This window comes from Carettochelys insculpta, chromosome 2 (assembly GCF_033958435.1).
Source record: "Carettochelys insculpta isolate YL-2023 chromosome 2, ASM3395843v1, whole genome shotgun sequence".
NCBI classification, from domain to species: Eukaryota; Metazoa; Chordata; order Testudines; family Carettochelyidae; genus Carettochelys; species Carettochelys insculpta.
The window spans coordinates 154,564,883-154,636,971 of record NC_134138.1 but is presented as its reverse complement, the minus strand read 5'-3'; the positions used below and the strand labels follow the sequence as shown (position 1 = coordinate 154,636,971).

General features: G+C 43.9%; 1 protein-coding gene across 1 annotated transcript; it reads right to left on the bottom strand.

Annotated features, from left to right (window-relative positions):
* Nucleotides 1-39,155: 39,155 nt before the first annotated feature.
* MED10 (mediator complex subunit 10) lies at nt 39,156-49,968 on the bottom strand. Its single transcript, XM_074985974.1, has 4 exons — nt 49,808-49,968; nt 48,939-49,022; nt 44,952-45,054; nt 39,156-42,094 (listed from the first exon to the last, which is right to left on the bottom strand). Exons 1-4 carry the CDS (start codon nt 49,927-49,929, stop codon nt 41,999-42,001), a joined length of 405 nt encoding a protein of 134 aa, XP_074842075.1. The 5' UTR covers nt 49,930-49,968; the 3' UTR covers nt 39,156-41,998.
* Between the last annotated feature and the right edge of the window lie 22,121 nt (nt 49,969-72,089).

Below are 72,089 nucleotides of genomic sequence, written 5' to 3'. Positions count from 1 at the left end.
TCTGTCTTTCAGAGGTGTTAAAATGATACCCCAGTGGAAAAGAAAAGTTGTGCCCATAACAAGTGCTGGTGCAAACAGCAATTTGCATCTGATGAAGTGGGTCTTTGCCCACAAAAGCTTATGCTCGAAAATATCTGTGAATCTATAAGGTGCCCCAGGACTTCTTGTTTTGGAAGTTGCTGACAAACTTGGCTACCCCTCTGAAATTTAGGATGCCAGATATTGATCTGGTACTGCACCTGTTGTGTCAAAGTAAGGCTAAATGGTTGAATGGAAATTTGTTGGCTGTGTCTACACGAGCCCCCTCCTTTCAGAAGGGGCATGTTAATGAGGGAGTTCGGAAGATGCTAGTGAGGTGCTGCTATGAATTTTGAGAAGTGGGTATAGTGTTCAGTATGACTTTGTTTTGGGAAGAAGGGGATTTCAAAGTCCTGGGGGTTGTTTCAAAAGGCCCCCAGCTACATGGGTGGTGCACTATTCAAAAGCAGCATTTTTGAATCACTGTGGCTGATATTATGCTAAGGAGGCACTGCATATTCATCGTAGCGCGTCATTAGTGTCTTCTGAACTCCCTCATTAACATGCCCCTCCCAAAAGGAGGGGGCTTGTGCAGACACACTTGTTCTGAGTTTTTTTTTTATTTGGATCACATAAGATCATGGACAACACTGCCAGTAGTGACTCAGGCGCACATTTTGCTTGTCACCCTGGGTCCAATGATCCACTAAACTGTGTTTTAATTTGAAAAGCATTCCTTTGAATAATTTTTAACCATATTAAAATATTGTTTGCTTGTGCCCAGTTTACCAAGCAACCTAGCTCACTCTGAATCAGCCCTCTACATTATTTACCGCTCTCCCAACTTTTGTACCACATGCAAACTTTATCAGTGGTGATTTTGTGTTTTCCTCCCGGTCATTGATAAAAATTATTTAATAATGTGCGTCCAAGAACTGATCCCTTGGGAGCTCCACTGGAAATACATCTACTTGCTGATGATTACCCATGTATAGTTACATTTGAAGACTTATCAGATAGTCAGTTTTTAATCCAGAGGTAGCCATGTTAGTCTGTATTCTAACAAAACAAAACAGCAGTCATGTAGCATGACCTGAAGAAGTGTGTCTGTCCCATGGAAGCTCATCACCTACTAAATCATTTTGTTAGTCTTTAAAGTGCTACAAGGCTGCTATTTGGTTTTTAACCCAGTTAATTTATGCCATGTTAACATTATTATAGTTCTAGCTTTTTAATTAAAAAAAATGTTCTCCCTGATTATGGATAAAGAAAATCACAGTCTAGTTAGAATTTCCTGTTTTCTGCCACTGTATTTATCAATTGCTCCTAGCTCCCCAGTTAGGCCGGCTGAAGGTAAATAGTATTGGTAAACAGGTGGATGTCTGGAAGTGGGGTGAACTGGTAGGCTCCTCTCTGACAGGAGTATTGGTGTAGTGTGTTACTTGGAAAGATGCTCAAAGGAGGAACTGTGAGAATAGTGAAAAGTACTGTGCTGTCCTGAACTGTAATGCAATTGCTTTTTTGTCAGGGTTATTTCCTTAACATTATCTGCCAATTTCAACTTGCCAACTTCCTGACTCAACGCAGTCAGACTGATTTAATAGATTCCTCTGCCTCACAATGCCTGGTGAACCATGCCCTCATCATTTTCCTCTCAGACCAAAGTTTTTATATGGGCTTTATCCAGAGGCCAAAGGGGATGGCTTTATTAGGGGGGTCTTTTAGCCACCCCTGGAGCTGGTTCAATGTTTCATTTGAGTTTCAGTGTAACAACCATGTCTAGTTAAACATATTCTTCTTCTAAGGGTCTTCTTTGGCAGGAGGCCTAAATCCAGGTTCAGGTCCAAACATAATCAAAGGGTTTCTGTGGGTGGTCACAATTTTCAGGGCTGCCAAACGTCTGCTGTCTTTCAGCTTCCCCGAGCCATTACTGATGCTTCATTCGAGTTACAGTGTGACACCCTTGGACTTAGAATCCTTTTATCCAGGAGGCCTAAATCCAAAACCAAGCTCAAAATAAAGCCTAGGTGGTGAGTATCCCTGGGCTGTAACGGTTTTCAGGGATGTCAGATGTCATGATTTTCAGGCTCTGGCTGTAGCTGAGAGCCTTTTATCTGCCTGAGCTGTACATGTTTCAATGAAGGCAATGTAGTAGCTATACAATTACTACGGTTCGCAAAGTAAGGCTTGCAGTGGGGAATATTCTTGTTCCCAGGGTCTTTTTTTGGTAGGTCCAAACCTGGCTGTAGTCTGGGGTCTTTTAAGCAGCCCTGAGCTGGAAATGTGTCAATGATTCACTCGAGTTTCAGTGTAGCACCTGTGCCTACTTAAACATACTTAACCCTGCAGAGGAAAGAGGAGAATGAAATGTGGGAGGATGTCAACATATACCCACATCTGCTTGTGTGGCCAGAATGCTTCGGGGCTCAGGAAACTGGGGGATAGGGTCCCACAATACACTGCTGCAGTATTTGATTTAAGCTCAATTTAAGCTATTTGTGTGTGGCAGCAGTAAGTCGGTTTTGTGGGGAGCATGTGGGAAGGTGAAGATGCTCAAAATCGAATGGATAAAAACCCAGTGGTTAGAAATCAGTTTTAATGAAATCGATTTTAGCTCACAGTGTAGACACAGCCTAAGTGCAGCCCATCCAGTTACATTGTTTAACCTAGACAAGGAACATGCCTGCAAAGGACCCAGAGGTTGTAACCATGAGAACTGGATTCTGCTGCTGAACGCTCTGGGCAGCCCCTCCCCTGCAAGCCCTAAGATACATACCAAATGGACAGGGCTGGGTGAGAGCAGGGCTTGACATGGCTGGGGCCAGCCACAGCACCAGCACCACCTCCACCATCACGAGCTGTGCGAGGTCTCATCTCATGGGTGCTGCGTTATGAAGCTGTTCCAGGGCTGAGCTCCTGAGAAGCCCCCGACCCTCCTGAGGCAAAACCTCTCCACGAGCTGTCTCCCTCAGTCCTGCTGCCACCTGAGGCAAATCCTTTCCCCATCCCTGACCCATCTCAGCCGAGACCCGCACATGCCCAAGGCGAGCCAGGGCCAGCTGGCAGCACGGGGCAGGGTGTGGCTTGCAGAAAACCTGGGTCTCCATGCTGGGTGCTCTCTAGGCCTGGACACACCCTGCCCCAGCTGCGCAAACTCCCCTGCCAAGGTGCCCTGTGGATCTCAAAGTACTCCTCTTCCCCTCCAGCACACGCCCAGCTCTGGCTGCCTTAGGGGTTTTCATGTGAGTTAGTCTCAGCACTAAAGAGCTTTCCCCTAGGCCAGGAAATCCAGCTAAGCCAAGTAAGGACCAATGGCAGGAGGCTCAGAGATCAACACTTCCTCTGGCTTAGCTCACCTTGCCTCACAGAGCACCTAGGAGCCAAGGCCTAGTCCAAGTTCCCCTTGGGCTAGCTACTGCACAAAACACAATAAAGAAGGCAATCTCTGTGCTTAACAAACCAGGCCCCTTGGCAGCTTTCCTAAACATAAGTGAAAACAGGAGGCATATCCTGAGTTACAAAAAGCTTGCCGCGCTTGCTCAGATGTATTTGCATATATCAGCCAATATTTTTTTTAAATCTGTTCCTAAAGAAAGATGCATAAATCCACAGTCAGTAATTCATTGAGGTGAAAAATAATTAATGCAGCTTTAAGTATGGTGGGGGTATCGTGTGCCTTCAATAATACCAAGTTCAGCAAAACTCAAACTTTTGACAAGGAAGTACAAGAATATGGCCACTGAAATTCATCGTTGGCAAAAACAAAGTAATGCAAACTGGATAAGATAATTCCAACTATACATACAAAATGATGACATCTAATTTAACTATTACTGTTCAATAAAGAGATCTTGGAGCTATGCAAGCATGTCAAACATGCGGGCTGTGGGCCTTTTGTGGCTCAATCGAATTTCAAAACAATAAAACAATAAAATTCATATTATGTATTAAATTCTTAATTAAAATTATTGTATTATATTCAGACAAGACCTGAAAAATATTATAAAATATACCTGGAACATTATCTATAATAATAATTACGACTTTCTGATAAGAAGTACACTTTCTTTGGTGGCAATGAAAGCTATCTGTTTCCATTTGTGTGGCCCTTAGTAGGCTTTGAGCTTGACATGCCTGTTTCAAGACACCAAATCTGAAACCCCATGAGCAATCTATCAATTGGGTCACGAACACAGAAGTTGGACAAGCTGACCCATTTTGAGAAAGAAATTAACAGAACATATTTTCATGAACTGAACTTAGTTCTATAAGACTAATATATAAAACACAGTTTAGTAAGCACTAGGAAGAATTCATATAATGAGCATTCAGATATCTCGACCTAGAATATGTGAGATAGCACCATTCTGAGCATATCATACTAAAAGCACAGTCTTCGATAAATGTCACATCAATCAAGGATGCTCCTGGCAAGAGAAGCTTAGACATCTTGTCAGTTAAATGTTTTGTCAGGATAAAGCACACTGCATGTTACTTTTAAAAGGAATCGCAAATGGAAAGCATTAAGAATGCTATAATAGCTTGTGAAGACTGCCAAAAACTTGTATCTTTGAAGCATATAATCCACTATTACTAGCACTTAGTGTGTTCAAGATGTACTATTGATGTTTGAGGAGGTGAGAAGGATCATCATTAAAAGTATATGCAATATATCATACAGGAGATTCTCTATCTCACTTTACATCAATTAAGTGGTACAAAGGAAATTAAGAGAGCAGATATGGGCCACATAGTTCTCTGGCTGGGGTCTGATTCCATGTGGAAGAGCCCACAGCAGACTTGAAACTAATATAGTAGATTCTTATACCACCCTTCCTGCAACACACAATGCTAGTAGCATGTTGGAGGCAAGGGCTGTGACTAGAATATTTTGTACTCATACAGTCACCAGGTAACTCATGGTCTCAGGAAGATCATTGCCAGTTTGTGCATGTTAAAGTAGCCCTAGTGTCAAGGAACCTTAGACAAAGCTGCTTTCTAATAGGCCCCAGCTCTCTGCAGTGTTCAGTGTAACAGGAATACAGCATTCTGCAAACACTACACAAAAAGAGTTGTTAAGGTAACATTAAGATTGCAAAGTGAACCTCACAGAAGTTAAGAAATGTCATATTTAAGTGTTGTTGCAGTGTTTCTTGTAGCTGTGTTAGTCCCAACATATTAGAAAGACAAACTGCGTGAGTTAACATCAGTTATAGGACCAGCTTCTGCTGGTGAAAGAGGCAAGCATTCTAGTTTACTCAGAGCTCAGAGCTCTTCTCTGGGAAAGTACCCAGTGTGTTGCAGCTAAATGATGCATACTGCTTTGCAGATGGAGTTAAGATGTTGTAAGAGAGCATTCAAGGTGAAGTGGGCAGACAACATCTCTGCGGTTAGAGGACAGAGGAGGATTTGTGGGTTATTGATTGTTGTAATGAGCCGTAAATCTAATGTCTTTACTGAGTCCATGAATTTTAGTGTCTAATACGGTTATGAATTTGAGCTTCCAGGTTCATCTTTTGAAGGGATTGTGCAGATTTTCTTTGAGGATGAAGACTGAGAGCTCAGATATCAAGTGATTATTTTGTCAGAAGAGTTCACTCATGGGTGGGTTACTATAGCAATTGGTGTGCTGGATGAGGTAGCCATATTTTGTTAGGTATATGTCACAGCCATGGATCTTGAATGGTGTGTTGTGGGAGGCACTGATCATAACAGAATTGGAGACATAGCTGGAGGTTTTACGTCTGTTGTTCTGGAAGGGTTTAGTGTCTCTTTGTGTTGATGCATTCTTGTCTGTGAATTTGGTGAGGTTTGGGTGGATTGCCTGAAGGCCAAATTAGGAAAAATTTCTGTCAGGATATCGTCCCTACTGAGTATTGATTGTAAGTGTTGAATAATACTGTGGTGAGGTTCTCTGGGTGCAATCAGGATTATCTGTCCCTCCAACCTGGGATCCCTCTCATAGGGTGCATCTACACTTGCATTCCTCTTTCGAAAGAGGCATACAAATGAGGTAAACTGAAAATGCAAATGAGGTGTAAATTTGAGTATTTGACACCTCATTTGCATACTCTAATTTCGATGGAGCGTCTTTCGAAAGAAGAAAGCCAGTGTAGACGCTGCTCGTTTGAAAGTAAACCCATCTTCGAAAGAATCCTTCTTCCCTTTATTTAATGAGAAGAAGGATTCTTTCGAAGATGGGGTTTGCTTTCAAAAAAGCAGCGTCTACACTGGCTTTCTTCTTTCGAAAAAAGCTCTTTCGAAATTAGAATATGCAAATGAGGTGCCAAATATAAATTTATGTCTCATTTGCATATTTATTGTCTCATTTGCATGCCTCTTTCGAAAGAGGAGTGCAAGTGTAGATGCACCCATACTCTGATGCCTTTGGCAAGCTCCAAACTTCTGGCAGTTAGATAGATTCTACAGGCAGGAACATGAGCCACATGAATGCATCTCCCACCCACTTGTGAACCAACTGTAGAGAGTCTCTAGCCAATTTCCAGCAGTTTCCCAGGCTTATGCCTCAGATTACTATGCCATCTTGCCATGGTCAAAAGCCTGACCTGTGTAAGGTCATTACCCAGTCCACTTTTTCCTCTATGTGAAGAGCTTTGTAAACTAAGCTGAGATTTACTAAGCATTTCAACCAAAACACATTATTTTAGGTAAAATATGAAACAGATTTATAAAATGCAGAAAGATGGCTTTTGAGCAATTATAAGTAATAAGTGTAGCGATAAAACCTGGTTACCTAAAAAATAAAAGTAAAATCATAATCTGAGTTCTATAAACTAAATGGGATTTGAATCAAGCAGTGTCTCACCCTGAGAGATGATACAAACAAGTCACAGATCTTCAACATACAGGATGGATCTGCCATCCAGCCTGAGACCACCATCCCCAGTTCAAAGTCTTTATCTTCCAGATATATTTCCAAGTGCTGAGTTGTGAGGAGAGTGAGGCCAAGTCATGATGTCACTTCCTCTCTTTATAGTTTTTCCCAGCTTCCTGGAAAGATCTTTTGCTATGACATTGTTTAAGCATTCTCCATTGTCTATGTCAGGGCTCAGTAACCTTTCCGAAGTGGCGTTCCAAAATTTGATCTTTTGACTTCTATGTACAGTCTGAGTGCTGGTGTTACTTTTTAAAGTCACTAATAGTCCTACTTACAACAGCTTCATTAATAAATTAATTAAGATTCAGAGCTTCATCGTTTAGATGGTGGTTGGTACCATTAGCTGGCCTTTTGTTAATTCACAGGTGGCATGGCTTTTAGCAAGCTCCTGGCTGCATGGGGGTGGAAGGGTGGGGGTAAGTTCCTGCCTCACGTAACAATGAAAATTGGCTCCTGTACAATTGTTGGCACCCATGCCGGAGGCTGCTGACCCCTGGTCTATGCTCTCTCTCTGAGAAGTCTCCATTGTATATAGTTCCTGGCATAGAGAATTATTTTTAATGGACCATTATCATATGTAGCTACGCTACTATCGTACCTGAAAAGCAGGTTGAGGTTGCTCCCAACCTCACAGCAGGTTTCAGTAACACATAGGGCAATACTCCCTAACCTCTCAAATAATGTCTGAACATAAAATCCAACAGGATATCAAAGTTCAACAATCAAGACTTTCAAAATGTTGCTCCATAAGGCATGCTTTGTGCAAAACTACCCTGATTATATGGCAGTGATAAATATGGTGTTGAGTTGAGTGCCACAAATGTCCTCTATGGAATCCAATACGGGATAGTAGGTGACAGCTAGGGGCATGCAGTTGCTCAGTGTTTGTTTCATTTTTACATACTGAAGCAGGGTCTCCAGGAATATGTGAGTGGCCTGTTCTATGCTGCAATCTACTTCTCTGGTGGAGTGTCCTTGCTTGATGGAGGTGCTTGATGGTTGAAAGTTTGTTCAAGTGCATATCCCAGACTTTTTCCTTGGAGCATATGCCATGGTTCAATAAAGACACTGCATTTATTGCTGATTACAACAATCTATAACCAATTAACCCTCTTTGTTCTACAACTTCAACAGTGTTCATTGCCCATTTCACCTTGAATGGTCTCTGATAGCATTTTAACTCTTTACACTAAACATCTGTTCCACCTTGTATTTAACTATAACTCTCTGAGGCCATATCTACCCTACAAATTATAGTGACCTAACTTACATCAATATATAGCCACCATCATCATTAAATCACTTGAGTATGAGCATACTTGTTTTCTCGTGTTGCCAGCGTGTGTCCTCACCAACTGCACTTGTTTTGATTGTATTGTCAGTGTGGGGCATTGTGGTATGGCTCCTGAATGCCACAAAAAATTGACATAAGCAACACAATGGCTACCCTGGCACTGCATCAGCCTAGCTACATCAACCATGATTCGATGCCACTCAGGGAAGTGGTATTACTAAATTTGTGTAGAGAGGCAATTATGTTGGCAGGAACCAAATTTAAATGAAGACATTTCCACAGCTAGGTTGATGCAAGACAACTTATTTCAACTCAACTTTGTAATATAACCAGGCCTAAGTAGTTTCCAAAACTGCAAGAAGAGTCGCACCCCTTTGTCTGTCTAATATTTAAATTTAAAACAGTTCAGCATTAATTTGTCCCCCTTCTGTATATGCATTATGAAAGAATTTTAATTACATGATCACATATATTTTTTTCACTGAAACCCTTCCTGTGTTTAGTGCATAGCAACCTGGTACTCACTTAATGAGGCACCAGTTTATTATTTCATTTATCTTTATCCTTTAATGTGTGCCTTACTTACTGCACATCATCCAACCTCAGTGCCAAATAAGGAATTAAAAAAAAATCTTCTTGATTTGTATCCATCAACAAAGTAAATGAGTGCTACGCAAGCATTAATGAATTTGTCTTAACACCTTCATCCCTCTTGAGGGAGGAAAACAATATTTTTCAAATGAAAATCTGTGGCCAAGTCAACTAAAGAACATTTTTAAGAGTTAATTATGTTGATGCTCCTAAAATAATGGCTTTTCATTTTTGGAAAGTTATAAGTAACTGGAAATTTCTCTTGGAAGGGAAATGTTTAAAATATTTGAATGATGAGTGTCATGTCCGAATGCACCTGAAGTTTTTTCTCTTCCTTTTATACTTGTGCTAATCCTGTTTTTCATAAAAATCATGCGTGCAGCTATGTGTGTCTGCGTGTGAAAAAAGGCATATATTTGTGAAGAAAATTTTCCTGGTTGTTATTAATTATTCTTCAGTCTTCGGGTTAGCGTGTTGACTTAAATCACTCACTTTTTGTTAAGGCTGACTGAAAAGTGTTGTCAATGTTTTGACAATAAAATAAATTAAGCTAATGAAATGCACAAATTGTTTTGCAAATAATTGCAAATAGCAAACACTTGCAGAAATTATTATCGACATTTATCTGATTTATTTGCAACAACTCTATTGCTAATGTAATAAAATTAGGTCAAGACACCAGCTGAAGCTCTGGTCCTTCTATTTGAGTACTGAGTCTGTACCATAGTCCACTCACATAAAAGTTTCCCCATCTGCTTTAGCTTCAGATCAGCTTCAAACAGAACCTGGGTCATCATACATGTCCAAAGCAATATCATACGCTGCTGGTTACAGGGAGGAGGAAGAAAAGGCAATACAAAGGGAAACAACCAAACTACGGATAATGTTTCCCTTTATATCACAAAATTGTCCTGCTTTGGTAAATTCTGAAATTAAGATGAGAGGAATCTTAGTAAGGTGGAATAAAAATGGAATAATATATATGAAAAAGCCACATGTAATGATAGGGTGTGGTCTCCCTCCCTCCCTGATGGACAGGGAGAGAACAGTGACTGTGCCCTGGTGAGAAGAACTGTGAAGTGGTGGGTGGGGTATATCTTGACTTTAATAAGGCTTTTGATACCATCTCACACAACATTTTCATAACCAAACTATAGAAATACAACCTAGATGTAGCTACTATAAGGTGGGTGCATAAATGGTTGGAAAACCATTCCCAGGGGTCCATACCAATGGTTCATAGTCTTTCTGGAAGGACTTAATGAATGGAATCCTGCCAAGATCAGTTCAGGACCAAGTTCTGTTCCATACCTTAAACAATGATTTAGATAGTTGTATAGAGAGTACACTTATAAAGTTTGTGGACAAGCCAGCATGGGTTGCAAGTGATTTGGAGGCTAGGATTATAGTTCAGAATGATCTGAACAAACTGGAGAAATTGTCTGAAGTAAATAGGATAAAATTCAATAAGGACAAATGCAAAGTACTCCACTTAGGAAGCAACAATCAGTTGTATGCACAAAAATGAGAAATGACTGCTTAAGTAGGAGTACTGTAGAAAGGGACCTGGGGGTCATAGCAGATCACAACTAAATATGAGTCAGCAGTGTAACACTGTTGCAAAAAAAAGCAAACTTCATTCTCAGATATAGTAATAAGAATTTTGTAAGACACAAAAAGTAATTCTTCTGTTGTGCTCTGTGCTGATTAAGGTCTCAGCTGAAGTATTGGGTCCAGTTCTTCATACCACATTTAAGGAAAAATATAGACAAATTGGGAGGGAGGGTTCAGATAAGTTCAACAAAAATTATCAAAGGTCTGGAAAACATGGCCTATCAGTAAATATTGAAAAAATGAGGTTTGTTCAGTCTGGAGAAGAGAAGTCTGAGAGGGAACGTGATAACAATATTCAGTTACCTAAAAGGCTGGTACTAGGAGAAGGGAGAGACATTATTCTCTTTAATGTCTGAGAATAGGACAAGAAGCAATGGGCTTAAATTGTGGTAAGGATGATTTAGGTTGGCTATTTGAAAAACATTTCCTTGCTGTCTGGGTGGATAATTACTGGAATAAGTTGCCTAAAGAGGTGGAATCTCCATCATCGGAGAAATTTAAGAACAGGTTAGGATGGTGTAGATAATATTTAATTATGCTATGAGTGCAGGGGACTGGACTAGATGACCTCTCCAGGTTCCGTCCAGTTTTATGATTCTATAAAATGGATATACTATATAATAAGAGAACACATCTATTAAACTGAAACTAAAGTGTCACACAAAATGGACAAGATCAGAAGATTGTCAAAGAATCAGCTTTTCCAGGGGATGCAGGAGACTACCCAAGCATTAGTCACATCAGCCTTTTCTCACCCAGCTTGAGGAGCTTTTGTTTGTTGCTTTACATTTGTATTGCAGGAGTCCTCAAGGATTGTAGAAGCAGCTAAAGAATGTCTGGTCATGTGGCTGAAGCACCCGTGATTTCCTATAGTGTGGACTTAACATTAACATGGACATTAAGGGAAGCAGATCAATGGCACTTAGGAAAGGAGTCTGGATTTGGAGGGAAATCTGAGACAATATATGAGGCTTGGTGGTTTCCATGGCAACAGGCTGTCTTGGGTTGCAGGCCATAATAGGAAATGCAGAATCTGATAAAAATGTGGTTTTAAAGAGTCAGGTTGATCCTAGGCATATGATGCTCCTAATATGAATTTCATAATAGGGGAGGATCTGGCATAGATGAGTGTCTATAGCCTTCCTTCTTTTCATCTGCTACCAGGACAGGTTGCCCTGAGCATTAATCAGGTCATAGATTTAAGAGAGGTGCAACTACTTGGCCAGAATTTCAGATGGCTGTACCCACGTTCATTGGCCTGTGCTATTTGCAAACCATTCCAGGTGTAGCAGCTACCACAGAAAGATAAAATCACAATAACAGTTAAGTAATAACACAGATAGCCATGTTAGTCCATATAGTATCAAAACAAAAAAAGCAGTCCAGTAGCACTTTAAAGACTAACAAAATGATTCATTAGGTAGTGAGCTTTTGTGGGACAGACCCACTTCTTCAGACCATCGCCATACCAGAACTTCATGTATGGCTCTCAGGCTGAAGGAAATATCACAAAATCCAAACTAGTTTGTAGCAGTTTTGATGAGTGGGGTATTGGTTTAGTTCAAATCCAACAGTAATATTAAATAGCCTGAAAATGAAAACAGGCAAGATGTGGGTAAATGGCTCAAATTCATGGGTGAAGAGGATGGATATTAAAAGAAGGGTTATAAAAATTAAATCAAGATCGGATGTTTTTCTATAAGCTATCCTCTAGGAGTTCCTCTGTGGAGAATATCTATAGGCATATGTAAAACTTGTAGATAGTGACGATGTTAGCATCCCTCATACCTTGCGGTACGCTGCCTTCTCTCCAGCATTGGCAAAGTATTCCATGCAGCTCTGAAATTAGGGTACCATTGGCACATTTGAGGATTTCTGAGGGAATACCATCCTTCCCTGGGGCTTTTCCAGAAGAGAGTGCTTTTAGCGCATCTCTGAGTTCCTCCAAGGTGGGCTCAGCATCGAGTTCAGTCATGGCGGGCAGAGGCTCGATGGCATTCAGGGCTCTCTCTGGCATACAACTGTGAGTAGTGTTCCACCCAGTGCTCCATCTGCTTGGTTCTGTCCTTCAAGACCTCGCCTGTGGCCGACTTAAGTGGGGCAGTCTTTCTTTGTGATGGACCGATGGCCTGCTTGATCCTCTCGTACATTCCTCGCATGTTACCAGTGTCCTCGGCCTGCTGAATCTTGGAGCAGAGTTGGAGCCAGTAATCATTGGCACACCGCTGAACAACCTGCTGCACTTGACTCTGAGCAGACGGGAGCGCCCGCAGGTTCACCTCACTGGGAGAGGACCTGTATGCAGCCAGTGACTGTCTCTTCTTCTCAATCAGGGGCGTCAGCACTTCAGTGTCGGTTTCACACCAATCAGCAGACTTGACTGTCTTCTTCCCAAAGGTAGATATTGCAGTATTATAGATGGCGTCCAGTAGTTGTTCCCATCTCTTGCTGATATCAGTGTCATCCAGGCGGGGCAAGGCCTCTTCAAGCGCTTGGACAAACTCGCATACTTTTGAAGGGTCACGAGTCTTGCCAGTGTCAATGCACGGCCTCCCTTCCTTTTTGGACAGAAAGAATCTTTGCGGCTGGATGTGCACCTTACTACACACGAGCAAGTGGTCAGTGTCACAGTCTGCGCTGTGGTAGTTATGTGTCACCCTGACATTACCTAAATGGCTGCATTTGGTGACACAGCCTGTGTTGTGAGCACACTGCTGTCCGCCAGTGAAACATGGACTTTGCGCTCAAAACAAGAGCAGCAGCTCAACACAAGACACGAGAAGTCATTCTCCTGATCTGCTCTGCGCTGGTTAGGCCTCAGCTGGAGTATTGTGTCCAGTTCTGGGCACCGCAGTTCAGGAAGGATGTGGAGAAATTGGAGGGGGTCCAGAAGAGAGCAACGAGAATGATCTAAGGTCTAGAGAACATGACCTATGAAGAAAGGCTGAAAGAATTGGGCTTGTTTAGTTTAGAAAAGAGAAGATTGAGTGGGGACATGATAGCAGTTTTCAGGTACCTAAAAGGGTGTCAGAAGGCAGAGGGAGGGAACTTGTTCTTCCTTGCCTCTGAGGATAGAACAAGAGGCAATGGACTGAAATTGCAGCAGGGGAGGTTCAGGTTGGACATTAGGAAAAAGTTCCTAACTGTCAGGGTGATCAAACACTGGAACGAATTGCCACGGGAGGTGGTAGAATCTCCATCACTGGAGATATTTAAGAAGAGGTTAGATAGATGGCTTTCAGGGATGGTCTAGAAAGTGCTTGGTCCTGCCATGAGGGCAGCAGGCTGGACTCGATGGCCTCTCGAGGTCCCTTTCAGTCCTACTCTTCTATGATGCTAACACATTCCACATGAGCTGCCTTAGGCGCATACTCAGTATCTCATGGCAGGACAAGGTCCCCAATAGCACAGTGCTTGAGAGGGTAGGCACCGCCTCCATATTCACCCTTCTCAAACAGAGGCGTACGCGCTGGCTGGGCCATGTCTCACGCATGACGGATGGCCGAATACTGAAGGACCTCCTCTTTGGTGAACTGGCGTCTGGAAAGAGGCTGAAAGGGCGACCTAAATTGCGCTACAAGGACATGTGCAAGTGTGACCTCAGCGCGCTCTCTATCAGCGTGAACACCTGGCATTCACTCGCCTCAGACAGGCATGCCTGGAAACAGGGAGTGAAGGAAGCTCTTGTTATGTATGAAGCTACCTTGGTGAAGGAAGCGGAAGACAGGAGAGCCCTCAGGAAGATCCGTGCCCGTGATACCAGAGTGACATCTGCCTACTGCTGCTCACAGTGCGGAAAGGACTGCCACTCCCGGATTGGGTTGCACAGCCACAGAAGACACTGCTCAAATCAGTCCAACTGGGGCGCAAACCCATGATCCCTCGGGATCGAAGGATGCCTACTAAAATGTAAAACTGAAGTTCAAACTAAGAAGATCACAGTTGTTCCTTCTGGTGTCAAAATCTATGAATCCTGGAAACCTGATACCTGAAACAAAATAGGGAAACCTCTTCTTATTCTGAGGGGGAAAAAGACATGCTGAGGAGAAAGAAGTATAGTATTTAGAAATTACGTTATGGACAAATTTTGCATTCAGTTTATATGATGATGTACTCTAGTTCAGGAGTCAGCAACCCCTGGCATGGGTGCCAACAGTGGCATGCAAGATTTTAATTGGCATGCGAGGTAGGAACTCAGCCCCTCCCCACCTCCCCCATGCAGCTGGGAGCTTGCTGAAAGCCATGCTGTCTGTAGATTAACAAAAGACCAGCTAATGCTACCAACCACCATCTAAACAGTAAAGCTCTGCATCTTAGTTTGTTTATTAATGAAGCTGTAAGTTGGACTATTAGTGACTATAAGAGGTATCACTTGCACTCAGACCGTACATAGACATCAAAAGATCAAACTTTGGCACTCCTCCTCAGAAAGGTAGTTGACCCCTGCTCTAGTTATACTGTGAAAGTAAAGATGAAAAATAGTTCTTCTAAACACTCCTTTTTCTTCTTGATATGGTATTTGTTTGATAAAGACTTCCAATGTATTGCTATTTGAGCTGGGAGGAAATTATTTTGCTCTTCCATCTTACTTCAACCATTTTTTTTATGATTTCACTGTGGATGAACTAAAACTAACTGAAGTTTTTCAGACAAACTGGGAGGGATGGAGAAGAGAGCGTGTCAGACCAACCTACCAGAATAGTTGTAAGATTCTGGTTCAAGACACTGCTCTGCCAGGCAACACACAACTGAGGGATGGGAATATTAATTTGACCAGCAAGAAAGTGACTTAATCAGTTAGGGAACTCAGCCAAAAGACAGAGGCTCATCTCCCTCCTCCAATGGGTAGTCAATTATTTACATGGAATAGCACAGTATAGCATATATAACAAAGAGATTAAGAAATCACCATCCATTAATTGCTAGTTGTGTGGTGATCAGGATTCAAGTCCCTGGTCTACATAAAGCAAAAGACAGATATGAATCTGTACTTTCTTACATCATGGGTGAGTGCCTTGACTACCCCAGTGTCGGCTATTTGGGCTCTGTTTGTCTGTTTCTTCTGGTTATGACCAGAAATTGCAACCCACACATACAAAAACTTTTCCCAACCAATTTCGTTTTAAACTGGTGCATTTCCACAGAAAGTTTCTGTTTTGGTGAACTGTCATTTCCTGAGAGAAAACCTGTTTGATCAAAAATTTTCTGTCTAGCTGTGATTTATATGCATGTGTCAAGGCTGATACCAGTTCTGGCACTTCAAGTGGAGAAGGTGGGGAACTGCAACCATGCCAAAGAAGGCTTCAGCTTAAAAAAAAAATCCCCCAAGGTCTCAGATTCCCTGGCCTTGGGTGATACCTGCCACCACCTACATGAAAAAAATCCGTTTAAGAGTCCAGGAAGACACACTTGGAATGTCTTCCTGTAGGGTAACCCCAAGCTCTTAACCTCCTCTCATTGAGAGAGCCTGAAAAACTGCAATTTCTTAATAGATGAGCTTTCAGTCACAGGAACATGCACATTGAACTGTCTTCCTTCTAGGACATAGGAATCAGATTATAATCTCAAAAAGGCGATTTTATTAACAAAAAAAGAAGACATACTTGTTAAGTATACCTAGCTGCTCAGTGCCGCAGAGCAACTGAAAAAGGTGGATTAAAACACAGAGAATTGCTTCTGTAGGACTGAGTTTACAAGTTACAATGTACAGGGAGCTACATAAATCAGCCAGAGAAGTCCCACGAACCAAACCCAAAATTAAAAAAAAAATAGCCTGATCATGTCTGACTAAACATTCCCTATCTCCTCACACATCTGTTGTTCCTAGATTCAATCTTTTCCGAGGGCATGGACATTACTGAAAAATTCCATACCTGGTTCGTGGCTCATTTCATCTTGGTATCTCTCCTCTGGCCACACAAAAAATGACAGGCTGATTATTGCTTCCATTTCAAATTTCTTGCTCTCTTTCTGTTGGCTCACTTGTCTGCCTGCCAACACCTGGAGATTTTCAGGGACCCACTGTCTCTGGGTTTAACCCTTTACAGGTAATTTAATTAACTGAATGGCTGAGATATCTAAAAAGGGGTAGTGGCCCTTTCTCTTCCCATTGACTTAAAATGGTAGCAGGAACAGTCCCATACTCTCTAATTAAGCCTGTTTAAGAAATATGTAAAATTGCTTTGTTGAAATTAGGACTGGACATTAGGACCGGAGCCCAAGTTTTAAAGCCCCACACGGAGGGAGGGTTCCAGCATGAACCCAAATATCTTCACAGCAATTTCTAGTCCTACAGCCTGAGCAACATAACCCATATGAGTACCCTAAATGTAGGTACAACACTTGAAACAATGAGGGGTAGCAGGAATGAAATACTACTTCTGAAAATAGAAACCACAGTGCAACCTAAGCCTTTGAGATCAGCATTTCATCAACAAGCATTGGTGCTGGTAACATCTAACACCATGTAAAAAATGCAGCTTTCTGCACAGTTTCTTTAGTGTCAGCTGCTGCATGAAAAACAAAGGACTCCTATATTGGGACTGAAGAGGTAAAAAAAAAACAAACTTTTCAATTCACTTTGAAAATGTATTTTCTTGTCATTGGGAAGCTGTGCTGAATTAAGAGGTTGATATTTCCAACAGCTGTGATGGTACTTTATGAAAAAAAATTTCATTTCTCTTTAAATATAATGTACGTGATGTGAGAGGAGGTGGGGTGCGGGGAAGACACCTTGCCTCAGAGGAACATTCAGAAGGATGTCCTGTTTACTAGCCCTCATTTCTAACAAAAACCACAATGTATTGTTTGACTTGGAATGTTTTAAAGGAAAAAATAATCTAAATTATTTGCACTTCAGCTGAAACATGTTTTTCAAACTATGTTAAGAAATTGAAGTATTCTGCAACTTAGGGAGCCAAAATAGAAGCTTGTTAGATGGAGCAAATTATTCTTTTCAAAAAAGTACATTTGTGTTTAAATATGCCCACTGATATTTTTCTGGCACCTTGCTGCCGGGCAGAATTTTAGTGTAAGACCACTGTATAAAGGCACTGCTCTTTAAAGGGACAGGAGAGTAGGAAGTATTTTAATAAAAATGCAGTAGAATTTTTCTATAATTTATAAATCTCTCCTAGTCTAAATGCAATTATGCAGGCTCATTTTAGAGGAAAAATACCAGCATATGCCTGAAATATGGCACAGAGTCAACATACCACACATTCCAGTTGTCTCTGATCCTTTCTCTACCCTGAAAACTAGCATATACATTAACTTGGAACTTTTTATCTTTTTTAACTACAAAATAAGAGAAAAATTCCATTCAGGAATATGTCTGTGTGGTAAAAAAAAAATTATTTTCTTTTAACACGTGTTAAGTCTGAAGAACTGCATCAAGATGCATAGTGCATTCTATTGGCAGATGTTCAGTAACCCAGAAATATCTTACTATGCATCTCTGAGCGTGATCCCTTAAGATGCTGATAGGGGTACGTTTAGGCTGCTTTTGAGTCAGTCTAATGTACATCCTGTTTATTTACTTTCCTTCCTTTTCAGATCTGCAGAAATATTCCTGTTTGACCCTGTTTGGGGTCTGATATGAAACCTGCTGAAATCAACAGAAGATTCTCATTGACTTCAACGTGCTTTGAATCAAACCTTACCTGTTGCATGACCCTACAAAAAAAGGAATCCCATCCAGTTGTGAGGAGTGAGATAATGAATAGGAAAGTTTACACAGAAAATGTACATTCCATACTACTTCACTTCAAGTAAGAAAGAGCACCATGTACTGTTAGACTTTTTGCCTACACTGAACTCTGTATTTAGTGCTAAGCAGGATATCTGCAGCTACATACTGCAGTGTGCAGCTACAGTGTGGGGCAAAAACAAGTTGTATGGGGAGCAACTGGGAGCAAGGAATCGAATTCCCATGAAATAGCTTTCCCATAATACCATCCATAGCCAACAACTTTTGCACCTTTATTTAAAATCCCACACACCTGTGCTGCCCCACTGTCACCTGACAAAGGCATGGGGCACATACAACTGTGCAGTACTGTATTTTCATGAATGCTGCAAGCAATGCATCAACAATCCTGAACGAAGTGGAGAGCTGCTTGAAGAACCACAACAGCAGAGAACATGACAATTTCTGCAAGAATAAACTGCTGAGGGACACGGCAAATGCAGTTCCAATTTGGTGGTGGCATTCAGCAAAATAAGATGAAATGTAATGTGGTAAGGAAAACAGTCAGAAAGGATAAAAAGAAATGGTTAGAGGAGCAATGTGAAGATAGTCAGAGGTATTACAGCGAATGTAAGACCAGGGAGGTATATAAGACAATTAGGAATATTAATAGGAAATGGCAACCGAAGCAGATGGCGATCAAAGATGAGAACGAAGAAGTGCTCATGAACAGGGAGAAGATTGTGCAGCAATGGACGAGATATTGCACCGATCTATACAAAGCACAGTTGGATCCGAGTGTCTTAGAGAGACTGATTGAAGAACTGAAAGAGACATCTCCCCAGAGCATCGTGAGCAAGACCGATATTTCAAAGGAGGAAGTAGAAGAAGCAGTGAAATGACTAAAGAACAAGAGCCCTGGAATGATAAGATCATGGGAGAGATGATCAAATATGGTGGAGAAAGCATTATTCAGGAAATACACCGACTATGTAATATAGCATGGAAAGAAGGGAAGATGCCTAAGGAATGGACAAGATCTGTGCTAGTGACAATACCCAAAAAAGGAAGTACATTGGAGTGCAAGAACTACAGAAAGATTGCCCTAACGAGTCATCTAGGTAAGGTGCTGATGATGATACTGACTGAGAGATTAAGATCGCAGATAGAAGAACATATAGCAGACGAGCAAGCAGAGTTCAGAAAAGATAGAAGTACCATACAGCAGATATTGGCACTAAGACTGATAGTGGAAAAAGCTTGACAAAAGAACAAAAACGTATACACTTGCTTTGTCGATTTTCAAAAGGCATTTGACAGTATAGATCAGAAAGTGACTTGGGTGGTGTTGGAGTCATACAGAGTGGCTAGCAGACAAATACGGTTGTTGAAAGATATCAATGATAATGCAGAGGCAGCAGTGAGAAGATGTGGGGAGTTGGGAAGTTGGTTTAAAACACGTAGAGGTACGAGACAAGGAGATCCAATATCACCAAGTATCTTCATCGCACATCTGGAGAGAGTGATGGACAAGATCAAGGAAGAGGTAGAAGGGATATCTGTGCACGGGAAAAGAATTAACAGCTTGAGGTTCGCAGATGATATAGTTATCATTGAGGAAGATGAGGAGAAGCTAGCGAAAACGGTGTGGGTGTTAAATGAAGAAGGGAAGTGGTACAGACTGATTATGAACATCAGTAAAACAAAAACAATGGTATTTGGAGGTAAGGAAATAGGAAGGAAGATCAGCGTGGATGGTATTGATCTCGAAAATGTAGAGAAGTTCACATATCTGCGGAGCAACATAACATATGATCTAGATAAGGCGTGTCCAACCCGTGGCCCACGGGCCGCATGCAGCCCTGGACAGCTAGTAATGCGGCCCCACAAGATAGTAAACTTTTAACATTATTATGTGATTTATATGCATTAACTATATTATATACTTTATATGCAGCCCAAGAGAATTCCTCTTCACTCAGTGCAGCCCAGGCAAGCCAAAAGGTTGGACACCCATGATCTAGACTGTAAGAAGGAAATAGCGACTAGAATAGTGAAAGCAAGAGCGAGTTTGAAGGTGATGGATAAGATCTGGAAAAGCAAAGCAATTAGCTTAAGAATGAAGCTGGGTGTCTTGAAAACATGTATTTGGCAGCATGTTGTATGGATGTGAGACATGGGTGATAACGAAAGATTTGAAAAGAAGAATATTGGTGTTCGAAAGGAGTTGTTATGGAAAGGTTCTGAGAATAGAATGGATGCAGAAGGTCACCAATGAGGAATTATATAGAAAGATACAGCCGAAAGAGAACCTGCTGCAGAAGGTTATAAAATGGAAACTACAACTATTTGGACATAGTTGCAGAATGAACGACGAATGAAAAATCAAGACCCTAGTATTCGGCATAATGGATGGTTCGAATAGGAGAGGCAGACCCCACAGAGAATGGATAGATGATGTAGTAGATTGGTGCGGAGCTAGTCTACAGAATCTAAGCCACTCTGCACTGGATAGGGAAAGATGGAAGGAAATAGTGAGAGAGGCATCAGACACCAACGGGCGCTGAGCCCACAGTTATTGATGTTGATGATGATGTTGATTCACTCAGCAGCAACAGATGGTGGAGTGCCACGTCTGGTCCCTGAGAAATGAGCACCGAGTGGTGGAATCACATCAAAGTGCACATATGAGTCTATGAGAAGTGGTGGTAGAATATTTGGAGGCAAAAGGCCTAATTCCTCCACTTCAGGGATGCCAGGAAAAGAGCTGCAATGACTGGTCAGAAGCAAATGGCAATTGTAATATGAAAACTTGCATTGCCAGATTATTATCAGTCAATGAGCAATCATTTTGGGGATGGCGAGGGACATATCATGCAAGCATATAGGGCCCTTGTCTTCCGCTTCACAGGATTCCAACTCTGAGCAATATTCAGGACGTGGAATATATTTTCAGTAATGGGGGTTCCTTAATTTGGCTCTGGAGTACATCAGTAGAAAGGTATTTTCCTATCATTATGCAAGCATTGCTGGATTACCAGGATGCTTCATGATAAATTAATCAAAGTGTACCACAAAATCTCAATGCATGGAAATTACATGGCTGGATAATAACTGTATAGCAATAGGAGTAAACTACTGACCACTTGACCAAGATGGCAATGGTGACTATGCAATGCTCAGGGAGATTAGAGAGGCAACAAAGGAAGGCAAGACAATAATAATGGGGATTTCAACTATATCCTCAGACTGTATTTAAATAACCATACTTATGGGGGAGGGGTGGTGGGGGAGCCAAATAAATAGTTACCACAGTAAAATTTAAGTTCAGAACTTGAGAGAGAGCTACACAGAAAATGAGGATGCTATAGAATAGAAACGAAAAGTACCAGTCAAAAGGGTGAAATTTCTGAGAACTTCCTGGAGACTATTTAGAATTACCATAACAGAGGCTCAGATTAACTGCCTACCCTCAAGTTAAAAAAAAAAAAACCAGAGGTCAGAAAATTCACCATGGCTAAATAGCAAAGAGGCATTAGAGGCAAAGGAAAAGCATCTTAAAATTCAAAATCAAATCCTAGTATGGAGAATAGAAAGAAGCATAAACTGTGCCAAATCAAGTATAAAAGTGTAATTAGTCAGGCCAAGAAAAAAGTCGAGCCACAAATGAAAGACACAAAAACTAAGCATTTTTTAAGTACATCATACTCAGGAAGCCTGCCAAACTGTCCATAGGGCCACTGGATGATCAAGCTGCTAAAGAAGTACACCGGGAAAATAAGGCCTTTGCAGAGAAGCTACATGAATTATTTTCATCAGCCTTCACTGCAGATGAGGGCTGAAAAAAATACGAGGAACTGTCCTTCACTGAGGTGCACATAAAGAAGATTTTGGGCACAAACTAATGAATTACACAGTACTGTATCAGAGACACGAAGGCATTTACCCAAAAGGAGCAGTTCACAATGGCCTGCTGGTTTGCAACGTGGAGTTGCAAGTCACCAATCCAGAAGACCTTTTCTCCTGAAACAGTCTAATCTCTTTGGCTGTGATTACCCTAGCCCCCGCCTTTCAGAAGGGGCATGCTAATGAGCCACTTCAGCAGATGTTAATGAAGTGCTATCATGAATATGCAGCGCCTCATTAGCATAACGGCAGCCGTGTACTTTCAAAACACACGCCGCCCATGTAGACAGGGGCCTTTTGAAAGGACCTCTCCTGGACTTTGAAAGTCCCTTCTTCCCAAAGACAAATGGGAAGAAGTGGCTGTTGAAGTCCAGGGGTTTGAAAGGCCACTGTCTACATGGGCAGTGTGCGTTTCGAAAGTACACGGCTGCCGTTATGCTAATGAGGCACTGCATATTCATGATAGCACTTCATTAACATCTGCTGAAGTGACTCATTAGCATGCCCCTTCCAAAAGGCGGGGGCTTGTGTAGCCATGGCCTTTGCCTCCTGGTTCTTTAGGGAGCGACCTTGGTAACCCTGGTACTCACAATGATTAGCCGTGTCTACCACCAGGGTATCTGGAGGTGGATATGTGTACAAATGCTCATACCCTTTTGAGGGAACAAAGTAGCATCACTTGTTTCAGATATCTCTTGGGAACTATGCTGCTGGGGCCTGCCACAAAGTCCTTCTGTTATCATAAATAGTTTTAATTAAGGGCAGGTTGATGCGGGCAGACCCTGAGGGGGGTGAGGATGTCTCACTGGGTCTGTGTCCTCCACCACTTCCTCAGCCTGGACCCCCCCCAATTCACGGCCAACCAATGAAACAACTGCTGGAGGACCCTGCTGCCCTCATGTACTAGGGTAACTGAGGTGCTTGACACTGCCCCATCCAGGGCAGGTGAGAGATGGATGCTCTCTTCTTGAGGTGTTCAGCGTGTCTCTTGGCACTCCCAGATTTTGGTGTGCTGTTATCATCGCTGATAGTGCCACAGCTGATGGTACTGGTCCTATTGGTGCCAGGATTTGCAAACTGGGTGATTTGTAGAAAAATAAAACTTGGGTTCTGTTTGTTTTCTGGGTTCAGCTCCTGTAGGGTTCCCATTTTCAAGTTTTTTTCTCTGCAACCATAAAGGCTAATTTTTTAAAAAATAAATTATTATTGTTTAACAGCACAATTAATAGTGCAATTAATCAAGATTAATTTTAATTGCTTGACACCCCAGCTATAATCTCTGATAGTGGGGCTTTTGACTAATAAATAATGGTGTGCGCAACAAAATATGTTCCTGGGACCTAGCCATCAGCTGAAGCATTTAAGCCTTCTCCCACCAGCTGAAGAAAATACAAATTTACTTACTAGACACTGAAATGAAGGCTATTCTCCAAAGGATTGGTTTAGCTCAATATGAAATGTTATACTGCTGTGCTTCAAAGATACCTGCTGCACATGAGGCAGTGCAGTGAGGACAAAAGAAAAACAAGTTTGTGCCTAATGGAACGAACACAGTGAGTTAATATTATAAGACAGTAGTATTGATAAATAAGCTGATATGAGACAGAACCATTTCTTTGTGGAATGATAAAGAGGCTTTTGTATACAAAGGAATAGATATAATGGTTCTAATGTGCCTGATTTAGTCAGGGTTGTCCTCCCCGCACACCCAAATACTCTCATCACCACGCTGCCCACAAGATCAGTGGTAAGCAGGGCCTCCACATGCCCTAGACAAATACCAAAAGCCACTTACACATTCTTCATAAGAAAGGGATACTGCTCTAAATAAGAGTTTATAGTCTTTGGTCACATCACCCATTAAGCAGGAGGCTCTTTATGGTGTGCTGGTTTAATTTTCATACTCATACCAGTCATCAAATACTTCTCGGGGGGCGGGGGGAAAAAGCTGCTATATAGATGCCGCCACATCTGTCTTCCTGCTCCAAGCCATCAGATTTGCCCACCTCACAAACCCCTTTATTCACACCATGCAGCTCTGTTGCTTTGAGTTGTATGGGGCACCTTCATAAAGCAGGCTAGTGGAAAAATTTTTGGTGAAGGTATCATGGCAGTAATTGACCACTGACTTTACAAAGGCTCTGTAAAGGTAACCATTGCTGCTCTCGTTCATGTCTCTCAGCTTAATTCACCAGGCCCACTTTAGTCCCTATGCTGAGATCAGCTCAGTCTTCTTTCACAATAGCCCTGTCTATATTAGCCCGCTACTTTGAAGTAGCAGGCAGCACTTCAAAATAGCACACGTTGCAGCTACAAATGCTGTGTGCTACTTCAAAGTTGAAATCAATGTTAGGCACAGAGACATCAGAACTGCTATCCCCTCCCACACATCCACAGGGCACACACCCCTGGTCATGGGGTGGAGGCACCGTACATCACTGGGGGCCCCCCACATCCCTGGCAGACCCCAGGCTGCTAGGGCCCAGATGGACCACAGCCCCAGGATGGCGGCACGGCCACCAGTGCCTATCAGCACCCATTCCTACGGACAGCGCCGTGCCTGGGAGACGGGTGGGGGGAACCACAAAAGGGGTCCCCACAGGGCCACCACACCCACAGACAGCAGTCAGGGGATGGGGACTTGGCGCCCACGGGGGATGTGGGCCACGGAGCAGTACTGACAGCCTTCTTGTCTCTTTCCCCGTTTCTGCAGCAGCATCCACTGAGGGCCAGGAGAGCATCGCCCTGTCCGTGGTTCCAGACAGCCCCCCCGGAAGCAAGAGATGGCAACCACCCGGAAGCACCACTAGCGCTGGGACAGGCCCACTCTCAGCGGAGCCTGAGGTGGATGGCTGAGGACCACCACATTGCTGCCTCCTTCCAGCGCCAGGTCGAACTGGTGGAGCAGCACCTCTATTTTGAGGATGGGGAGGCCACTTGGCACTGGGCAGTGTGGGTGGAGTTCATGAACACTATCAATGACCTGGTGGTCTTGTACCAGGAGCTGGTAGCCCAGCTGCCACCTTCTGCCACCCCCACCACCTGACAGAGGAAGAGGAGCCCACTGGACCTGAAGGCCAGCCCAAGGCAGAGCCCCAGCCTTACCTGCCTGTGCTCCCCACCTCCACCTGGTCTTGCCGGGGACCCCAGGCAAAGGGGGGGGCATGGAACCCACAGCCAGAGGGGGTCACACCCCTTCACCCCCACCCTGGAGTGACTGCACAACAGCCAGGCCATCCACATCCCCCTCCCTCTGTAAATAGTTAACCCCAGCTCCTGTACATAGTTATCCTCACTGTTTGGCAAAAAATAGTATTAATCACTGTTTTACTAGTTTGCGATATATGCAGTTTTATTTTTCCCAAACCCGTGTGCTGTGTGCTCATTGCGCGGGTGAATGTGCAGGATGTCGGAGGAGTGTGCATGAGCCCACCAGGGTTGGCCGGGGTGGTGTTCACTGGAGCCCCTGGTCAAAGTACTGCCACAGGGCCTCCTGGACACAGATCCCTTCCTGGTGGGCTTGGTGGCTTGGGGCGACAGATGGACACGGGTAGCTCATGCCGGCCTCAACCGCCCATCCCTGCACAAAGGCCTCTCCCTTACTCTCCACAATACTATGGAGTGTGCCGAAGGCGCCCACCACCTGCGGGACACTGAGAACACCCATGTCCAGGCGGACGAGGAGGAAGAACCACCACCACTTCAAGCATCCGAAGGTGAGCTCAGCCACATGGCGGGCATGATTGAGCTGTCTATTGAACAACTCCTGGCTGGTGGTGAGGTAGACCTTATAGGGCCACATGAGCCAGGGCTGGAGTGAGTATGCGGGGTTGGCCACCAGGCAGAGGGCACGGTGGTTTCCTCAGCAGGATCTCCCTCTGGGGGACATAGGCCCCTGCCATAAGCTGGTGGCACAGGCCCGAGTTCTAGAAGACCCACGTGTCATGGGTGCAGCTGGACCAACCCACGTACAGATCCTGGAACCAGCCCCGGCTGTCCATCATGGCCTGCAGGACCACAGAATGGTAGCCCTTCCTGTTCATAAACTGTCCTCCACTGTGCTCCAGGGCATGGATGGGTATGTGGGTCCCGTCAGTGACCCCAAAGCAATTTCGGAACCCCAGTGAGGGAATGGCCACAATGGCCACATCCAGGTCCCCAGTGCGGACAACCCTCTGGAGGAGCAGTGTGTTCAGAACATGGGCAACCTGCGAGGAGGGGACATAGGCACCTGTGAGTGTGTGTGGAGTGTGCCCCACCCACCACAGGCCCCCCAACCCTCTGGTGGGTGCGTGCCTGGACCTCCTTACCTCCATGACAACGGCCCGAACTGTGGCCTTGCCGACACTGAATTGGTGTCCCACACAGCGGTAGCTGTCTGGAGTGGCCAGCTTGCAGACAGCTATCACGATCATTTTCTCATGTCCTGGTGTCTCAGGGCAGTGGTCTGCCACTGGCAGAGCTCCAGGAAAGACTGCTGCTGCATCCGGAAATTCCAGAGCCACCGGTCATTGCCCCACCCCCCCCATGATGAGTTGCTCCCACCACTCAGACGTGGTGGGGTGTCTCCATAGCTGGTGGGGAACCCGTGGAGGGGCCAGGAGGGCCCAATGGTCTGGGGCGTCCCCTTTTGCCCCGGGAACAGGGGTTCCCCTACCAGGAGCTGCTGGGCAGCCACCCGTACTGAGGCTGGCAGGGCGGCCATTGTGCTGGTGGCAGCCAGCAACATGTTGAGCTGCTGCTGCTTCACACTTGTTCCTGCGGGCAGTGTGTCTGCAGGGCTTATAGCAACTCCACAGGCCTCATGTTCTGCAGGCTGGGTGTGTTTGGGAGGGGCCCCTTTAAAGGAGCGCCTTGCTGCAACCCCATCCACAGCCTTTCCTGGCCCCTTATTTTGAAAGGGGCCCCTTGTATGTGTAGACGCTCTCTTTCCACATCCAGGACAGCCCCTTTCGACATGCCATGTCGCTGTTTCGACGTTACTCATTGACAGTACTAACCCTGGCCCATCTGTAGATACTACACATCGAAGCAGCGTTTTTCGAAGTCTCTACTTTGACAGACGCTACTTCAAAGTAATGCTCTAGTGTAGACGTAGCCAATGTTGCAAGAAAGGTGCAGTGGCGTGTTGTTGAAATCCATATGACCTAAAACGTTCCCAGCTACAGAAAGGTTGAGTGGGGGCATTCTCTGTAACAGCTAACCAGAGGCAGTACCTCTAAATGTTTTTCTTAATAATAGTTTATTATTTTGACACTAGTTTGACTCTGATGTGCTCTTCAGCTCCACAGTGAACAAAAGCCATGTTGGTTAAAAAGCCGTATTAATTACTAGGGGGAAAGCGTTTTCTCTTTTTCCCAGATTTCCTCCTGGTCTTCCACTTATAGCTGCCTTCACATGTCAAAGCCCTTTTTTTTAAAGGGTTTTGGGTACTGTGTGCATCACACCTTTTTCTCGTAAGTTTCCTTTTAATACACATTAGACCTTGCCGATAAAATTGCAAGGCACGTAGAAGAGTATGAATTGTTGGGCAAAAGTCAGCATGGTTTCTGCAGAGGGAAGTCATGTCTAACTAATCTATTAGAATTCTTTGAAGGGGTTAATAAACATGCGGACAAGGGGCACCCAGTGGACATAATATACCTAGATTTCCAGAAAGCCTTTGACACGGTCCCACACCAAAGGCTTTTATGTAAATTAGGTGGTCATGGGATAGGAGGAAAGATCCTTTCATGGATCGGGAATTGGTTAAAAGACAGAAAACAAAGGGTGGGAATAAATGGTAAATTTTCACAATGGAGGAGGGTAACTAGTGGTGTTCCCCAGGGGTCAGTCCTGGGACCGATCCTGTTCAACTTGTTCATCAATGATCTAGAAAATGAGGTAAGCAGTGAGGTGGCAAAGTTTGCAGATGACACCAAGTTGTTCAGGACAGTCAAAAGCAAAAGGGATTGTGAAGAACTACAAAAAGATCTCAGCAAACTGAGTGATTGGGCAGCAAAATGGCAAATGAAATTTAATGTGGGTAAGTGTAAGGTAATGCATGTTGGAAAAAATAACCCAAATTACACGTACTACATGATGGGGTCAAATTTAGCTACGACAGATCAGGAAAGGGATCTTGGAGTTATAGTGGATAGTTCTCTGAAGACATCCACGCAGTGTGCGGCGGCAGTTAATAAGGCAAATAGGATGTTAGGAATTATTAAAAAAGGGATCGATAATAAGACAAAAGATATCATACTTCCCCTATATAAAACTATGGTACGCCCACATCTTGAGTACTGCGTGCAGATGTGGTCTCCTCACCTCAAAAAAGATATATTGGCATTAGAAAAGGTTCAGAAAAGGGCGACTAAGATGATTAGGGGCTTGGAACGGGTCCCATATGGAGAGAGGCTAGAGAGACTGGGACTTTTCAGTTTGGAAAAGAGGCGATTGAGGGGCGATATGATAGAGGTATATAAAATCATAAATGGTGTGGAGAAAGTGAATATAGAAAAATGATTTACCTTTTCCCGTAATACAAGAACTAGGGGACACCAAATGAAATTGATGGGTAGTAGGTTCAAAACTAATAAAAGGAAATTTTTCTTCACACAGTGCACAGTCAACCTGTGGAACTCCTTGCCCGAGGAGGCTGTGAAGGCCAGGACTCTATTAGGGTTTAAAAAAGAGCTTGATAAATTTTTGCAGGTTAGGTCCATAAATGGTTATTAGCCAGGGATAAAGTATGGTGCCCTAGCCATCAGAACAAGGGCAGGAGATGGATGGCAGGAGATAAATCACTTGATCATTGTCTTCTGTTCTCCTTCTCTGGGGCACCTGGCATTGGCCACCGTCGGCAGATGGGATGCTGGGCTGGATGGACCTTTGGTCTGACCCAGTATGGCCATTCTTATGTTCTTATGATGTAAGGCCCAGTGAGTAACCCACCACTTTAGTCAGAAAAGCTAAGGAGACATGGCTATGTTTTGTGCATCAGTTTATATGTGAGTTTCTGTAGATGGGTGGGTCTTTACAATTTTCCAGGTCCATGTAGCATATTGTTTTTTTTAAATCTCTTTCCAGGAAGTACTGCAGTTTGATGATCACTTTGCCAAAAGCATAATGAGATGCATCACTTCCGCTCCAACTTTATTTCCATGGTGACAGCATTATTGTAGCATTTACTGACTTGGATATACTATTTATCATACACGATGGTGGCAAAATCATTGATCTATCCTCAGCAAGGGACAAAGCAAAACAATACAGTCCCCCAACAACTGGTGTGCTACAATTTCTGTGTATAGATGTCTGTTGAGAGGGGGCTTTAGTTGACACTGGAATTGGAGGCCAATTCAATACATTATCTAGATCCCTGCATACACAAAAAGTATAAAGAATAGGGGATAGTTGACTCCGGTACTCCCCGTAGATGATCAGCCACAGTATTAGTCATATAACCCTGTAATTCTGGTACAGAGAAATAATAGCCTTGTGACAGGCTGAAACTCCATTTCTTCTCTCCTAGGCAATTTCAGGAGCGGGTAGCTTTACTAATACTGTTTCTGCTGTGAAAGTATTATATTTCCATCACCCACACCTCTCAGATCCCTGCAAAATGCAAGGGTTTAATCTGCTGTATTGCAAAGTTCATGCTGGTGTTTTGGGGGAAAAAACTCTGAGCTGGCATCACTGCACAAAAGAGTATAAAAACTCTATCATTCATTTTCCTTCACCCCTGTATTTACAGGAACAATGGTTCTCTTTCAAATCTAAGTGTCACAGTTGAAAATATGTTCCACCTTACAAATTTATTAGGCGTCTCCAACCCTTTCACCAGTAGCCACTTCTGTCCTGACCCTTTCCTCTCTTTGCTAGAATGTTTTCAATCCTGTAAATCCTATCCTGGTGAGGGTTAAATTTTTGTACCTCTCCACAGTGTTGAAAAACAATAATCGTCTCCCCTACAGAATCTTCAGTGATAAACATTTGCTCATTGACTTTTCAAATGATCCTTTGCTTTTCTTGTTTTAGAGAAGTATCTATCTAAAAAAACAAGCTGCTTCATTTTAAAACTTTTTCTATAACCATTTTCTCTACTGTCAGAGAATTGAAGGGGCTAAAATGAAAATGTCTGTATTTTGTTCTGTGAGCATTTCCACTGATGTGTTACTGGAGTATATAAAGAGTTACAATGTGGCGAAAGGTGGAGTGGGCTGTAAAATATGTCTCAGGCTTAAAAGTTTTGTTCAACAACCCCACAACTAATGATGAAATCAAAGTAACAAATGAGTGGACATGTTACTTTAATGATTTGCTTAAAGGTTTCAGAATTCTTTCTCCCAATCAGTTTGTAAATTTCAAGGCACGCAACCATGCCTGAAAATAGCTCTAAAGACCCTGGATATTTCAACAACCAGTTTGTCTTTTAGGCTCCACGCATATTTACATAAAATACTTATCACTGATAAGACGTACTTAAAACCACTATTGTGTTTGGAAAGCTGCTGGATATCCACCAAATCTGCCCTTTGGTATGCATCACATGTGAAGTAACATGTATTTCTCTAAAGCTACTTCTACTCTAGCACGTTCTTTAAAAAAAGCCAGAGCTCTTTCAAAAAATCCCATGGAGCATTTACACATAAAATGCACTCTTTCAACATTAAATTGGAAGAACCTGGCCTTTTTTCCAGCAGACCTCTTCCTCTCTGGATGAGGAAGAGTGCTTTCTTTGGAAAGATTCTTTCAGGGAAAAAAAAAATGTGGAAACCTCAGGGACCTTTTTTTTGAAAGATATGTCCTCATGGCACCTGATTTTTTGATCGCTGGCCCCTTCTTCTGGAAGAGATGGGGGTGCGTAGCCGTTCTCTATCGAAAGAGCAGATCAATGTTTTCAATCTGATTTTTTGTCTGCGAATGTGCTCTTTCAAAAGAAGCTTTTTTTGGACTATCTCTTCTGAAAGAATTTGTTTTGCAGGATCACTGTAGTGTAGACATAGCCTAAGATATTCACACTGGTTTGTGCACCATGTAAGTATTCTGCTCTGAAACCAAAGCTGTTATTGGCCTTCTATTTAATGAATTACAATGTTTTTTGGCTGCTTGAAAAAGAAGGTTCATGCCTCTGAAGCTCCCAATTTCTCTGGAGATGCGATTTTATTTTAACAGTGCTTCCTGTCATGATATGACTAGTGGTTATAATGTCTTTTACTAAGACTAGTATGACACACAGGGTCACAATTAGAATGAAAAATACTAACACAAATGTTTTATTAATCAGATGACCTAACTCATTTTACAGCCACCTGTGGAAAATGGACATTGTGAATCCACACCATGAGAGGGTCCACGCTTGCTCAAGGTCTTTGCTTGAGATCTCTGTGTGAAGCAAGTACAAAATCAGCTGATGCATCAGAAATTCACACTCAGCGGGCATATCGTTCCACACTATCCTAGGGGATTCTCAAAGGCCCTAGCCAGGTCAGCTGAAAGACTTTCAGAAAAATAAATTACTATAAGTCCCATCTTAGATTTATACAACTCCAGGTCTGTTCCTACCCCATTACAATCCTCATGATTTCCATTTGCTATAAAAGTTATTTACTGTAGTAACATCTTCTTTGTTTGTTTTGCCCAGTGGTGACTCAAAGGAGGCTTGGCTGCTTCTTCCATCGGTTCAGAAGGTAAGTGGGTATCACACACTCCAGTCTGACTCACAGCAACATTGGTCTTGCTCTCAGGTTCCAGTTAGCTGGCCAACAGTTGGGCCAGAGGAATACTCGTGGCCACTCCTTCTGCCTCAGAACTGTTGTTAATGCAGAACTTTAGGACCCTCAGAGCACAGACAAATTTTTAAGTTCTCTGAGGAGTGGAAAAGGCTGCTGTTTCTTCTTAGCATTTCCAGGATTTCTGAAAACACACCCTAGAAACAAAGTGGCCTATATCATGCAACAAAGCTTCCAGAGGCAGAGCTGCTGCCCAGCCAATTGTTACATGCCAGAGGGTGGAGTATTGTCTAGATACTTGTGCAATGCCTATTCTGACAGGACATGCTGGAAGGGAAATGTGTACCAGTGGAGCTGGAATCTGTTTCGACTGTTAGAAAGTGGTGGGAGGAGTCCTTAAAGGGAGAACACCACTTCGAAACAGGTCATACTACTTGAAATTTGCCCTTATTGATCACTCCTGCTCTTGGAGAGGTCTTACAGGGCTGGCAACAACACATTGTAGAGGGTAGGTGGGTGCATTTTTAGTGCACTCATACACCCCCCAACCCTTCCAGCTACATGATAATCCCTAAGTACTGCCTCATGGAATAGAGGAGGGGACAGGGCAAAATTTGACTGATGGCAGACATGTATATTATAACTGATAAGCCCTAACAGAGTAGCTCCTATTCCGCAGGCAGGACATTTCTGTATTTTCTTATAGATTTTCAGATAGTCTTTTGAAAACTACTTGGAAACTTGTGCGCCTGAAGCATTGCTGGCAATATATAAACCTATTATCAAGAAGTGTCTTTCTCTGCAGTTACATTGAAGGAAGCTTCCTATAATTTTGGCTGGTGTAATGGGTTTGATGTGAAAATTACCAGATTTACTCTGAAGGCAAAAAGGAGAGAATGTTTTTGCAAAGACTTCAGAATATTTAAACAGTTGGAGACAGCACAGAAAAATCCACTGTTTGCATAAATACAGCAGTTTATAGTAAGGTTTTTAGCTAAAAAAATTCTTTTGCAGCTAAATTTGAATGTATGGCAACTTGATGTTAAGCCATAAACATACTATAATCTAGTCAGCACTTAAATAAATACAAAGACCTATTGAATCAATGAGACCTCATCAAGAACTTTAAGTACTTAGTGAAATGGTATTTTTATATACGTGGATTTTGTGTGTGCGCGCGTGTGACAGAGATCAAACTTCATAAATTTCAGTCTTCATAATTGAGCGAATGCTAATATTTTAGTTCAAATGTCAGTACTTACACCTCTGATGTGCAGAAAGAGTGTTTCATCTGTTATATATATCCAGCACATTTTTATTACTTAAATAAAACTTTAAAATACCTTGTAAATTTAATAATGAAATCTTCAGAAATCAAGAAGATGAATTAATGTTATAAATACATACTCTGTATCCTCCTGGTTAACAAAAGTGGTGTTAAATTTAGTGTAAAAAATTCAGTCAGCTTTAAATTAACATCTTGCATATTAAATCAGCAATGAAAAAGCGTTTAGGTTTTAGGAAATTAATGACAAAAAATTGGAAAACTATCACAATTTACACCAAGATATTCTGCTTGTTGGTTTAAATCACCTACTGAAGTCTATCTACCTTGGCTGGAGGCAAGTGTAAAAACTTCTCTGTAGTTAAGGCCACAATGACCTCTGAGCTTGTAATTTTAAATAAAAAATTTTCAGCTTTCAAATTCAACATACACCTCCTGGATAAGGTAATTTTCCAAAATGTAATTACACCAACTTGCAATGATACACACATTTCATTGTACTTAAGCTGCTCACACAAATGAGTTAAGGTATGAATTTCCTTCTAAGTAGTAGCAGTAGCATCCTTCAGTCTACGCAGACTATGGATCGCGCCCTCCATAGTTCCGTTTGGCATCCTCATTTGCAGCGTCAGCTGTGACTGTGAAGACCCACACGAAAGTGACAGTCCTTGCTGCATCTGTTGCATATGTAATGGGTGTTTGGCAGGTCCTTGCTGTGCTTTCTGTGGGCTCGCTTCTCCTTTGCTAGATGTCTGATCCTCAACTCACCCTTCTGAAGGCCCTTGTATAGTTCCTGCCTCCATCTGCTGCAATTGTCTGCCAGCTCCTCCCAGCTGTCTGGCTTGATGTCTACTTTCCTGAGGTCTCTCTTGCAAACATCTCTGTAGCGCAGCTGGGGATGTCCGGGAGGTCTTTTGCCAGAGGCTAGCTCGCCATACAGGATGTCTTTTGGGATCCTTCCATCATTCATCTTGTGGATGTGGCCAAGCCAGCGGAGCCACAGCTGCCGGAGGAGGGTGTGCATAGTTGGGATTCCAGCTTGCTCAAGGATGGTAGTGTTGGACACTCTGTCCTTCCACGATATTCCAAGGATGTGCCTGAGGCAGCGCAAGTGGAAGACAGACAGACATTCAGCCTCTTTTCCTGGCGGGCGTACAGGGTCCAAGTCTCGCTGCTGTAAAGGAGGGTGCTGAGGATGCAGGCTCTGTAGACTTGCACTTTGGTATGAGTGTACAGCTTGTTGTTATTCCACACTCTCTCGCTGAGTTTGGACAGAGTTGTGACTGCTTTATCAATCCTCCTATTTAGCTCAGTCTCCAAGGACAGGGTGTCAGTGATGGTGGACCCAAGGTAAATGAACTCGTGGACTACCTCTAATGTATAGTTGTCAATGCTGATTGATGGAGAATCAGCAACGTCCTGAGCAAGTACATTTGTCTTCTTTAGGCTGATGGAGAGCCCAAAGTCCTTGCATGCTTTGGAGAACCGATCCAGCAGCTTCTGAAGCTGGTCTTCTGTGTGTGACATGACAGCAGCGTCATCTGCGAACAGCATATCTCTGATGAGGACTTCCCGCACCTTAGATTTAGCTTTCAGCCTTGTAAGATTAAACAGTTTCCCATCAGATCTTGTGTGCAAAAAGATGCCCTATGTTGAAGATCCAAAGGCGTGTTTAAGGAGGAGTGCGAAGAAGATCCCGAACAATGTCGGAGCAAGGACGCATCCCTGTTTGATGCCACTCCTGATGCTGAAAGCATCCGATAACGTGCCATCGTATTGGACAGTTCCTCTCATGTCTTCGTGGAAAGACTGGATCATCTTGAGTAACCGTGGCGGACATCCTATCTTGTGGAGCAGTTTGAACAGTCCATCCCTGCTGACCAAGTTGAAGGCCTTGGTTAGGTTGATGAAGGCAATATAGAGTGGCTTCCTCTGCTCCCAGCATTTCTCCTGCAGCTGCCTCAGAGAGAAGACCATGTCGACGGTAGATCTCTCTGCGCGGAATCCGCACTGTGATTCAGGATACACCCTCTCAGCAATCTTCTGGATTCTGCCGAGGATGACGTGAGCGAAGTTTACCAGTGATGCTTAGGAGGGAGATTCCACGGTAGTTGTTGCAGTTGTTTCTGTCTCCTTTGTTCTTATACAAGGTTATGATGTTAGCGTTGTGCATGTCCTGTGGAACCTCTCCCTCTCTCCAGCACAGGCACAGTAGCTCATGTAGGGGTTCCAGGAGAGTGTCTGTGGCACACTTGATTACCTCTGGTGGTACCATCCTGGCCCGGGGCCTTTCCTACTGCAGTGTTGTCGATGGCTTTCTTCAGTTCATCCACAGCTGGTTCCTGATCCAGTTCGTCCATTACTGGTAGCAGTTCGATGGCATCGAGGGCTGAGTCGACCACAATGTTCTTGCGTAAGTACAGCTCGGAGTAGTGCTCGACCCAGCGCTCCATCAGTTTGGCTTTGTCAGCGATGACATCACCAGATTTGGATTTCAGAGGTGCCATCTTGTTCTGGGTGGGTCCTAATGCCTTCTTGATGTTCTTGTACATTCCCCTGAGGTTACCAAAGTCAGCACTGGTCTGGATGCTGCTGCATAGCTCGAGCCAGTAGTTGCTGGCACAGCGCCTGGCCGTCTGCTGTACTGTTTTTCTGGATGCTCTGAGCGCTTGCAGGGTATTCTGGCTCGGCAAACGTTTGTACTCCAGGAGCGCAGCGTGCTTTTTTTTGATGGCTGGAATCATCTCATCGGAGTTAGCTTCGAACCAGTCATTTGTGTTTCTAGCTCTTCTTCCAAACACCGACAAGCCCATGTTGTACATTGTATCCCTCAGATGCTGCCATCTGGATGTCACATCGGCACCCCCAGGGTTGCTGCGCAGATTCTCCTCGAGGGTCACTCTGAACTTTTCAGCTCCCTCTGAGTTAGCCATCTTTCTGGCATCAATGCAGGGCCTTCCAGTTGGTTTAGAGCGGTGCAGCTTCTTGGGAATCACCTTGAGTTTGGAGCAAACTAACGAGTGATCTGTATCGCAGTCAGCACTATGATAGCTGCGTGTCAGAAGGATGTTTTTGAGGTTATCATGTCTAGCGATGACCACGTCTAGTTGATGCCAGTGTTCTGAGCATGGGTGTCTCCATGACACTCTGTGCTGTGGCTTGGTTTGGAAAAATGTGTGTGTGATGCACAGATTGTGGTACGTGCAAAGTTCGAGAAGACGCTGACCATTTTCATTCATTTTTCTCACACCGAAGTGGCCTAAGCGGGAAGGCCACGAGTCACGATTGGCTCCAACTCTTGCATTGAGCTCACCCAGAATGTACAGTTGTTCGCAAGCAGGTATTTGCACTATGGCAGCACTAAGCACGTCATAAAACTTGTCTTTTACTTCCGGTGCAGCGTACAGGGTTGGGGCGTAAGCGCTAATCAGGTGGACAGGACCAGCGTGAGTTTGAAGTATGACCTGAAGGAGTCTTTCTGATCCACCCTTGACTAATTCCACCATTTGTAGAAGGGTGTTTCTGATGGCAAAGCCAACACCATGCTCCCTGGGTTCTTCTCGGGCTTTACCCTGCCAGAAAAAGGTGTAGTCCTTTTCCTATAGAGATCCCGAATCTGCGAGGTGTGTCTCTTGCAGAGCAGCAATGTCAACTTGGAGCCTCTTCAGTTCCTCATCGATGACAGCGGTCTTTCGGGTGTCACTGATGTCCTGAAGATCTTCAGTCAGACCTGTCAGCATGGCCCGCACATTCCAGCAAGCAAGCTTAAAACTTTGATGGTTTCTTTTTCTTGTTGATTTTCTTATTGGTTTGCCTGGTGCTCAGATTTCAGGTCACTTGTCAGGTTTGGAAACCTTAAGCCTCACGCACCCAGTGAGGCAGGTGAACTGTGGCGGGACAGTACCCTATTGGCTGGGGGCTGCCCAGCTTGAGGCGGGTGGTGAGTGTCCAGTGAGATGTGGCGATCTCTCCCACCGTCGGAGGCAACCCCTGGCGCTCGTTCTCTACGCCAATCGAGCAAGAGCTTATAGCCAGTATCTGTTACCTCCTGTGTTGGTTCAACACTGTTAGCGATGCTGGAGTACCTCTCCAGGCGCGAGCTTGGGCGATTATTGGGACCCTGGGCTGCCCAGACACCAGTGTTCCCCTCTTGGCTACTGATATAGTCCAACGGAGAGGATAACCGCTACATCTGGTACCAGCTCAGCTGCAGGAGTTGCTGGGTCAATGCCAGAAGCTGGCACAGAACCGCCTTAGGACTCCCCTCCAGATTTTCTGTCAGGGTTTACTCCCTTAGCCTTGCTCCTTTCCAGGATAACCCACAAGGCAGTGGGGTGATGTTGTTTATAAGTAAAAATATATGCAATGCATCCATAAGAATTCGCCCTCACACACTTTCTTATTCTAGGTGCACTCTTTTTAAGACCACTAACCTGGTAAGTAGCTCTCTTCAGGACACCCACTTATTAACTAGAATGCACTGTTGGCTTTGATTCAGGATAAGTAGAGTTTTGTAAATATTAGGTAACCATTGCAAGCAGCCTTAGCCTTGATTTTCAAATCGAGTATTTTGTTTTTTCATCAGAGACTAGTTGTTCTTCGTGTTAAATAATAAAATTGGCTAGCTCGTGTGTTAAACAAGAGTATTTTGAAAATGGAAAGAAAGCCAGAAAACTCAGCCTACTGCGTAAAACAGCAACAGGCAAATGACCATAAAATTAGACCTCTAAAAACAAACCATTTGAAAATGTACAAAGACCAAATTTGAAGCATTATTGCATTCAACTGAAGTTTACACAGGAAAGGACAGGTAGGTTCAGATAAGAACAAACATTTATTCTTTTCTGAATATGCTCAGATGCATTCCAAAGGTAACTAGAACAAAAAGAGAATGGGTTCAACTCCCCATAAATTTTTCAGGGGGCTTGTCTACACTACCACCTTCCTTCAAAGGAAGGATGGTAATTAGGGTGTTGGGAGCTTACTGATGAAGTGCTGCCGTGCATAGGCAGCACTTCATTAAGCAAATTCCCCACGGTGGCAACTCCAAAGTTTTAAACTTCGAAGTACCGGCACACATCTAGCCACGGCACACCTCAAAATTTTGAGGAGTAAGGGGACTTCAAAGTTGCCTCGACACTTCGAAGCACCAGCGGGTGCGCTGTGGCTAGATGTGTGCTGGTACTTCGAAGGTTTAAAACTTCGGAGTTGCTGCCGGGGGGGGACTTTGCTTAAAGAAGCGCTGCCTATGCACGGCAGCACTTCATTAGTAAACTCCTAACACCGTAATTACCAACCTTCCTTCGAAGGAAGGTGGTAGTGTAGACACAGCCAGGAAGAATTACAAAATAATCACTTGAAAAATGACAACATACTAGGACTCCGATGGGTTAAAAGGAATTTTAAAAGCTCTATCCTTGCTCATTTTAGAAACTATTACTGATTGCATGCAAAAAAAAAAAAAAAGACGATGCTATCCAAGCATGGGGGATTTCTATTATTTAATTGATCCTAAAGGAAGGAATTGACAACATAAATCACTACTTCAACAGCCAATATCACTAAATGTCACTTTGAAAGTATAAAAGTTACATGAGATTTTAATATTCGAGGTGTCTAAAAATGCAGACTAACTTAGCCTCTCTCCCTGAAAGAGACATGTTTTATATATGACTCTAAAAGCTTGACTGTTTTCAAATTTATTCTGTCTTAAGCAAAACATGTTACGAATATATCAGAAAGATGGCCTCTGCCCCAGAGACACTCAAGTATGAAGCACTTCTGCACTAAGCGGATTAAATTCTTTTCTTTGTTACAAAAATATTGGCAAAGAAAAAAAAACTGCCCTGTATTCATTTATCTGAAATGACTGAATATTTTTGTTCAAAATAAAATGTAGCCTGAGGCAAGCATTTATTGCTGAAAATTTTAGTGCAACTGGTTAAAGTTACAAAAAACTAAAAGCAGGGTCTTACAATGCTAAATGTTACCTAACTAAATATAGGTAGGCAGCACCGCTACTTCACCCTACAATTAGTTTGCTGGATTAGAGCACATGGTTAACATGTGAAAAATGGAGACCGTAGTGATCAGCTATCACGGCAATGGGTGAAATATGTAATCTTAGATACCTACTTATTTGTCAACAAATATTCATAGGCAATTGTCATTGGATTTCCAGAGTGCTGGAACTATGGAAATGTATTAAAGAAATTATTAGCAGTTCTGAAGGGTATTTTTATTAAGTGACTGCATTATTATTCTATTTCAACAAATGATCAGTTGAAAGATGGGCACGAACATGCTTAATATGAAAATTGGCTATGTCTAGACCGCAGACATCTGTCAACAGAAGTTTTGTCAACAGAGCGCGTGTCCAGAACTGCACATCTGTTGGCAGAGACCTGCCAGTTGGGAGCATTCCGTTGACATCCCTGTGCATCTTGTTCCATGTGGAAGAAGAGATGTCTCGAAAGAGGGTGTTTTTCCAATATTTAACCTTGTGTCAGAAAAGCCTCGCCCAACAAAACTGTACAATTTGCTTATCTTTTGCTGACAGTTCTCAGCAATCTAGACATAGCCAGTGAGCTAACATTTTTCAGAAAGTTACAAGAAAATGCAACTTAAGCCATGTTGTTTTCTTCTTTTTGCAGTTAATATTATTTATAAAATCATAACTTGGAGATATTGAAAAACTAGACTTTGGCCCCACCAGAGAACATGACAAATAAGTGGCAAAACAAAAGACTGGATAGCTGGATATACAAAATAATCAACTTTTTCTCTTATAAAGCATTTTTAAACCATGCAAGGAAAGAATGAAATAAAAATTAAATATGTCATGAGAAATGGGACAACATACCATTTACCTCTCTGAACAAAAGGCTCCCTTCTCAGGTTAGTGGAAAATGTAATGTTTGTATTCTTTACCACAGTTTTACAAACCAAAATAGATGCAGAATTCAAGGGTTGGATTCATTGCATCTCTGAGAACACTTTCAAACTGAAAGATGTCTGCTCTGATTTAAAAAACTGGATTCAAGTGTTATTTCAAAATGACATTCCCTAAATTTCCATTATTAGTTTTATGAAAATAGGTAAGTTGACTGAAATTAAACAATACATATCTTTAAAATTATTGATGGTAAGTAAGTTTAATTTCTCAGCATAGTTAAAGAGAAATACTCACTGGAATAGATTAGAATAAGAATTCAGAAAGGGAACTTACTTAAATGTTTCAGATTCACAATAGAAACATTTGAGGAAGAATAGAGCAAAAAAGATTATCTGGCTACAAATAAATGAATATAATTTAACATTACGTGTACTTACTGCAATTTGTAACTTGCACTGCCTACATAGGCTGTTTTCCTACCATCTCCTCTGTTAATTAAGGAAACGGGTACCACCAAACTTTGATGTTTGTTTACCAAAACTATAAACTGGAACTAAAACAAACAATCACTGTAAACTCACAGCATATGCAGAATACATGCAGATGTGACATTCATGTGTTTTATAAGTCACTTGAAACTACTATCAACAAAACATAACACCTCTTTGTGCTCTCGACATATACACTGCTACTGCTAAGTGAGCTGCTTTGTGATAACAAGTGAATTTAAAATTGTGTTGAATTACTTCAACAATCAAATTAAATCTCAATGTACAGATCACCATCACAAATGGTAAGTATTAGAACAAGAGGCATATCTGTTACTTGCCTGGACACTTTCCTGACACAGTAAAAGAACCGATGCGTCTGGCCTTTTCCCCTGTGAAGCTAGCCTTTCACTATGTACAATGCACCACTGCATGATAATCATGTTAATCTTTTCCAGAAAAAGGAACATTTACAATAAATAGTAACTGAGACTATGTAAAAATCTGACCTACTGATCTCAAATGAAACAGTTTCAAAATCTAGTTGGAAACATTTAAATACATGCCACTGTATGCAAGAAAATTACATGTCATGAGAGACTTTTAATCTTTTGTTTTCAATCAGAGTATTTTATCTCAAGTAACAAGTTGGCTTTTGGTGTAATTCAGACTAGTCTATGAATTTTTAAAAAATTTATACATGCTAACATAATTTCTATTATTCTGAACCTTGTTCTAAGTTTTATAATCTTTTCTTGGAAAAAGATATATTTTGATGACCTGGAACAGAAACATACTAGAAGAACTAGCTACACAATTCATTTCAAAGTGTTTATTATATATTTTACCTCAAAGAAAATGCAATACAATTTTTTAACAGAAGATTTGTTGCTGCATCAAACATGTCTGTACAAAATGCAAGCACTGGTGGGAGAACATCCTTGAAAATATTTAGGTTTTTTCCGTCCTCAACCACCAGTCCTTCTATTTGCAAGACTGAAGGGGACTTTTGGGTCGTGGACGACAAAGTTACAAGAAAGTACAGCTCCTGACAATGGATTTCCATTTCAGCAGAAATTTAACAAAATCCCATCCAGTCATGTTTTTATAAATGATTTGAAGCAGCTAGTTAATAGTGATCAATTCTTGTTTCCCTCATGATACAGACTATTTTAATAATCAAGCATAACTAGCTTCCAAAAGAAGTGTATTTACCCACATTCTGATGCTTAACGATTCAAAATCTATATTTAAAAACAGCTTTTCTGTTCTAGAAATGTGGGAAATTGCGTATAATAGCTTGCTAGCCACAAAAATGCCGCCAAACATCTTTTGTGGAAAGACCACCACCCTAGCAAAGGACATTTCAGATGCAATCTACAGACTCATAGAAGTCTGAAGGAAAACAAAATGGTTTGCAAAAAACAGAGTGGTAATCAAGCTCCTTTTGCAGTCCATAACCCTGACATACAAGAACATACCTAGTCGAGAGACTTAAGTTCTTTCTCCCTCCTGTGAGCTCAGTATTCTCCCAACAGGAGATTGTCAGTTCCATGAAAAAAAAAAAAAAAAAAGGTCAGCATCTTAGAACATTCTAAAGGCGGTCTTAAGGAGGTGGGTCTTCTCCTCGAATAGCTTTGTACTTGGCCATATCCTCTGGGAAGACTTTAGTCAGTTCTTGAATCAACAGGCTTTTAAATTTCTAGAATAAAAAAGATTTTAGAATATAAAACTATTGGACATTCTTTGAAACCAGGTCAAACAGAGTAAGTTATTCACTGAACAACAAATACTTACAAATAATAACGAGAAGTCCTGCGGCACCTTATAGACTAACAGATTTTTTTGGAGCATAAGCTTTTGTGGGCAAAGACCTGCTTTGTCAGATGCATGTGGCTTATGGTCCAAAAATATCTGTTAGTCTATAAGGTGCCACAGGACTTCTTGTTTTTGCAGATACAAACTAATACAGATACCTGTCTGACACTTGTCTTACAAAAGAGTCAACCAGGTCTACCACCCCTTAACCCCACTGAACAGTATTGAAATCAGAAACACAAGTATACTTATGCATTGTAACTATTTGCTGAGGCAAACTCAAGAATATTGTATTATCTGTAAATTAGTAATCAAACATTCAAGAAAAATAAAGAACTGCACTCTTAATAAGCTCTAATACAGTAATGTCCCATTTGTGGGTCTCAAGTCCATAACATTAAAGAATAAAACTGGCACTTGATCATGAATCCGAAGTGTGCTGAACCACATCCTGAAGCTCATAAACTAAGATCCCTGAATTAACTCCTCACCCCCATTTCCACACATTCTTCCCGCCTTTACTCTTGCAACTTGAAGAACAAATCTGAGCTGAGCCAAGTTCCTCTGAGCTTCTGCTGTCCTGTCCCTAATGAAGCAGCTCCACAACTTATCCACTAACTGCTTGCTGCACCACAAGGGAAGAAGGAATAGTTCTGACTATTCTATTGCCATTTCCCTGCCAGGCTTTACGAGTTGCAGGAAGAAATGGGGTTTGATTGATACTGCCTGAGACCAGAGATGAACCTTGTACAGCAGGGCTAGTTTCTTCCCGCAGAGGATCAAGAGACATGGGTAGGGTTTCTCTAATTTAAAGAGAGAGAAAGAGTTGTGAAAACTAACCAATTATGACTTCCTAAAACTTTACTCCAGCCCTGATGTCAGACACCACAACTTAGAAAAGCTCTTAAGTTGTTCTTTGGTGTGCAATAACTGGATATAACCAGCACATAGCATCCTGCAGTCACACCTCCATCAGAAATGTGAACTGTATAGTTAAACATAAAAGTAGTCTGCTAGAACATAACAAGTTCACCAAAATCTGAAACTCTTCCCCCAAAAGAGCATCTAACATCCACCATTTCAGAAGGGATAAAAAGAATAATGCACTTAAGACAAGTATGTAAGGCTACATCATAAGGATAAAGAAAGGCCACTGAAACCCAGAGATCGCTTTATGTTTTGTAGAATGTGTGCTGCTATATTTTGTGCTTATTTAAATCTATTTTTACAGCTACAGATTTTTTGCTGTTAGTAGTTTTTTTTCTGACTCTTCCTAAACGATCTCAATATCTTTCAGTGATGAATATGTAAAGGCTGATTAAACATTGTGTAATAGGCTTATTGAAAAGAAACTCCTAATTGAAGAACTTTTTTTTAAAATGAATATCAAATTCCATATAAATTTCATTTGCCACGTGTGCTTCATCTCTCACTGAAGGTAAGTAAAACAAAGGATGCATCTTAGTAACAACAAAATTCAGTTTTTCCATCATATAGGTGTAGCTATTATCTACGCATCAGTGATCCAAATGCAATGAGGCCAAACAAAATTTGGAAAAAACAAAACAAAACAAAAAAACCTATACTTCTATTTAAGGGGGAAAAAAGTGGAGACCATTGTTACTGCTAAAAGCTAATTGAGTGCCCTCCACTCTTGTGTTTGAAGTGGAGGGGCGGGTTAGGTTTGATTTGATCCCTTCAGCACCGCACAAGGAAAAAGTACTGCTTTGGGTTGGGTTAAACCTTGTTGAAATTGGTGCAGTTACATCTGCCCTTCACTCAGGAAAACCATAAAATATTCAATTCTTTTACAAAAAATCAAAAAAAGGGAGAACAATAGCAGTCTCCATCCACAACACAGAAGGCACACGCGAGTAGAAGGGCTTAAATGGGTACCACTTTAACAGCAGTGTATGAGAGAGGGAAGCAGAAAGTAAATACAAATCAGCACAGGAGCAGAAAGTCAAGGACAAAATCTGAATAAGCTCTGAGAGCAGGATAAAAGCCTAAAGAGATTTCTGGGCTGACTGCTGCTTGAAAAAGGCTTGAACTACTGTGTTTAAGAAAATACGATTAATTAAATTCTTTGTAAATAAAGAGGATTGCATGGATGATACCAAATTCCATCATCAGTTTCTTCTCCTAATGAACACACAGAACCCTGAATCTAAGTGAACTGTTTAGGTCACCCACAGGAAACAATGTCAAGTAACAGAAGACAATATAATTTCCAATTAGCTATTTCTAATAAAATATCTTTCATGTTTTTCCTATTCCTAGGAAAGTTTTGTGGTGAATGTGTTCATTACAACTGTGCTTTGGGAATCAGACACTGAATGTATGTATGGAAAACCACTAATAACAAAACCAATTAGGTATTACATAGCACACTTTCCATCATAAATCTCAAAGCACTTCACAAGAGTTGGCAACTCTCTGAACAGACATATAGAAATATTAGATAAAAACGTGTCATCATGACTATAGAAATGAAAGCCTGTTTTTTATTTTAACTTTTGCCATAGAATTAGAGACCATAACTACAAGAAAGAATGCAGCATTATCAATTAAGACAAAGAGACTGGATAAGCTCCAGTACAACTCATTTAATGAAGGAAATCTGAATCACACAATTTTTTTTTACCAGAAAAGAAGAGACTGTTTACATACTTCTCAAATATGGTTCCCACTGTTAGTATAAAGAACTTAGTTGTACTTTTAATACATTATACTTGTCTTACCTTCATAGTGTCAATTTTGCCTTTTACTTGTTCATTTTTAGCCAAAGCCCTTTCCAAACACTCTTTTGTGTAAAGCTGGGGATTACGGCCTTGATCTATGTATCTGGAAACATGAAAGATGCCATGTAAGTATATCACATAAAATAGGGTATCCCTCATCTTCACTAGATACAGTAATGAGAAGCTCTATTACAAGTAAAAGAAAGCGATATATGCTTTACGTTTCTCCATCTGAAACATGCATTCTACTGTGTAGATTACGTAAGCAGCTCACAAACTGGGATTTTCAAGAAGCACCTGCCAGAGTGATACACAAACATCTGGTGCTTGTATAAGATGACTCACACTGCTCTGGCACTATACTTTTGCATCACTGATTATACTTTTACTTATCTTTCACCATCATCATCTTCTACAACAATGGGCTCAGCACCCATTGGTGTCCAATGCCTCCCTCAAACTTCCTTCCACCTTTCCCTGTGTAGTGCAGGGTGGCTTAGTTTCTGTAGACTAGCTCCACACCACTCTACAACATCATCTACCCATTCTCTGTGGGGTCTGCCTCTCCTATTCTAATAGTCCATTATACCGAATATGAGGGTTTTGATTTTTTGTTCATTCTGCAGATATGCCTGAATAGCTGTAACTTCCACTGTATAACCATCTACAGTAGCAAAACAAAAAGCAGTCAAGTAGCACTTTAAAGACTAGCAAAATAGTTTATTAGGTGAGCTTTTGTGGGACAGACCCACTTCTTCAGACCATCTTTCAGCTGTATCTTCCTATATAATTCCTCATTGGTGACTTTCTGCATCCATCCTATTCTCAGGATCTTGCTATAACAACTCCTCTCGAATACCAGTATCTTTCTCTTTAAATCTTTCATTATCACTTATGTCTCGCATCTGCACAACATGGTGCTGAATACACGTTTTCAAGATGCTCAGCTTTGTTCCTAAACTAATCGCTTTGCTTACCCCAATCTTATCCATTCAAACGCCTTCAATCTCGCTCTTGCTTTTGCTATCCCATTCCCTATTTCCTTCTTACAGTCAAATCATACATTATGTTGCTTCCCAGATACATGAACTTCTCTACATTTTCTAGTTCCATCCCATCTACACTGATCTTCCTTCCTTGTCTCCAAACACCATTGTTTTTGTTATATCGATGTTCATAATCAGTCCATACCGCTTCCCTCCCACGTTTAGCACCTGCACTGATCTTGCTAGCTTCTCTTCAGCTTCTTCAATGATAACTATATAATTTGCAAACCTCAAATTGTTGATTCTCATCCCTTGGACCTTTTCCTTGATCTTATCCATTGCTCTCTCTAAGTGCATGATAAGGAAACTCGGTGATGTCAGATCTCTGTCTCATACCGCTACTCATTCTAAATCAACTTCCCATCTCTCCGTACATTCTCTCTGCTGTCTGCATTGTCCTTGATATCCTTCACAACTGTATCAGTCTACTATCCATATCATACAACTCCAACACTGCCCAAGTTGCTTCCTGATCTAAACCATCAAATGCCTTCTGAAAATGAATGAAGCAATCGTAGGTGTTTTTTCACTGGGCTTTCTTTGTTATTAATCTTAGTGCCAATCTCTGCTGTATGGTACGTCTACCTTTCCTGAATCTTGCTTGCTCGTTTGCTAGATGTTCTTCTGTGATCTCAGTCTCTCCATCAGTATCATCATCAGCACCTTGCCTAAATGACTTGTCAGGGCAATCATTTTGTAGTTCTTGAACTCCAGTACTCGTCCTTTCTTGTGTTTTGTCACTGGCATGGATCTTGTTTATTCTTTAGGTGCCTTTCCTTTTTTCCATGCTAAATTACATATTCAGCATATTTCCTGAATCATGCTTTCTCCACCATATTTGATCACCTCTCACGTGATCTTATATTTTTCAGGGCTTCTGTTGTTCTTTAGTTGTTTCATTGCCCTTTCTACTTCCTCCTTCAAAATATCAGTCTCACTCTTGATGCTCGGCAGTGCTATCTCTTTTAGTTCTTCAGTTAATCCCACTCAGGTCCCACTGTGCTTTGCACAGATCGATACAATAGTCATCCATCACTGCACAACCATCTCATTGTTCATGAGCACGTCCACGTTCTCATCTCTGATCACCATGTGCTTCAGCAGCCACTTTCTATCAACACTCTCCATCATCTTATACACCTTCTTAGTTTTACACTCCTCGTAATAACCCTCTATATCCTCACACTTCTCCGCTAACCATTTCACCTTATCCTTCCTGGCTGCTTTCCATACCTTAATGCATTTCATTCTGTATTGCTGTTCTTCCCTCTCAGAAACATCCCTTCTAATTTACATTGCTCTCTTCTTTTGGACCAATTTCAGTGTCTCCTGTGTAATCCTCTTCTTATTCATCTTTTCTTCTTCCCGAACAGTCTGCACAATTGCCTCTTCTATCACCGTGGCTATCCCTTCGACTCTCTTATCAAGGTCTTTCTCTATGGCCCCATTCCTAATCTTCTGTTTGACTGCTGCTCTGTACACATTCCCTACTTCTTCTTTGTCTAGCCTTGCCACATCTCTTCTCTTCTTAAACTTTGTCTTACACTTTCTCTTGAGTTTTATCTTGATGTTTGAAATCACGAGACTGTGGTCTGAGTCTATATCCGCTCCATGGAAAGTCTGGCAGTATTGTACTGATGTTATTCATCTTCTTATCAAAATCGTATTTATCATGTTCTTGGGCTTCCCATAATTCGATTGCCTTGTCCACCCCCTACAGTCCTTTTGTTGGAATCTCATGTTCCAGATCACCATCTCATGCTCCACAGCACACTCAAGTTGTTTCTCATTTCGTTCATTTCTCTCTCCGCATCCAACCTTTCCCTAACTCTCTCCCAACCTTCATTATCTGTTCTGACCTTTGCGGTCCAATCTCCTTCAATAATCAACATGCCTCTCTTTGGTATCTCCTCCAATGTCTTTGTCACATGTATACAGAATACCTCGACCTCTTCCTCCTTACTGTCTGACATGGGTGCATATACCTGAATGAACGAGATGGTGAACATTTTTGTTTCAAATCTCACTACCACCGCACCGATTTGTAACCTAACAACGCTCCTCTAGCTCTTTTAATAAGGAGGAATCCAACTCCTGCCCCGTGCTTTCTTTCGTTCCCTCACCAAATGACTTCAACTGCACATCCCTCCCGGTGCCGTCCACTGCATCTCTGCCAGTCCAAGTATATCACACTGACATCTCTCTATCTCCTTTCAAAGCAGCTCGAACTTTCCAGTTGCCGACAGTGTTCGGACGTTCCACATTCCAATGGATAGCACATGTTAGTTGTAATTTTCTTTTGGTAGCCAATTTATTGGCCCAACCCCGATCACTCAATGGGTGCTGCGGACTTTGGTTATCCAGGCAATGTCCAAGCCGGCATCTTTTATCAGTCAGTCATACTGGCGCCACTTTTAATTTATATTGTTTCACAGTCAGATCATCAACGCTCCTCTGACCAACCCTCCTCCTCTATCCAAGCTTGGGAGTAGCATGGGAACCCTATCACTAGAGGCTTCACGGTGGCGTTTCGGGCTAATTAACAGATGATTGCTAATTATGTAAATATATGCAAAGATTATGGTGTACAAGAACAGAGACTCCTATAAAAACAAAACTCATTTTCACCTGTTATCTAAAACAAGATTTCAATTCAAACTAAAGAGTCACATTAAGATGGAAAGTTATGTGCCCAGTCAACTGAATCAGAGATCACCTCTCTCGGCCTCTAGCTATGCAACTTTATAACAAAGGATGACTAACTAGACAGACTTGAAAATGGATGGGTAATTCATAATTTGTTTGATTCTTAAGGAATGTTTTTGAATCAAATTTACAAAACAAAACAAAACCGTGCACTGGAAATGTCTAACACTGAAAATTAACTCTCTCTGCAACTTGATTATATATGAATTTGCTCCCTAGAGAAAGAGTTACTTACTCAAAAACTTCTAAAGGCACACTGATATCATGAAGTTGCTGTCTGCACTTGTCAATATCCTGCAAGCCTGTAACCATAAAATTCCTGGGAAGAGAAAATTCATGTGGTTATAAAACCAGACCCAAATTACTAGTTACAGACATTCCTCTACATTTTCTCAGTGTAATTGTATAACTGATCTCACTACTATTGGGTTGCTCCTTAGAAGACACACGAATAATGGAATGGAAAGGTTCCCTTGAGAGGCTCATAGCATCTTCTCCATGTGCAGCCCTGTACTCCTAATACTAGGCTTTTGGAACATAGTCCCACATTATGCCAAGTACGTAAGTGAGCCTCTTTCAAACTGGTAATCTCCACAGAGCCTTCCAACAAACTACCATTACCGTGGCATTTCTCAGACCTGAACCTACTGTAGACAGGTCTGGAAATCAGTGTATTTCCTGAGGGCTGCACACCTGGCACCACTACATATAGATCATTTGTCACAGATTTGGAGTTTATTTAAATGCCAATAGCCTCAGAAGGACAACCGTGTTAGTTTGCAGCTTCAAAAAAAAAAAAGTTCTGTAGCACCCTAAAGACTAACAATTGTATTTATTAGATAATAAGGTTTCATGGCTCACGATAACTAAAACTAGGAGCCTGCAGGGTGCCCCAGGGCTGCTCGATTAGCCGTAAGCACGGCCCTGCCCAACCCAACGCAGCTGCACGTTGGAAAGCTGCTGGCTGACAGCCCCGCGACGGGTGCTGCTCGAAACCCGAGCTCCGGCCGATGACGGATGGACCCGCCCTCTCGCCGTCCCCCGCCGAGGCAGCTCCTCGGGCCTCCCCACCACAGGCTGCTCCCGGCCCGCGCGGGGTCTCACAGCTTCTGGTTGAGGCCGGCCTGGCTGCTGGGCTGGAAGTCGCTGACGATGATGCCGAGCTGCCGGATGTTCTCTACGAACTTCTCCAGCTGCTCCTCCAGCGAGTCGAACTTCTCCGCCATCGCCCCGCGACGCCCTCACTTCCGGTTCCGCCGCTGCTTCCGGCCGCGAGCGAGGGAGCGAGCTTAGCGCGCGCGCGCGCGCGCCCCGGAAAAGCAGGGGAGGGGGCGGGGCGAGCTCGCGTTCCCCGCGCTGGAGCCCCGCCCCTCCCCGCCGGACGCGGACCGTGGCCGGCGCGAGCTCGCTCTGGCCAAGGTCCCTGGGTGCGCTGCCGGGCGCGCGGACGGTGCATGGTCCTTGTCCAGCCCGTTGGGTCTCTGCCCGGCTGGGGCGGGCCGCCCGCCTGGGGAGCGCTGTGCTTCAGGCTGGGGCCAAGGCTATCTGCCCTGGGAGGGCAGGTGCTGTGGCCAGCAGGGAAGGGTGGGGGTCGTGCCACCCCCCTGGCAGACAGAGGGGTCACTAAGTGGTACGGGGATGGTCAAGTGGTGTGGGCTGGGCTTGGCTCCAGGAGGGGGATCTGAAGGGGGAGGTTTGGGACCTGCTTTCCCCAGCTAGGTGTCCACTCCCTGCCCGTGCTCCCAGAGCTTTACTTTTCCTGGCAACTCACTTTGCAAAGGAGCAGCTGGGTCCCTCTCTTCCAGCCAAGACAAAGAGGAGAGCTAGTTTGAGAACTTTTTCCTCACTGCTGCCTACTTTCCCCAACACACCACATGAGATATAGGCATCTCCGGAAGCATAGGTTGTGCTTTTTCCCTTTGGGGAAACTGACAAACCTCAGTTACTGCTAGGGGAAAGACTCTCAGGGTGATACAATAGGACAATATCCTGCACCGGCAAAAAGGCAGGGGAAGAAGGCATTTGCATTTGTGTCTAATGAAGTAGTTTCTTCAGTTTGTTGGAAGATTACCCCTGAGATGTACCCTGAGGCCTACCTAGGAAATACAGCTGAAGGAACATGAAAAAGAGAAGACTATCCAGCATGGCAGATAAAGGTTGAGTTACCTCAGCTCAGTCTTGCCAAATGGAGAAGAGCCTGAGGCGGATAAAACAAAGAGGGTGCCTTGCTGCCATAGCTATTAAAATTTCAAATCAGAATCACATGTCAGCATAGACAAGGAGAAGACATGGATCATTCTGCTAAGTCCAAAAAGGCTCTGTCTTGACCTTTTTAGAATGCAGTATTGCAATTTTCCACTTTGAAATTGCTTTTTGTTTCAAATTTTATATACTTCAAAATCAGAACAAAACATTTTGATTGACCCAAAACTTTTCAGGAGGAAGGGTCCTCCAGAAGGAGGACTTCCTTCCAGAAGACCCCCAGGGGTCATGCTTCTACATGCCATTTTGGAGTTTGGAAGAGCGTCTTCCTGACTCCAAATCATGTGACCTTATGCTAATGAGGTACCAGGAATTTACATATGTGCCTCATTAGCATATTTTGGGCCATTTATTAGCATGCCACTTTCTCTGAAAGTGGCATGTATAGAAAACAGCCTTTATGTATAGATGCTCCATGGGATCTTTTGAAACAGCCCCCTTCTTTGAAAAATCTTTCAAAAGAACTTGCTCGTGTAGACACAGCCAGAAAGATTTCCTGTAGAAGACAATGGTGGTGCTCAGGTCTGTGCCTGAGAGCGTGTAAACCAGTTGGACTGAGCACTTTCATTCTGTGAAAAGTTCCTGTGGTAGAATCTTATTGTATGTTAGGAGCATAGAAGAAAAAGCCTCTTGAGAACCAGTGGCCATTTCTACACAGGCCACTTTCTTCAAAAGTGGCATGGTAATACACAGCCCAAAATATGCTAATAAGGCACAGATGCAAATTCCCTGCACCTCATTAGCATATGGTCACGTGATTTGGAGTCCAGAAGACTGTTCTTCTGGACTCCAAAATGCCATTCAGAACAGCAGCCCCCGGGGGGGGTCTTCCGGAAGGAAGTCCTTCTTCCGGAGGCCCCTTCTTCCCAAAAATTTTCGAAATAAACATTTTTATCTGTCCAAATGCATATGTGATAAAATAATGTACTGCAGGTTGCAGACGTACTAGAGTACATGGTACAGCAGATACATAGTACACAGAAAGTATAATTGACACACTGCCCTCTAAATGCTTCTCTGTTCCCTTCATGCCTCACAGTGACCATTTCTACACAGGCCACCTTCTTTGAAAGTGGCATGGTAATAGACAGCCTGAAATATGCTTATTCTGGAAGCCCCTTCTTCCCAAAAATTTTCGGGAAGAAGGGGCCTCCGGAAGAAGGACTTTCTTTCAGAAGCTCCCCCGGGGTCATGCTTCTACACAGCATTTTGGAGTCTAGAAGAACAGTCTTCCAGACTCCAAATCATGTGACATTATGCTAATGAGGCATGGGGAATTTGCATCCATGCCTCATTAGCATATTTTGGGCCATGTATTACCATGCCACTTTCGAAGAAAGTGGCCTGTGTAGAAACAGCCACTGTGAGGCATGAAGGGAACAGAGAAGCGTTTAGAGGGCAGTGTGTCAATTATACCTTCTGTGTACTATGTATCTGCTGTACTATGTACTCTCGCACGTCTGCAACCTGCAGTAGATTTGAGGTCCCTTCTGAGGTCCCTTCCAGCCCTATGATTCTGTGATTCTGAGATTATTTTATCATATATGAATTTGGACAGATAAAAACGTTCATTTCGGTGTGTGTGCTTTGAATATTAGGCAAAGGTCAAACGGTTCTGAATAAATTTTAATTTTATGTTGTAATATCACATGATGAATCCACCTTATTTTATACATGGATTTTCACTGTGTACTACATACTATGTCAGGTGATTTCTGGGAAATGACACTGCAGTGAATAGAGTAGAAATACAATATTGCTGGTAGGAATAACACAGTCCCAAGACAGCATCTGAACTTTATTATTTTCTTCATTATTTCATAACCTCTTGTGATCCTGATCATAAGATGCAGGAAGCTTGGATGTGGACAAGGAAATACATTAAATGAGCAAAACACTTCCTCTCTTTTAATTCAGAAGCTTTGAGATGACTCAATATCATGAAATGGGGAAAATACGGGGTTTTTCAAGTGCAAAAGTAATTTGGTTCAAAATATTGACTTTCTGAGTCATTGGTTACTCAGCAGGTTTCCTTATACCTGAAAGCACTTTTAAAAGTCCCCCATCGTTACATCTCCTGACCCTCCATATAATTGCAAAGAAACATAGCAAAACAGAAAGAAAATAATTTAATTTCATTATAAAAACAATGGGACTATCTTAAGAAAAATATCTGTTTACAGTAAGCTGTATGAAGATTGTTTTTTCCAGTGGGAAGATTGTGTTGAATGACCATTGACAGTGATCATTGAGATGACTCAGTAAAATTCCACTTATCCTGTGTACCACAACATACCCCTGCATCCACATCACACACACACAACAGTAACAGGCACTTTATGAGATATGTATTTTATAAGGTATCAGTTAAAGTTCATAATTTGATGGTCAGTATTATCCTTATAAAAATTTGTGGCAGTGTTGTATATGAAATTATAAGATGCCATTGTATTGCTTTGTTAACATATGTTCCAAACAACAGCCCTGCTCAAACAGAAGTTGGCAAACAGATCTGTCTCAAACAAAAGAATGGGTGTCCTGCTTCATTTGCACTTAAGCAGTAAATCGAGTCATCTTTCAGGAAGGGAGACAAAGGATAAACTGATGCTTTAGCCAGCTCCTCCATCCAATGCATGGCTCATAAAAGCCAGAGAGCTGTTACCTAAATCTACCTTTTATTAGGTTTCAAGCAAACACAAGTATAAGCTATAGTAATAGGTTCAGAGCACCCCATTTATAGTCACCCAAACTCTGAGATGGTTTCAAGTAATCACCAAATGGGCCTCCAGGGGCCCTTCTTCTGCCCAGCTGATGGTGTTTATGCACCAGCTCCTTGTCCAAAGAAAAGTTCTCTCAGGCTATGTCTAGATGGCACCCTGACTTTGAAATAGACTATTTCAGCATGTGGTGCTGTCTACCTGGTGCCACGTACCTAAATAAAGCCCTATTTCAAGGCATTACTTCTCATGCGATGAGATTTACCGTGATGCTGGAATAGTGTGCCCATTATCTCAAGAACTGTTTCGAGACAACAGGTATGTTGCATACATGCAGGCAGTTATTTTGGGATATTTTTATATCCCAAAATAGCACCTGCTGTGTAGGTATAGCCTCAGATTGCTCCAAAGTATATTTGTTTAATCTTTTATAGCTAACTTAAACAAAGCACGTAACACACAGAGACTCCAAGTAGGTCACTGTAGTAACCTGAGTGGTTACAAGTTCTCCTAATTTTAATGTAATTCCTCATTATCTCTTAACATCAAAGCATTTCTAGTGTTTCTAGTCATAACAACAATAAAACCTACATGTCAGGAGCACTTAACACCAAGAATGGCCATCCAAACGCTCTTTCCATTCTCATGGTAGGTTAGTTCTCTGTTCTGTCATCCCATTCTGATTAGCAAAATTGTAATCATGCAGCTGTTTGCTCTTGCCTCTCAGAGCCCTAAAAGTTTGCGTAGCTATGAGGTACTTGGTTTTCAGCAAGCAATAGCTGGATACACATAATGGCTGACTGCAGTAATCTCAAGTTCTGGGGTAACTCGGTAATATCAGGAGGTGGTCGTTCCTCCTCTTCTTTCTCTTCTTTTCTGCACATATATTCACCACATGAGAAGGGACAATGAAAGCAGACGTTAAACAGAAATAGAGGCCCTGGCCTAAAAATTTGGCTAGTAAGATTTTGAAAGCATGTGGTGAGAAAAACTTTGCTTTGAAGTTAATAGTGTTTCTTAAGATGGACACCAGTTGCATATTGTCTTTATTTTTCTTGTATTTTTGACTTTTATACCTCATTACTAGTACTCATTTAAAATGTCTATGTACTAAGTAAACTTTTTGTACTGTTTTATATAATTCAATGTTTTTAGACTGATATCTTTAGAAACTCCATTTGGAAATACTGGATGGCTATGTCTACACTGGAGAGTTTTGTCAACGTATGTTGACATAACTCAGGAAGCGTCTACACACATGGGGCTTGTCTACACTACCACCTTCCTTCGAAGGAAGGGTGGTAATTAGGGTGTTGGGAGTTTACTAATGAAGTGCTGCCGTGCATAGGCAGCACTTCATTAAGCAAATTCCCCCCCACGGCAACTTGGAAGTTTTAAACTGCGAAGTACCAGCATGCGTCTAGCCACGGCTCACCCACCGGTACTTAGAAGTACTTTGAAGAGTAAAGGGACTTCAAAGTTGCCCTGGCACTTCGAAGTACTGGCAGGTGAGCCGTGGCTAGATGTGTGCCAGTACTTTGAAGTTTAAAACTTCAAAGCTGCCGCGGGGGGAATTTGCTTCATGAAGTGCTGCCTATGCACGGCAGCACTTCATTAGTAAGCTCCCAACACCATAATTACCATCCTTCCTTCGAAGGAAGGTGGTAGTGCAGACAAGCGCATTGAGTCTTCTGTCAACAGTCTCAGCAGAACACCGCATTTGTCTTGACAGTGTTACCCCCCAAAAATTTGAGGAATTACACTCTGTCGACAGAGTTCTTACATGTGCCGTAATACTTCTGTATATCTTCATGCTGGTCCTCTAACTATTTCACCTTATCCTCTCTGGCCACTTCCTGTACCTCACTGCATTTCACCCTATATTGCTGTTCTGCCCTTTCGGAACCATCCCTTCTGATATTCAACACTCTCTTCTCGTGAACCAACTTGAGTGTCTCCTGTGTAATCCACTTCTTATTGATTTCTTTCAGAGCAGTCTGCTCAACTGCCTCTTCTATTGCCATGGCTATCCCTTCGACTCTCTTATCAAGGTCTTTCTCTATGGCCCCATTCCTAATCTTCTCTTTGAGTGCTGCTCTGTATACATTCCCAATTTCTTCTTCGTCTAACCTTGCCACATCTCTTCTTTTCTTAATCTTTGTCTTACACTCTCTCTTGAGTTTTATCTTGCTGTTTGCAATCACTAGACTGTGGTCTGAGTCTATATTCGCTCCATGGAAGGTCTGGCAGTATTATACTGATGTTATCCATCTTCTTATCAAAATCGTACCTATCATGTTCTTGGGCTTCCCATAATTTGATTGCCTTGTCCACTTCCTACAGTCCTTTTGTTGGAATCTCATGTTGCAGATCTCCATCTCGTGCTCCACAGCAAACTCTAGTAGTTTCTCGCCTTCTTCATTTCTTTCTCTGTATCCAAACCTTCCCATGATTTTCTCCTAGCCTTTGTTATCTGTTCCAACTTTCACATTCCAATCTCCTCTGACGATCAACACATCTCTCTTCGGTATCTCGTCTAGCATTTTTGTCAAGTCTTTATCAAATAGCTCAATCTCTTCCTCCGTACTGTCCAACATGGGTGCATATGCCTGAATGACCAAGATGTTGAACAGTTTTGCTTTGAATCTCATTACCATCATTCTTGCACTCACCGGTTTGTATCCTAATAATGCTCCTCTAGCTCTTTTGCTAAGAAGGAATCCAACTCCTGCTTCGTGCATTCTTTCGTTCCCTTACCAAATGACTTTGCAACTGCACATCTCTCTCGATGCCATCCAGTGCATCTCCACCAGTCCAAGTATGTTGTATTGGGATCTTTCCATCTCCTTCCGAAGTAGCTCTAAGTTTCCAGCTGCCCACAGTGTACAGACGTTCCATGTTCCAATTGATAGGAGATGTTTTAGTTGTAACTTTCTTTTGGTAGCCAACTTATCCACCCAACCCCGATCGCTCAATTGGTGCCGCAGACCTTGTTTATCCAGGCAACAACTGAGCCAGTATCTTTTATCAGTCAGTCATACTGGCATCAGATTTCATTCATATTGTTGTTTTACAGTCAGCACATTGACACTCATCTGACCAGCCCTCATCCTTTATCCAAGCTTGGGACCAGCATGGAACCACTAGAGGCTTCATGGTGGAGTTTCAGGTTCACTGGAACAATATAAATTTGCACCAGCTGTGGATCTGGTCCTTTGATTCTATATCAGTGGACTGAATGAGAATCTAGAAAGAAATCTACCACTGTACAAATCAGGTCATTTGACCATCAAAGTTAAATTACTGCTGAATCACATGTTCTTCATTACAACTGCCATATTGGAGGCCTGCCTAATATGGAGTATAAAATATGAATGAGTGACAAAAATAAATATAAATAAATAAAATTAACCATTTTCATAACTTGCTTAGGTCCAAACAGCATAAGCAGAAACCTTAATCGAGCTTACTTATTTGAAAAATCTATCCTTAAAAGATGAGATTTCAGAATCATCAGCAGAGTTAGGAAAGAAGCGGAATCCCACAATTTCAGATTTTTCCATTCTTAAATGGAATAAAACCAAAAATATTTCAACATTGCAAAATGAATTTCAGGAAAAGAATGTTTTGGGTCAAGTGAAACTTTGCATTTTGATAAAGTCAACATAATTTTGACTTTTTAAAATGTTATATAAATGAAATGAAAAGTCATTTTGAAAAGGAAAATTGAAATGTTCCTTTCAAAATTGCATTGTGTTGAAATCAGTACATTTTTGCAAAATGTATCACTTGTGACAAATCAACATTTTCTGATGGAAAAAATATTCCATCAGGAAATTTCCAACCAATTGAAATTACCAAAATTTGAAATTTTTATTTTTCCTGATTTGTCTTTTAATGTGTTACTATTTTTGTACACTTTAAAGTGTCAGAAAGACTAAGGGACAAATTCAAAACTCTGCTTTGACTTCCACCCTGTACTAACATCCCATATAACCTCAGTGGGGCAGAATTTGGTCCTTAATAAATCTGAAGATGTGATGTGAAATGCAAAGCCCAAATTGAGCAACAAGATGTTAAAGAACTACTCTGGGCTCAGCTAGCCTGTTCCAACACAATGGCAAGAGATGCACCAGTTGGAGGATGAGTTAAAAGGGAACAGAGGAGCTCATTTGTAAGCAGACCAGGGAATTAGAAAGGTCTTTACCTTGCAGCTCCTGAAAAAGAACTGAGAGCTAAGATCCCTGTGAAGTGTGGGGCTGTGTAGGTGGAGACAGGTGCCTCACTGGAGCTACTGCAGCCAAGGAGAGGTGCCCCTTCCCCAGTCCAGCCTCACCAGAGTTGCCATGGCCAAGGAGAGGCACAACTTCCAAGCCCAGCCAACACTGCTGGAGCTGCCATAGCTGAGGAGAGGTCCTCTCATCAGGCCCTGAACTTCTGTGGCAAGGGAAGACATCTTGCATCCCAAATCCGTCATCTCCATACCTATCCCAGAGTCTGCAGCCTCAGGTGGAGCCTCACCCCTGTATGATCAATGCTCAATGCATCAATTCTAGTCCCGAGTCCCTCTCTCACACCTCGAACTCTTCACCCCAGGCACCATCCCAGACCTTCATTCCAAGTGAGAAGCCTAACTGCTGCCCCAGCCATGAGCTCCCTCCCATACTCCAAGCCCACCAGCTCCACTCCAAACACGCATCACCTCCATATTGGTGCACAGAACAAAGTTAGAGAGAACACTGACTGAGAGTATGTGGGTTTGCTCCCAATGACAGCTGCTTGAGGGTCCCTCTCTGAGGGAAGAAAGCACCTACTTCTGTTATACCTGGAGAGGGAGGAATTGCCTTTCCTCACCCCCCCTCCCTTGGCTTACTAATATCCCAGTTTATTTGTATTGGTTCTCTGTGTTTTGTTTATGGACTACCTCTGACGGGAAAAGACTTGCTAGAAAGTCAAAACGAGAAGGCAGCTGCTGCCCCAGAAGCAAGACAGCCCCTGCGCCTAGTTGCAAACAGGTGCTCAGGAGTGAGCTGATCACCCTCATGTCTTCCTGTTGCAAACTGTGAATTTTTGACAATAGTGGGGCAGTAGGAAGTGCCTCAGGGACGGCAGCTTTGGGTGACTCTGTGTGTTAGACTCTTTCATCATCCACACAGGGACCTGGACTGCAGTGTGATAGAGTCAGAGGGCCTGAACTCTCTTACCAAACTCCCTCATCCCCAGGGGTATCCGGGGAGTTTTAAATTGCCCAGCGATGGCAGGTAGGGCTGGGATATGCGTGGCGGGAGAGGGGCATGCATGGAGAACTGCAGGTCTCCAGGACCCTGCCAGAGGGGAGTGCCTGTTGGCCCACTAGGAGGATTTGAGGACTGGCACTGGTCCTAAAATAAATTGGGTTTGAGACCCCTACCTTAACTGGTATTTTCCAGCAAAAAACAGTTAATATGTGCTAGCCTTTGTCAAGAGTTCCCAAGTTGTCATGAAATTGATGGTTGGTCCAGTTGCTGACTGCTCCTCTGTCCGTGTAAGTGGAATGCCCATTGAAACAAGACCGTTAAAAAGTTGTCTAATGACATGACTTCTAAAGTACTTTTCATACAGAATGTCTGAGGGATACTGAATCAAGGCATAGTGAATGACAGGTTAGTGATTGAGGGGGAAGACAAAATAAGGATTTTCTGTATTTTAAGAGATTCTGAATGTTAAATTGTATCTTGGGTTAAGGGGTACAATTGGACTGTGTCTAACAGTAGAACCTATCAATCTTCTGCCACCCTGTGACCAAAATATGTGCTATGGAGAGGCCAATTCAAAAACTTCCACACCATTTCAGTACATCCCCCATCAGGCCTGGCCTTAGAGCAGGGATGGGGAACCACTAGATCCAGCCCCTGGCTTCACTTGATCCAGCCCAGAAGGCTGTAGGGTGTGTGGGGAAGGGGAGGGTGAAACGGGAGTGAACCGGAGTTAAGGCCCTGTGTGGCCAGCTCTGCCTAGTGGAGGGGTGAAGAAGTGGCTCCGCGCCCTGCTGTTTCCGCTACCTCCAGCCTGGGCACTCGAGGGCCTGCAAGGTCCCTCGCTGTTACTCCCTTGTGTATGATTTCTGTTCACTGGGAGGGGCGAGGGGGCAGTGCCTGCAAGCACAGAGCCACAGGGAGCCATGTGTTCCCTCCGGAGACCATAGCAAGTAAGTGCCCCAGTCCCCTCCCGCGCCCTCCTTCCCAGCCCCTGCACGCCAGCCCCAGCCCTCTCCGTCACCCTCCCTCCTTCCGCCCCTGCACACCAGCCCCAGCCCTCTCCTTCACCCTCCCTCCCACCCAGACTGTACACCCAGACCTCCAGCCTGCTCCTGCACCCTGCCTCCCGCCCAGACCATGCACTCTCACCCCCAGCCCACTCCCCAGCAGCCCCTCCTTCACACTGAACCTCCCACTTTTGGCCCCACCCAAGAGGTGTGGAGGTGGGGCTGCAAAAACCCACTAGACCCAGGCCCCCAGAAGAATTAATCTGGCTCTGAGGGAAGCTTTGAGTCTCAGCACTGCTCCCCAACCCCACGTGTCCCGAGTTGCATAACTGAGGTGAGTGTCTCTTTTTATTTTGCTTCTCAGTTGGGAGCTATGTCAGCGGGAGGTTTTCTTTCTCCTTTTCACTTGCATGTGGCCCATGACTCATTTTTCTGTGGGTCAATAGCCCCCAGCCCAAAAAAGTTCCCCCACCCCTGCCCTGAGCCTCACACCCAGTTGCACTCACTGTGTGGATGTCGCTGGCCTGCTCCACGTGGAGCTGAGGTTACAGCCAGCTTACACTATTGCATGTATACTTCTGTGGACTTTCTGCTGTTTCTTCTAGCTCCTAGGCAATGAGTGCATCGAGCCCAGAACCTTTCCCACATCTAGATCAATTAAAACATCTGTCAGTAACGAGACTGAATAGAAGCTGAATGCCAAATGTGGAAATAGCTGATACAAAGTCTTAACTACTATATTAATGAATTTAGTTTAGTTAGATTATTGTTCGTGCATGCTTTGAAGAGTAAAAGTGGCATGGCACTGCCTATTGTTTTTTAAAATGCGCTAAAAATAAATTGGAGGGTCTAAACTTCTATTCCTATTTAATACAAAAATTGATACAATAGATAATTGAATGGTTCAAGATGTTAGTAACTGTAATGTCCTCTTGGCCTGACATCTGGGAAGATGACAGTACTGGAACAAACTAAAGCAGTGTTAGAAACGATCCCTATAAAAATGAAACTTAAAAGCCCAAGTAAGCAGGAGGCAATAGGCTTGTGAGAAAAATCTCACTCTGCTTCTCCAATACAGGGATGGGAGTCAAAACTCCCTATTGCGCTCAGCAGAGGTGACATTTGGGTAGGGGGACCATATCTCCCTGTCCCAAGTACAAGACAGGGAGATAAAGTGGAGGGGTGGCTCCTCCAAGCCCCAGGGAGCTAGGAAAGAGGCGGCAGCTGTCAGCGATCCCCCACTGCCCTGGGAAGGCACAGCCCCCGGTGGTCCCTGAGCCCCAGGGAAACAGCAGCTGCCCACGCTCCCCCTGCTTCCCCAAGGCTCAGCGAAGGTGTGTGTGACCAGGAGAAGCTAACAGGGAGTTTGCCTGGGAAAGCAATCTCGAGGAGCTCAGGTGAGTGTGGAATTTGGGGGGCTGCATTGTGAGCTGGGGGGTTGAATTTCTTGTCTGTGCATTAGTTTTATTTTGCAGAGAGGGGCAGTTTGAATAGCTGTCTGTGTGCCTGAGCATCTGTTGTGCAGAGGGGGCAGTTGGAAAGCATGTTTGGCAAGTTTGCAAAGTGTGAATTGGGAGAGCTTCCTTCCAGGTGGGCCTTCAAGGGCTGATTAGATTGGAGGCAAAGGCTTTGAGCTGGGCCTAACCAGCTAGCAGCTCTACAAGAAGACAGCCACCATGAACCCTCTGAGCAGCTAACAGGGAGTTTGCCTGGGAGTTCACCTTCGGGAGGAGCCCCATATCTGTTTTCCCTTTCTTGTATGGTGTTTCTCTTGTGTCCTTCAAGGTGGCACTAGAAATGTAACCCTTCTGTTAACGCCAGATGCCTGCCAGAAGGGCCGGGTTCAACACTTGTGGGGTTTTCCTATCATGGATACAACCAACTGGCTCGAGCCCCCACCCAGTGGCCTGGGACAATTTCACCCCCATGCTGGGTGCCTGTAAGGCGGTTCTCCCCCCCCTCGCAAGCACAGAGTCTGAGATAGAAATGGCTTGTTTAATGACCATAACCTACCCCAAGGTTACAGCGACAGATGCAGTATATCTCAGCACAGAAGAGACAAAACCCCTTTTACCCAGATACCATCCCCATATGCAGCAGAACCCAGTCTCTTGCTGGGGCTCTTGGCCCTTTTCCACACACAGTTACAGGGTGTACCCTCTGCAGTGCAATCCCAAACTCAAAGCCCACAGATACATCACCAGGGCAATACTAGCTGTCCACTTGTCTGTAGCCTCCCCTTGCTGTCACCAGCCGTCTGCCATTCGCCGTCGTCCGCCGCCGCTCCTACCGGCTGCCCACCAGTCGCCGCCATCCGCCGCCGCTCCTACCAGCCACCGTCATCTACCTCCGCCACCGCCGCTCCTACCAGCCACCCGCTGGTCCTGCTGTTGTCCACGGCTGTGTCTACACGTGCCCCAAACTTCGAAATGGCCATGCAAATGGCCATTTCGAAGTTTACTAATGAAGTGCTGAAATGCATATTCAGCGCTTCATTAGCATGCGGGCGGCAGCGGCGCTTCGAAATTGACGAGCCTTGCCGCTGCACGGCGTGTCCAGACGGGGCTCCTTTTCGGAAGGACGCCACCTTCTTCGAAGTCCCCTTATTCCCATGAGCTCATGGGAATAAGGGGACCTCGAAGTAGGCAGCATCCTTTCGAAAAGGAGCCCCGTCTGGGCGCTCCGCGCGGCGGCAACAAGCATCAATTTCGAAGCGCGGCTGCCGCCCGCATGCTAATGAAGCGCTGAATATGCATTTCAGCGCTTCATTAGTAAACTTCGAAATGGCCATTTGCATGGCCATTTCGAAGTTTGGGGTACATGTATACACGGCCCTAATGGCCTGAGAAAGCTCACTATGGCTTCTACAAGTCTGTGTGCCAGATGTATTACATCCTCCCCAACTACTCCAGATGCCTCATAAGTTAGTCTGTTTATGGGCTTTATGGCTCTATCTCGGCTATTGAGGATGGGGATAACAGGGGCAGGATCCTCCTCTGGCAGCAGGGGCAAGGGGCATCCACCCGGGGACTCCCCCTCCACCCGTGTTGGTCCTTGTGTCTCTCGGTCACAGACTGGGATATCCTGGACAGAAATGTCTCAGTCAGCTAATGGGGGTGTATCTGCACATGCCTGGTTCTCCTCCAAACTGTCGGCAGTTGGGGCAGGTTCATCATCCCAGACTAGTCTTGTTGTGGAAGGAGGGTCCCCAGGCCGGGGCCTAAACACTTCTGCTCTGGGATTCAGTGCCAAAGGTGTTGCCCTTCTCCCAGGTTTCTACAATAGACTCTGGGATCTGGTTCCCACTCCAGGGTGTTCCATAGGAATCTCATCCTCTTCAGAATCACTCTCGAAGGTGCTGTATAAGGGAAGATCATCTCCACTGCACCCACTGCCTGTGTTGGGTAATGGATGTGACCTTGCACCTGGTCGTATGTCATAGTCCATCTCTGCAGATGCACCAACCAACTCTCCCACAGGCGGTAGGAGATTCCTATGTACGGTCTTCATTGGCCCTGATCCGCTCACAGGTTTAATCTTGTAAACAGGTAGGTCCTTAAGTCTTTCCACCACCAGGTAGGGTGTTGCCTTCCATCTATCGGCAATCTTGTGTTTACCAGCAACCCCTAGATTCCGCAGGAGAACTCGGTCCCCAGGTTGGAGCTCCTGAGGGTGCACTCTTGCATCATACCAGTGTTTGTTACTATCTGTGTTCCTGCGGGCAGCTGCCATAGTCAGATGGTAGGCATCCTGCAGCTTTTCCTTTAGTCAGGAAACATACTGCAAATGTGTCTCATAGCCTTCCCCATCCCCTGACACCCCGAAACATAAGTAGTCTGGGCTCTCGTCCAAACATTAGCAAATACGGGGTGGTTCCCGTAGCATCATTCTTTGTGGCATTGTAGGCATGCACCAAAAAAGCAACATGTTGACTCCAGGCCTCTTTCTGCTCTGGGCGCAATGTCCCCAGCATATCCAATAAGGTTCGGTTAAACCGTTCTGGCTGAGGGTCCCCTTGCGGGTGGTAAGGGGTTGTCCTGGACTTCTTTATTCCTGCCACTCTTAGCACCTCCTTTAAGAGTTGACTTTCAAAGTCTCGCCCTTGGTCAGAGTGTATCCGAGTTGGGAGTCCAAACACTGAGAAGTACTTTTCCTACAATACCCGTGCCACAGTGGTGGCTCTCTGGTCCCATGTGGGGTAGGCCTGAGCGTATCGGGTAAAGTGATCAGTTACCACTAAGGTGTTTCCAATATTCTTCCTATCCAGTTCCAGAGACAAGAAGTCAATGCATACCAGTTCCAAGGGTTTGCTGGTCGTGATGCTCTGCAGATAGGCTGCTCTAGTGGGCAGAGTTTTGCGTTGAACACATCAAGCACATGTCTCACATTTCCTGCATACATCCTCAGCCATCTGGGGCCAATAGAACCTATTATGGAGAAGCTCAAGTGTTCTTTCCATACCCAAATGTCCGAAATCATCATGCAGAGCCCTCATGGCCAGAACCCTGTACTCGGTCGGTAGTACCAGTTGTGTTCGTCGATTTTGCAATGGATCTACGGTGACCCGGTGCAGCACGCCTTGTATCAGTCTCAGTTTGTTCCACTCCCTCAGTAGTATTTTACTTCCCGGAGTGGAGGGAACAATGGTTCGAGGGTCTTGCCCCTCTCTTTTTGCGAGTAGGGTGTCACGGATGTCGGCATCTTGCAACTGGGCTTTTTGCCAGTCCGCTGCATTGAGCCTAGGCAATGGCGATTGATCCAACGCAATGTAGTTCACAGAGGCCGACGGCACACTCTTGGGTGGTAAACCTAGAGTTTCAGCAATGCAACTCTCAGGGGCCTGGGACTTGTGATAACTTCCATTGCAAATGGCTCTTACTCCATCTAGAGGAATCTCAGCAATCTCTGGTGACTGTGGGCATCGTGACAATGCATTGGCGTCAATGTTGCTTCTGCCCGATCGGTACTGTAGGCTGAACTCGTAGCTGGCCAAGGCAGCCACCCATCTCTGCCCAGTGGCGTCCAGCTTAGCACTTGTCAATACATATGTCAATGGATTGTTGTCTGTCCATACTTGGAACTTAGCACCATATAGGTAGTCACGAAACTTCTCAGTGATGGCCCACTTCAAGGCCAAGAACTCCAGCTTGTGGATCGGGTAACGGGTCTCGCTGTGAGACAATCCTCAGCTAGCGAAGGCCACAGGCCTATGTTTGCCATCCACGTCTTGGTATAACACCGCCCCTTACCCTTCCAAACTGTTATCCGTATGCAAGATAAAGGGTTTGTTTGGGTCAGCAAACACGAGGACTGGAGCATGAGTTAGGCAGTTAATGATCTCTCGGAAAGCTTTCTCACACCTCTCATCCCATTGTGATCCAAAAGGCTCTAGAGGGCCACGGCACTTCTGCCCTGGCAGTCTTGAGGACCCCCCCTTACCCCTGGTCTTAGCCTTGCTTTTGTTGAGCGGGTATCCGCGAGTGAGATCATTCAAAGGCTTGATAATGGACGCATAATGTTCCACAAATCTACGGTAATATCCACTAAATCCAAGAAAGGTTTTAAGCTCTCAGTAATTGTTGGGACGTGGCCATGTGACCAGTGCCTCTATTTTGTCTGGATCAGTACTCACACCTTCCTGGGACACAATGTCACCCACATACTTCACCGATGTTCTACAAAACTGGCATTTGTCAATAGAAAGTTTCAACTCATAGGCCTCCAACCGGTCGAGGACCTTAAGAAGTCTTTCTTCATGCTCCTCCAATGTCCTTCCGAATACGATCAGGTCATCCAAGTAAACCAAGACTTGCAGTAGGTTCATGTCTCCTACAACTTTCTCCATAAGACGCTGGAATGTGGCTGGTGCCCCAGAAATCCCTTGCGGCATGCGTTCGAACTGGTAGAAACCTAATGGGCAGATGAAGGCTGTCTTCTCTTTATCTTCTGCCCCCAAAGGAATCTGATAGTATCCACTTCGAAGGTCTAAAACTGAGAACCACTGGCTTCCTAGCAGGCAGTCTAAGGCATCTTGGATCCGAGGCATAGTGTACTGGTCAGTCACCGTATGGCTGTTTAGGGTGCGGTAATCAATACACATCCGGATTTTTCCATTCTTTTTACGGACCACAACAATGGGTGAAGCATATGGGCTGCGGGACTCTGTAATGATGCCATTCTCTGCCAGCTCTTGAAGATGCTGTCGCACATCTTCCATCTCAGAAAGGGCGATCTTCCTAGATCTTTCCCGGAAGGGTCGAGAATCATGCAGCCTGATGTTATGTTCAACCCCTTTTGCACATCCCACATCCCACTCATGCAGTGAGAATACCTTTGTTCTCTTGCAAAGCTTTTCCATTAACCGCGTCTTCCATTCCTCAGACAGTGGTGAATCTCCAAAGTCGAATTTTTCTGGATCTATCGTTGGGGCCGGAGTACCACACTGGGGCTTTACCACTGCATCGGGCTCAAAAAGGTCTGCTATCTTTTGCCCTTGCTTTACAACAATATCACGACTCGTCTCATTAGCGATTAGTTTAGTCACCTCTTCCTGGGCTTCAGCGGGTAAGGCTATAACTCCACTGGGAACCAGCACTCCTTCAGGAAGGCCTCCATCAGCTGGTTGCTCTACCATAGCTAGAGTCCCTCCTCTGCTCTTTAGCCAGGTACTCCTAGTGAGCACCTCTTGCTCTGTCCTTGCAGGCACTACTATGGGAGTTGTGCCCGCATACCTCAGGGTACCCATTGGTAGTTCAGGCAACTCCTGTTTAGAATTCTCAAATTTTTTGTAGGCTTCAGCACAAAGTGCATGAATCATCAGGGTGCTCAGGTATTGGTCCCCGGCCTGTCGTCTGCAATATTCTGCCAGTACTTTAAAGAGACTGGAGTTGGTCCCTATGAGCACCGACACGTCAGAGATCCCCTTGGGGTCAGGGCATATTAAGGCAACTGTGTCCACCTCCTCTCTTAACCCCGCCACATCTTCTGGGAACTCTAGGTGCACGATGATATACCCCACATAGGGGTATTCATTCAGGCTGAGTCCACACAGGCCGAGACCTGTCAATGGCTGGATAGGCAGGTGCCCAAGCCTTTGTTGATAGAATGACTGGAATATGATCGTCACTTGAGACCCTGTATCAAGGACGGCTGTACATTCCACCCCTTCTATTTTCACATTGACTTCTGCTCTAGGTCCTATTAGTCCTCGTGGGAAAGCCGTGGGTCTGTCTCTTCTAGGGGAGCCCTCGCTTCCCGAGGGTGTGGGCGGCTCCTTTCCCAGACCCTGTAGCCATTTCCCGACTTTTCCCAGGTGGCCCTCAGCTTTTGGTACACCAGTGTTGGATTTTCCTTATTTCGACATCTTGCTGCAGTGTGTCCTTCCTGACCACATTTGTAGCAGAAGAAGGATCCTTTACTTGGCTGGCCTGCAGAAGTAGCTGTCCTGAGCCCAGTCTTATGGACCGCTGCTGCTAGCTGTTCACCACTCCCTGGTGCCCGGGCTGAACCTACAGCACCCCTCAGTTCGTCCACCTGCACCATCAGGTCTTGCACTCTTTGGGCAAGCTCCTCTCCACCATTCACCATCAATGTTTTGGGGAGTTGCGAGGGGGCCGTGCTGCCATGTTTGGATGGTTGAGTGTCCCCGCTCTCACTGGTGGCCTGCCTTTCTTCCTCTTCTCGGATCTCTTTAATCAGTCGCGAATAGCTGAGTGGGGCCACTAGTCGTTCCCTTAACCGAAGGTGGAATAGGATTGGGTGCTGGTATTGCGCTCCCCTCACAATTTGGGACACTCGAGTTTGATCCATTTGCTCCGCTGTAATGGCTCCATGCAAGACAACTCTCTGCAGTAGTTTCTCCAACCTCTGAACATAGGTTGATAACTTTTCGCCTCTCTGTTGTCTGGTGCTCAAGAATTTGCAATAAACTTCCTCTGAATCTTCAGTCTTCCCAAAGGCATGATTGACAGCTTCTAAGCAGTCATTTGCACTAGCCTCCGGATTACCCAGCTTCAACGTGCGAATGACATCCAGCGCGGGACCCCGGAGACTCTCTATCAGTCGCCTTCTCTTCTCAGCTTCAGGTACTGCCCACTCTCGGAGCATTTCAGTGGTATGTTCTAACCAGGGTTCAAACGCTTCTTCCCCGGGTATTGGGACCGCACCACCCGAAAATAAGCGTAACTTACGGTATGAACTAGATTCATGATGAGGTTGCAGGACCTTCTCCAAAGCTTGTCCCAAAGCTTTGGCCCATACATCCATAGAAGGGCCAGGGGCTGATGGTTCAGCACTCAGTAGACTTGACACGTCAGCCATAGTCTTTCCTTCCTGTGCCAGGAAGGCTGTCATCTTCTCCTCAAATACAGCATGTGAAGCGGGGCCTGTTGCAAAGGCCTTGGCGATCACAACTTTCAAAGTGCCAGTGGGAATCTTTATCTCACTTGGGATCTGCAAAGAGTCCACAGCTACTGGCAATTCACATAGCACTACAAATGCTTTGTCGTCTACTTGAGGTCTACGCCCCCGTATGCGACACCTCGTTAGAGAATCAATGGCTTTTGTTAGAAGGGCCTCAATCGGGCCATCTTTCATACCCTCAGGTATCCCTAAAACTAATAGACAATTTCTAGGGTCAATACACAACTCCTCACACCACTCTTCTAGCATACGGACAGCCATGGTATAAACTCTAACTTATCCCGCAACAACAACTGCTTCTTACAATGTTATACATATATATGTGTGCTTGCGAGGGGTACTACCCAGCAAAAGAGATCCTGGACGAGCCCCCACTTATGTAACCCTTCTGTTAACGCCAGATGCCTGCCAGAAGGGACGGGTTCAACTCTTGTGGGGTTTTCCTATCATGGATACAACCAACCGGCTCGAGCCCTCACCCAGTGGCCTGGGACAATTTCACCCCCGTGCTGGGTGCCTGTAAGGTGGTTCTCCCCCCCCTCGCAAGCACAGAGTCTGAGATAGAAATGGCTCATTTAATGACCATAACCTACCCCAAGGTTACAGCGACAGATGCAGTATATCTCAGCACAGAAGAGACAAAACCCCTTTTACCCAGATACCATCCCCATATGCAGTAGAACCCAGTCTCTTGCTGGGGCTCTTGGCCCTTTACCCCACACACAGTTACAGGGTGTACCCTCTGCGGTGCAGTCCCAAACTCAAAGCCCACAGATACATCACCAGGGCAATACTAGCTGTCCACTTGTCTGTAGCCTCCCCTTGCTGCCACCAGCCCTCTGCCAGTCACCATCATCCACTGCCGCTCCTAACGGCCGCTCGCCAGTTGCTGTCGTCTGCCGCCGCTCCTACCGGCCGCCGCTCCTACCAGCCACCCGCTGGTCCTGCTGTTGTCCACCAGTCCTAACCCCACTGCTTGGAACTGCTCTAAGGCAGAACCCAGTGATTTCAGCTCTGTGTGGCCTCAGCTGTTACTCTGTGATTTCAGCTCTTGGTATCTCTAGTGTGGGGTTTCATAAACACCCTAGTATCCAGCTCTATCTTTCAACAGGTGGGGAGGGTTAGTCAAGCCAGGCTTATAGCTATATAGCCAAGGCATAGGCAGGGCCAAGGCACTCAGCAAGTTGGCTCAACCAGTACCCCTCCCCTTCTCTCTCACAATGCTTTAAACCAGGGAGCCCTGTGTAATCAATGTCTTACACAGCTAAGGCAACTGCCCTCTCCCCCACAACAACCCAGAGCATTGGTGAGATCTCACAACTCCCGCATTAAGTGTCAGCTTAAATTGTGATTTTACAACTACATGTTTACAATAGACCAAATCTCATGGCTTACTTGCTACCCATTAGGCTTTGCCTGAGAAGGTATCCCACATGCACACCTTTTGCATTCTCATGCAGATGATCTCTGGGAGACTCATTCCTCCCAGCCTTCAGCAGCACTGCATTCCTTCTGCCACATTCCTTACAGAAACAAATAAGTGATCTCTGAAAAGGGAAAAAATGGACAGCGACATGGCTGGTGAGAGGTCTGCTGTTGTGACCTACATGTCATGTGCCATGTTTGTCTTCCTCCCGAATGATAGAAAGGATATTCTATGTACCAAGTGCAAGCTGGTAGCCATTTTCAAAGAGAAGGTTAAAGGACTTGCGGTGCAAATATCAACCCTCAGGTCCATCAGAAAGGGTGAAGACTTTTTGGATAGAAGGCAACAGATAATACTGCAGGAACAGCAGGCTGCCCAAAACAAGGAGGAGAACTGGACGCATGTTACCTCCAGGAGGAGAAAACCAGTTCACGTCTCTCCAATTCCAGTGGAGTTGAGTAACCGCTTTCAGCTTTTCTCCGCAGATGATATGGTGGAGATAATTGGGGCTGATACCTCACAGGGATTGTATCTGAAAGAATCCCCATGGTTTCTAAGGCATGGGATGCACAGTTCTAGGGATGGGAGTTTTATGACCCACCACCCCTTAGAGAAAATGATGGGTGGTGGTGGTCGGAGACTCCCTCCTAAGAAGGATGGAGTCATCCATCTGCTGTCCAGACTTAGAATCCTGGAAAGTTTGCTGCTTGCCTGGAGCTAGAATCTGGGATATTACAGAGTCCCTGCCAAAAAGTGTTAAACCTGTAGACTATTACCCCTTCCTACTTTTCCCTGTGGAAGAAAGGGGTCCACATAGGGATCTTCAAATTACAGAGGTAAATGTGTGGTTGCATAGGTGGTGTAGCAGGGAAGGATTTGGTTTCTTTGCTCATGGGATTCTCTTTCGTGAACAGGGTTTGCTGGGAAGAGATGGGAAAGAGCATCTTTGCGGGCAGGCTTGAAAACCTAGTGAGGAGGGCTTTAAACTAGGGTCATCGGGGGACAGTAACACAAGCCCTGAGGTAAGTGGGGAGAGAGGAGGGAACAATCAAGTGGGTTTCCTGGGTGAAGAGGAGAAAGTTGGCCAATTGGCCCCTTCTCTAAGATGCTTGTACACTAATGCCAGAAGCCTGGGGAACAAACAGTCAAAGGAGTATGAGGTGGTTGGAATAATGGAGACTTGATGGGATGATTCACATAACTGGAGCACTGTCATGGAAGGTTATAAACTGTTTAGGAAGGACAGACAGGAGAGAAAAGGAGGAGTAGTTGCGCTCTAAGTGAGGGAGCAGTATGATTGCTCAGAGCTCCAGTATGAGGAAGTAGAAAATCCAGTTGAGTGTCTTTGGGTTAAGCTTAGAGAAGGAAGTAACAGAGGCGATGTTGTAGTTGGTGACTGCTATAGACTGCCGGAGCAGGGAGATGAGATAGATGAGGTTTCTTCAGGCAGCTAAGTGAAGCTTCCAAATCACAGACCCTGGTTCTCATGGGAGACTTTAATCATCTGGACATTTGTTGGGAGACAAATACAGCAGCACACAGACAATCCAGGAAGCTTTTGGAGAATGTTGGGGATAACTTCTTGATACAAATGCTGAAGGAAGTGACCAGGGACCATGCTCAGCTTGACCTGCTGCTCACAAACCCGGAAGAACTAATAGGAGAAATAGAAGTGGGAGGGAACTTAGGCTGCAGCAACCATGAGATTATAGATTTCAGGATCCGGACAAAAGGAAGAAAGGTGAGCAGTGACATACAGACCCTTGATTTCAGAAGAGCAGACTTCGACTCCATGAGAGAACAGATGAGCCGGATCCCTTGGGAAACAAAGATTAAGGGGAAGAGTTCAAGAGAACTGGCAATATTTTAAAGAAGTCTTACTGAAGGCACAGGAACAAACCATCCCCCTGCGCAGTAAGAAATGCAAACATGGTAGGCAACCAGCTTGGTGTAGTGTGGAAATCTTTCATCAGTTTAAATTCAAAAAGGATGCATACAAGAAATGGAAACGTGGACAGTTGACTTAGGAGGAGTACAAACATACAGCTGGAGAATGCTGGGCAGTAATCAGGAAAGCGAAAGCACAATTGGAACTGCAGCTGGCAGGGGATGTAAAGAGTAACAAGAAGGGTTTCTACAGGCATGTTAACAATAAACAGGTTATCAGAGAAGGCGTGGAGCCGTTATTGGATGAAGGAGGTAACTTTGTGACTAATGACGTAGGAAAAGCTGAAGTACTCAATGCTTTTTTTGCCTCAGTCTTCACGCACAAAGTCAACTTCCACATGATGGTCCTAGACAATGCAGTATGGGAAA

Excerpts from the sequence above, each read along its gene's own strand:
- MED10 (XM_074985974.1), bottom strand. The coding sequence starts at position 49,929 with ATGGCGGAGAAGTTCGACTCGCTGGAGGAGCAGCTGGAGAAGTTCGTA. Across the intron at positions 49,023-49,807 it reads GCCGGCCTCAACCAGAAGCT|GAATTTTATGGTTACAGGCT; the intron begins GTGAGACCCCGC and ends TTCTCTTCCCAG. Across the intron at positions 45,055-48,938 it reads GTGCCTTTAGAAGTTTTTGA|ATACATAGATCAAGGCCGTA; the intron begins GTAAGTAACTCT and ends TCATGTTTCCAG.